Genomic DNA, 72,089 nt, shown 5'->3' on the forward strand with positions numbered 1-72,089 from the left:
CATTCCTGGAAATTTCAAAAACGAAATAACTTCTACAATATAAGTTTTTATACATTATCCTTGACACTGAACTATTATAAACATAATAAATAATCTACTCGTCTGTAGATACATAAAAGACATAAAACTTTCCCATTATTTGATTGTCATATTTTATATATTCTATCTATCTTTATATTTATTTTTCCCTTCATTTATCTATCTAATCATGTTCTTTAAATTTAGAAATGAAAGACATATCTATAAAAGAAAATGAAAACAAGTATCAAATTCTTATAACAATAAATATGTTTTCCTAAGTAATTTTCATTATTTAATATAAACCATTCTAGACTGATAATCCTTTCTGTATTTACCCATTTTATTCTTATTTTTACCAATTATTTTTATTTATTTTATTACCAATTCTTTAGAAACAAAAAATTATAATTCTAATGTACCTTAAAAATAACAAAATAATCTTTCCAATTGATATCTCAGTTTACATCTCTGTTGGCATCCCTGGTACCTTCAGATCTTTAATTCTTAACCATAACTTTAGCTACTGGAATAAACTACTAAACATACTCATTGGAAGTAGAAATCTCATTCAAGACATCATTTCTATTTAAATTTAGCCATGTTTTGTGAACACACTCCTGAAATACCTGTACCTGTTCGCAATGTTTGCAACCACACTTCTTTCTATACAACAGATTATATAAAAATAATGGAGTATGCTAATCTCAAAAGACATCCTGTCATTAACTCAAAAAGTTACCTAAACCCTATGTTTAGAAAATAATAAAGTTTTTAAACTAAAACTATAGCAGGTAAATAAGTCACCCAATCTTTACCTTATTCTTGAATCATCCTACCCTATTTAGACTTTATAATACTATTCATACGTTTTACAATACCTAAGTACTTAAGATGATAAGAAACAAAAACTTTACTAAATATCTAAAATTGCATACATGTCCTGCAAAATTTTAAATCATAATCTGATTCCATGGTTTGAAATCCATCCCCAAATGGAATATGACATAAGTTCACAACAACTTAGCTTTTGTTAAAAATATTATTTTTTCTAGAATTATCTCAATTAATTTATCAAAAAGAAACATTAACTAAAAAAAACAACATCCTAATATCCTCCTTTAGCAGGTGGAAAAAAAACTAATATAATCAATCTATATAGATTTGCCAAATCCCTCAATACTTTGTAGTATCAGGTTACTCTTTCCTATTGGATTGTTCTATAAACAAATAAAACAATATTCAGAAGTTTGATGACAAAGTGTTCTAAAATGAGTAGTTCAGAATTTCTTTCATTAACTTAAACAAAAAAATCAGTAAGTCAGTCAGTCAGGTACCTGGATATGCAAAAAGAAATATATTCATTTAAAAATAACTCTATCCATTTTTGATGGAATCATTTTTTTTTTACAATAAATTTTATCTCCATAATCAATCTGTAATCAAAATGTCATAGTCCTCCTCTTTATCCTGTGACTAATATTAAATCTTGTAAAAGAATAATCTTACCAGATTATTGTATTGTTTCCTTTACACTGACAATTTAGGTTGGGCTTTCCAAAATATTCTATTTCTGAAAGAAATTTGATCATGTTGAAATTTCTTTTCAGAACCAAAAACATTCCTCTCATACAGTATGATTGAATGAGACACACATGCCTGTCACTCTGACTGCTAAACACATGGCAGTCTTAAGTTCAGCTTTCAATGCGTCCACTAAAAGTTGAATAGGTGACTTTTTCCTTAATTTACACAACTGTGGTTCTATCCCTCACACTGCATCTATTTAATCCCCATGTATTTTTATATACCACTACAACTGATCTTGTTAACATCCAGTTGCCGCTAGACAAAGCTTTGTGCATTGACACCTCCTGTTTTCCTTGTAATAACACCTTTAGCGTAACATAAGATGTTTTTTAAAACAAATGGTGCAAAACCCACAATGTCTCTCATCTGTAGCATTGGACAATGCACTCCTAACACATTTTTTTTTATAAATACCAATGAAATTGTCTCATCACCCACATACACTTGAATGTAAAATGGCTGAGAGAGATCTCTATATTTATCAAAAATACTAAATTAATAAGGGCTTTCTTTAGATCTTCAAATTGTTATATATAAGTTCTCTCTTGTTATTAAAAAATATTTGTCTTACAGTAAGCCTATATAATTAATTAAAATTTACTCAGACAGATACTTTGTCTGCAAAAATCTCAATGAACTCTCGAGAAAAGTTATTAAGGCCCAAAAAACGTATTTTTAAAAAACAATTACTTTAGTAAGTAATAATACCTTTTAAAAATACATTTTTCTCATCAATGAATGCTCTTCCAGATATTTGGAAGACTTTGATCCACAGAAGTGAAAACTGTCATGGCATGGCTGACCAGTCTGTGTAACTTGATCTGCATTTCTCTGTTGGTAATACACTCCTCGCATGTCACAAACTCTTCAGAGAATGATCTGTTACTGTCAGTCTTAGCTATCATGCTTTGTATACAATACACTGTACAATTCGGTAACAATCTAGTTTTTCGTTTTTAAAATGTTCAACCTTTTTACCACTTTTTAAACATATTTTGTTTGTACATCTGCCAAAAATCATGTACACTACGTTATATGACTTTCCTGATTATAGTAATGACAAAAAAATTGTTTAGAGGACAATCTCGTGAAACTCACAGATTGGGTCCTGCCCATGACCTGCGATTGGCCATATCCCTGAGAAAACTCCTCCCTCAATCAAAGTCCGTACCTTTACCAGAAACACTCATTTACAAAGACTTTTAACAATTGTTATTTTTACAATTTTTTTTTTAGATTGAACACAACTTTCATATTTTAATATTTTCTCTGGGTAGCCTTAGAGTAAAGTAAATTAGAACAATCTACTACTTTTATTTTAATCCAAATCCAAATCCAAATCCAAATCCAAGTTTGGAATTTTTTTGTAAAAATTGCTCAATCCTTAACTTATTATTTCCTACAACCAAATCTGTAGGATTATTATAAAACACTAAACACCATGTTGTTTTCCATAATCTCAATTTCATACAGTTCTTTCCACAATCTTAATCAATACTTTTTCTCTAAAAACGTTCTGCCCCACTTTTATGTGTTTTGGAATAACCATATGTAATAAACACTCATTTGCTGTTGTTCAGGGCTAAAATATTCATAAACATTTACATGCAGAATTAAACTTAATTTCCTTATTAAAGAACCTCTTTACACTCTGGCATTAATTAATTACCTTACTACTGCATGTATTCCTTATGGTACAGGAAAATACTTCTGAGCCTTGAGATGTTAACCATCCCATGTTACCCTTTTATATAAACAAACACACTCACCCCTTGTTTAGTATGATAGTCCTGTGCGCACTTAAAAAAAACAAGAGGTGAATAATGTCCTTTAACTTTGTCTGTTGTTTGTTGCCTTTTCTTTCGTTCGTTGCTTTTTCTTCCATTTGCTGCTTTTTCTTTCGATTGTTGCTTTTTCTTTCGTTCGTTACTTCTTCTTTCTTTGAAGAATAATTTTCTTGTAGCTTTTTGCCTTGTTCCTTGTATTGTGTGCTGTAGTGTGCTGTAGTGTGCTTGCCTGTTGATTTTTCTTTGCCTTTTTCTTGGACTTTCCATCTTCTAACTTTAAAATCCGACTTTCATCTTAGCTCATCCAAAGAGTGCTTACATCTGCCTGTTGTACCTCAATGGTAGCTTTTTCAAATAACGTGAAGTCTCAGTTCCTGATTCAACATTTTTTTCTTCTTGGGCAACTACCCAATATTTTCTTATGTGAGACTTTCTCACCTTCTTAGGAACTAACCTTGGCAGAAATCTTCACGTACGTAACGTTACGTTTTCACAAACAAAGTCTTGGATTTCCAAAAATAACTTGAAGCATAGCGTCCATCGGGCCTTGTCAATCAACTTCGTAGGCTGAGTCTTCCTTTTTTTTTTTTCAAAGTTACAAACTTTGGCTAGAGGTGAGAAAACAGACAAAGAAAAACTCACCCTCAACTTTACTGCCATAAGCAATACAAGAAGTTGCCAATGATTATTGATGGACATGAAAGAAGTCTTCAGTATTTATGTGGCTCTTGTTTATCTTTATCTAATATTGGTAACAGAATACAATTTAGCCTTAAGGAAATATCTGAACAATTATAATGGGAATTTATGGCTGCCGCTGTCCGAGGCCGAGAGACATTATCTGTCACCAGGGATATTTCTGTACTGATGAGTAGGGATGAGCCGAACACCCCCCAGTTCGGTTCGCACCAGAACCTGCGAACGGACCGAAAGTTCGCACGAACGTTAGAACCCCATTGACGTCTATGGGACTCGAACGTTCGAAATCAAAAGTGCTCATTTTAAAGGCTAATTTGCATGGTATTGTCCTAAAAAGGGTTTGGGGACCCGGGTCCTACCCCAGGGGACATGTATCAATGCAAAAAAAACTTTTAAAAACGGCCGTTTTTTCGGGAGCAGTGATTTTAATGATGCTTAAAGTAAAAAAAAAAAAGTGAAATATTCCTTTAAATATCGTACCTGGGGGGTGTCTATAGTATGCCTGTAAAGTGACGCGTGTTTCCCGTGTTTAGAACAGTCCCTGCACCAAATGTCATTTTTAAAGGAAAAAATCTCATTTAAAACTGCTTGCGGGTTTAATGTAATGTCGGGTTATGGCAATATGGATGAAAATCAGTGAGACAAACGGCATGGGTACCCCCCAGTCCATTACCAGGCCCTTTGGGTCTTGTATGGATATTAAGGGGAACCCCGCACCCAAATTAAAATAAGGAAAGGTGTGGGGCCACCAGGCCCTATATACTCTGAACAGCAGTATACAGGCGGTGCAAACAAGACAGGGACTGTAGGTTTGTTGTTAAGTAGAATCTCTTTGTAATTTTGAACGGGTACATTTTTAACGTGTTTAGCTCCAGACAAAAAATCTTTTTTAAGCTTTTTGGAAAACATAGGGAAGGGTTATCACCCCTGTGACATTTGTTTTGCTGTCTTTCCTCCTCTTCAGAAGATTTCACCTCACTTTTTGTCCCAATGAAAAATGTTTTTTAAAAATTTGGGTTTTTTTGTGGAACAAGGATTGGAAAGCATCAGTGGAAAGGAGAATTTTTTTTCCCATATTAACTCTTACAGGAGAGAATTTCCCTTCCTAGGGGTAGATTTCATCTCACTTCCTGTTGTCTCCTTCCGTTTGCAAGTAGGAGTCGTTTGTAATTTAGATGTTTGAAAGTAGGGTCCTGCCCTATATACTCAGCAGAAATTTGGGCCTTAGGTGTTGCTGTGGCCACAACACTGTAAGCCCTCACAGGGCCCTGCTGTGAAATATTAGATCAAAAATTGTAATTACACGCCCCTGTTAGACAGGAGCAGAAAAATTGGGCCTTGGGCACTGGTGCTGGTGCCACAACACTGCAACCCCTCACAGACACTCTAGTTGGAATGCAGGAACGAGCCCTGCTGCAAAGTATTGCATCAAAAATTGTAATTACACGCCCCTGTTAGACAGGAGAAGAAAAATTGGGCCTTGGACACTGGTGCTGGTGCCACAACACTGCAACCCCTCACAGACACTCTAGTTGGAATGCAGGAACGAGCCCTGCTGCAAAGTATTACATCAAAAATTGTAATTACACACCCCTGTTAAACAGGGGCTGAAAAATTGTGCCTTAGGCACTGGTGGTGGCGCCCAGAACCAAAAATGTTCTTACAAGCTATCAGCATGATGATTGAGGAGGAAGAGGATAATTACTCAGGGATAGTCACTCAGCATCAGCATAGGCAGTCTTTGAAGGGATCTGAGATTTCAAAAAAAATTATTCGGTTACATCAGCATCAGGTGCTTGGTAGCTGGTGGTGATCCAAGACTGATTCATTTTTATGAAGGTCAGTCGATCGACCGAGTCGGTGGACAGACGCACCCTGTGATCGGTTACCACGCCTCCAGCAGCACTGAATGTGCGTTCCGAAAGAACGCTAGATGCAGGACAGGACAGTAGCTCAATTGCATACTGTGCAAGCTCTGGCCAGTGATCCATCCTCAAGACCCAGTAACCCAGAGGATTTTCGGTGGGAAAGGTGTCCAAGTCTGATCTTGCCCCTAGGTATTCCTGCACCATGTAAAACAGACGCTGGCGATGGTTGCTGGAACCGATCATACCTTGGGGCTGCGGACCAAAAAATTGTCTGAACGCATCGGTCAGACGGCCACCTTCTCCACCGCTCCTTCTTTGACTGACCGAAGCCTCAGCAACACGTTGTCCAGAAACAGGAGTTTGTAACCTCCCAGTCTCTGGGAACGCGTTGCACAGACCTTTCTGCAAGGCCTCCCGAAGATGTTTCATCCTCTGCTCCCTCTGCGATGGCAAGATAAGGTCCGCAACCTTACCCTTGTAACATGGATCAAGGAGGGTTGCCAGCCAGTATTGGTCCTTCTCCTTGATACCACGAATACGAGGATCCTTACGCAGGCTTTGCAGGATCAGGGAGGCCATGCAGCGTAGGTTTGCTGAGGCATTCGGTCCGGAGTCCTCTGGGTCACTAAGGACGACATGGTCCGCAGCCACCTCCTCCCAGCCACGTACAAGTCCATGTGTTTCTTGGGACTGATCCCTTAAAGACTGCTGCTGATGCTGAGTGAGAGGCTCCACCTCCATACTGACACAATCTTCCTCCTCCTCCTCCTCCTCGTCCTCTTCCTGTGTGATCGGCGGGCACGCAGGAACACTGTCTGGATAAAGGGGGCCTTGAGAGCTAAGGAAGTCCTCCTCTTCCTGCCTCTGTTCTGCCTCAAGTGCCCTGTCTATTATTCCACGCAGCGTGTGCTCCAACAGGTGGACAAGGGGGACAGTGTCACTGATGCATGCACTGTCACTGCTCACCATCCTCGTGGCCTCCTCAAATGGTGACAGGACAGTGCATGCATCCCTGATCATGGCCCACTGGCGTGGGGAAAAAAACACAAGCTCCCCTGACCCTGTCCTGGTGCCATAGTCGCACAGGTACTCATTGATGGCCCTCTGCTGCGTGTGCAGCCGCTGCAGCATGGCCAACGTTGAGTTCCACCTGCTGGGCATGTCACAGATTAGGCGGTTCTTGGGCAGGTTAAACTCCTTTTGGAGGTCCGTCAGCCGAGCACTGGCATTATATGACCGGCGGAAATGCACACAGACTTTCCTGGCCTGCCTCAGGACATCCTGTAAGCCCGGGTACCTGCCCAAGAACCGCTGCACCACCAAGTTAAGGACGTGAGCCAAACAGGGCACATGGGTCATTTGTCCCTGTCGGAGGGCAGAGAGGAGGTTGGTGCCATTGTCGCAAACCACCATTCCTGCCTTAAGTTGGCGTGGCGTCAACCACCTCTGGACCTGCCCCTGCAGAGCTGACAGAACCTCTGCCCCAGTGTGGCTCCTGTCCCCCAAGCACACCAACTCAAGCACCGCATGGCATCTTTTGGCCTGCGTACTTGCGTAGCCCCTTGAACGACTACGGAGCACCGCTGGTTCCGAGGAAGAGGCCATGGAGGAAGAAGAAGAGGAGGGGGTGGAGGAGAGAGGTGTGTCACAATCATTAGCATTTTGGAGGCGTGGTGGCGGAACAACCTCCAACACTACTGCACCTTGTCCTGCATCCTTCCCAGCTGCCAGCAGAGTCACCCAATGCGCCGTGAAACTTAGGTAACGTCCCTGTCCATGCCTGCTGGACCATGAGTCAGCGGTAATATGTACCTTACCGCTGACCGCCCTGTCCAGCGAGGCATGGACATTGCCTTCCACATGCCGGTAGAGAGCCGGAATCGCCTTCCGTGAGAAAAAGTGGCGTTTGGGTACCTGCCACTGAGGAACCGCACATTCCACAAACTCACGGAAGGGGGCAGAGTCTACCAACTGAAAAGGCAGCAGTTGAAGTGCCAGCAATTTTGCCAAGCTAGCATTCAACCGCTGGGCATGTGGATGGCTGGGAGCAAACTTCTTTCGGCGGTGCAGCAGCTGGGGCAGGGAAATTTGCCTGGTACAATCTGACGTCGGTGTACCAAAAGCAGATTGCCCACAAGTACTTGGCTGTGACACACCTAATTCTACACCTTCATTCCTCTCAGTGCAGGTCTCAGAGAGGACTGAAGGTCTAGTGGGGTTGGAAATCTCAGCTGATGAGGAGCAAGGAGAGGTCCTCTTTGTTCTTTGGTGTGGGTCTTTTAGATGCGCTTGCCAACGAACTGCATGGCAGGTCAACATATGTCTGGTCAAGCATGTGGTACCCAAGCGGGAGATGTTTTGGCCACGTGAGATACGCTTGAGACATATGTTGCAAATAGCAGCGGTGCGATCTGATGCACTCGTCTCAAAAAAGGCCCACACCAAAGAACTTTTTGAATAACGCGCAGAGACTGCAGCGCCCTGCACATGTGATGCAGTCAATGTGCTGCCCTTAGGCTGGCCCCTGGAGGGCATCCTGCCTCGTTGGTGATGTGCCGCCTCCTCCTCCTCCTCCTCCTCCTCCTCCTCTCTCCTATCAGGCACCCACGTTGAGTCAGTGACCTCATCATCCCCTCCCTCCTCATCACTGGAGCAAACCTGGCAGTATGCTGCAGCAGGGGGAGCATGACTGCCAGATTGCTGTCCTTCTTGGGCACCCCCTCTGTCCGTGCTCATGTTACTGCCTTCATCGAGCTCAGTATCATCATCAGAGCCTTCCAAACGCTGGGCATCCTCCTGGAGCATGTACCCAACACTGTGGTCAAACAGTTCGAGGGAATCCTCAGGAGGACATGGTGGAGCTAGGGAAGGAGTCACTGATGCAGGTCAACACGGCCAGCTGCCGAAAAAAAGGCCAAGCGTGTCCCATGGCCACGTGCTGATGAGGATGCACCGTCTCCACGACCAGCACTAGACACAGAGCCTGCTTGCCCTCTCTTATTGGCTTGTGACTGTCTGCCTCTCCTTCTTGGCTTTCCAGACATACTAATGGCCTGTAGCTGCACTAAGCTGGGATATATATATATATATATATATATATATATATATATATATATATATATATATATATATACTGCAGCTAGCAAAATCAACTGCCTGCCTGTAGTATGAGAACACCACCAACCTTCTACAGGTAGCTTTAGCTGAACACTGTGAGGTGGATGCACCCCACTAATTTGTAGGTTTAGCTGAACACTGTGAGCAGGATGCACTGCACTAAATGTAAATAGTCTAGCTGCCTGACCGTGGTACTAATAGGATCAAAAGAACACCAGTAGGGATGAGCCGAACACCCCCCCGGTTCGGTTCGCACCAGAACCTGCGAACGGACCGAAAGTTCGCACGAACGTTAGAACCCCATTGACGTCTATGGGACTCGAACGTTTGAAATCAAAAGTGCTCATTTTAAAGGCTAATTTGCATGGTATTGTCCTAAAAAGGGTTTGGGGACCCGGGTCCTACCCCAGGGGACATGTATCAATGCAAAAAAAACTTTTAAAAACGGCCGTTTTTTCGGGAGCAGTGATTTTAATGATGCTTAAAGTAAAAAAGAAAGTGAAATATTCCTTTAAATATCGTACCTGGGGGGTGTCTATAGTATGCCTGTAAAGTGACGCGTGTTTCCCGTGTTTAGAACAGTCCCTGCACCAAATGTCATTTTCAAAGGAAAAAATCTCATTTAAAACTGCTTGCGGGTTTAATGTCATGTCGGGTCATGGCAATATGGATGAAAATCAGTGAGACAAACGGCATGGGTACCCCCCAGTCCATTACCAGGCCCTTTGGGTCTTGTATGGATATTAAGGGGAACCCCGCACCCAAATTAAAATAAGGAAAGGCCCTATATACTCTGAACAGCAGTATACAGGCGGTGCAAACAAGACAGGGACTGTAGGTTTGTTGTTAAGTAGAATCTCTTTGTAATTTTGAACGGGTACATTTTTAACGTGTTTAGCTCCAGCCAAAAAATCTTTTTTAAGCTTTTTGGAAAACATAGGGAAGGGTTATCACCCCTGTGACATTTGTTTTGCTGTCTTTCCTCCTCTTCAGAAGATTTCACCTCACTTTTTGTCCCAATGAAAAATGTTTTTTGAAAATTTGGGTTTTTTTGTGGAACAAGGATTGGAAAGCATCAGTGGAAAGGAGAAATTGTTTTCCCATATTAACTCTTACAGGAGAGAATTTCCCTTCCTAGGGGTAGATTTCATCTCACTTCCTGTTGTCTCCTTCCGTTTGCAAGTAGGAGTCGTTTGTAAGTTAGATGTTTGAAAGTAGGGTCCTGCCCTATATACTCAGCAGAAATTTGGGCCTTAGGTGTTGCTGTGGCCACAACACTGTAAGCCCTCACAGGGCCCTGCTGTGAAATATTAGATCAAGAATTGTAATTACATGCCCCTGTTGAACAGGAGCTGAAAAATTAGGCCTTACGCACTGGTGCTGGTGCCACAACACTGCAACCCCTCACAGACACTCTAGTTGGAACGCAGGAACGAGCCCTGCTGCAAAGTATTGCATCAAAAATTGTAATTACACGCCCCTGTTAGACAGGGGCAGAAAAATTGGGCCTTAGGCACTGGTGCTGGTGCCACAACACTGCAACCCCTCACAGACACTCTAGTTGGAACGCAGGAACGAGCCCTGCTGCAAAGTATTGCATCAAAAATTGTAATTACACGCCCCTGTTAGACAGGGGCAGAAAAATTGGGCCTTAGGCACTGGTGCTGGTGCCACAACACTGCAACCCCTCACAGACACTCTAGTTGGAACGCAGGAACGAGCCCTGCTGCAAAGTATTGCATCAAAAATTGTAATTACACGCCCCTGTTAGACAGGGGCAGAAAAATTGGGCCTTAGGCACTGGTGCTGGTGCCACAACACTGCAACCCCTCACAGACACTCTAGTTGGAATGCAGGAACGAGCCCTGCTGCAAAGTATTACATCAAAAATTGTAATTACACGCCCCTGTTAAACAGGGGCTGAAAAATTGTGCCTTAGGCACTGGTGGTGGAGCCCAGAACCAAAAATGTTCTTACAAGCTATCAGCGTGATGATTGAGGAGGAAGAGGATAATTACTCAGGGATAGTCACTCAGCATCAGCATAGGCAGTCTTTGAAGGGATCTGAGATTTCAAAAAAAATTATTCGGTTACATCAGCATCAGGTGCTTGGTAGCTGGTGGTGATCCAAGACTGATTCATTTTTATGAAGGTCAGCCGATCGACCGAGTCGGTGGACAGACGCACCCTGTGATCGGTTACCATGCCTCCAGCAGCACTGAATGTGCGTTCCGAAAGAACGCTGGATGCAGGACAGGCCAGTAGCTCAATTGCATACTGTGCAAGCTCTGGCCAGTGATCCATCCTCAAGACCCAGTAACCCAGAGGATTTTCGGTGGGAAAGGTGTCCAAGTCTGATCTTGCCCCTAGGTATTCCTGCACCATGTAAAACAGACGCTGGCGATGGTTGCTGGAACCGATCATACCTTGGGGCTGCGGACCAAAAAATTGTCTGAACGCATCGGTCAGACGGCCACCTTCTCCACCGCTCCTTCTTTGACTGACCGAAGCCTCAGCAACACGTTGTCCAGAAACAGGAGTTTGTAACCTCCCAGTCTCTGGGAACGCGTTGCACAGACCTTTCTGCAAGGCCTCCCGAAGATGTTTCATCCTCTGCTCCCTCTGCGATGGCAAGATAAGGTCCGCAACCTTACCCTTGTAACGTGGATCAAGGAGGGTTGCCAGCCAGTATTGGTCCTTCTCCTTGATACCACGAATACGATGATCCTTATGCAGGCTTTGCAGGATCAGGGAGGCCATGCAGCGTAGGTTTGCTGAGGCATTCGGTCCGGAGTCCTCTGGGTCACTAAGGACGACAACGTCCGCAGCCACCTCCTCCCAGCCACGTACAAGTCCATGTGTTTCTTGGGACTGATCCCTTAAAGACTGCTGCTGATGCTGAGTGCCAGGCTCCACCTCCATACTGACACAATCTTCCTCCTCCTCCTCCTCCTCCTCCTCCTCCTCGTCCTCTTCCTGTGTGATCGGCGGGCACGCAGGAACACTGTCTGGATAAAGGGGGCCTTGAGAGCTAAGGAAGTCCTCCTCTTCCTGCCTCTGTTCTGCCTCAAGTGCCCTGTCCATTATTCCACGCAGCGTGTGCTCCAACAGGTGGACAAGGGGGACAGTGTCACTGATGCATGCACTGTCACTGCTCACCATCCTCGTGGCCTCCTCAAATGGTGACAGGACAGTGCATGCATCCCTGATTATGGCCCACTGGCGTGGGGAAAAAAAAACAAGCTCCCCTGACCCTGTCCTGGTGCCATATTCACACAGGTACTCATTGATGGCCCTCTGCTGCGTGTGCAGCCGCTGCAGCATGGCCAACGTTGAGTTCCACCTGGTGGGCATGTCACAGATTAGGCAGTTCTTGGGCAGGTTAAACTCCTTTTGGAGGTCCGTCAGCCGAGCACTGGCATTATATGACCGGCGGAAATGCACACAGACTTTCCTGGCCTGCCTCAGGACATCCTGTAAGCCCGGGTACCTGCCCAAGAACCGCTGCACCACCAAGTTAAGGACGTGAGCCAAACAGGGCACATGGGTCATTTGTCCCTGTCGGAGGGCAGAGAGGAGGTTGGTGCCATTGTCGCAAACCACCATTCCTGCCTTAAGTTGGCGTGGCGTCAACCACCTCTGAACCTGCCCCTGCAGAGCTGACAGAACCTCTGCCCCAGTGTGGCTCTTGTCCCCCAAGCACACCAACTCAAGCACCGCATGGCATCTTTTGGCCTGCGTACTTGCGTAGCCCCTTGAACGACTACGGAGCACCGCTGGTTCCGAGGAAGAGGCCATGGAGGAAGAAGAAGAGGAGGGGGTGGAGGAGAGAGGTGTGTCACAATCAGCATTTTGGAGGCGTGGTGGCGGAACAACCTCCAACACTACTGCACCTTGTCCTGCATCCTTCCCAGCTGCCAGCAGAGTCACCCAATGCGCCGTGAAACTTAGGTAACGTCCCTGTCCATGCCTGCTGGACCAAGAGTCAGCGGTAATATGCACCTTACCACTGACCGCCCTGTCCAGCGAGGCATGGACATTGCCTTCCACATGCCGGTAGAGAGCCGAAATCGCCTTCCGTGAGAAAAAGTGGCGTTTGGGTACCTGCCACTGAGGAACCGCACATTCCACAAACTCACGGAAGGGGGCAGATTCTACCAACTGAAAAGGCAGCAGTTGAAGTGCTAGCAATTTTGCCAAGCTAGCATTCAACCGCTGGGCATGTGGATGGCTGGGAGCAAACTTCTTTCGGCGATGCAGCAGCTGGGGCAGGGAAATTTGCCTGGTACAATCTGACGTCGGTGTACCAAAAGCAGATTGCCCACAAGTACTTGGCTGTGACACACCTAATTCTACACCTTCATTCCTCTCACTGCAGGTCTCAGAGAGGACTGGAGGTCTAGTGGGGTTGGAAATCTCAGCTGATGAGGAGCAAGGAGAGATCCTCTTTGTTCTTTGGTGTGGGTCTTTTAGATACGCTTGCCAACGAACTGCATGGCAGGTCAACATATGTCTGGTCAAGCATGTGGTACCCAAGCGGGAGATGTTTTGGCCACGTGAGATACGCTTGAGACATATGTTGCAAATAGCAGCGGTGCGATCTGATGCACTCGTCTCAAAAAAGGCCCACACCAAAGAACTTTTTGAATAACACGCAGAGACTGCAGCGCCCTGCACATGTGGAGCTTTGGGGTGTGATGCAGTCAATGTGCTGCCCTTAGGCTGGCCCCTGGAGGGCATCCTGCCTCGTTGGTGATGTGCCGCCTCCTCCTCCTCCTCCTCTCTCCTATCAGGCACCTACGTTGAGTCAGTGACCTCATCATCCCCTCCCTCCTCATCACTGGAGCAAACCTGGCAGTATGCTGCAGCAGGGGGAGCATGACTGCCAGATTGCTGTCCTTCTTGGGCACCCCCTCTGTCCGTGCTCATGTTACTGCCTTCATCGAGCTCAGTATCATCATCAGAGCCTTCCAAACGCTGGGCATCCTCCTGGAGCATGTACCCAACACTGTGGTCAAACAGTTCGAGGGAATCCTCATGAGGACATGGTGGAGCTAGGGAAGGAGTCACTGATGACATTGAGCTGAGGGAAGAGGCCGCTGCTTTGCCAGACAAAGCACCCTGGGCATGGGTGAGAGAGGATGAGGAGGATGAGGACGGCTTGGTCATCCACTCGACCAAGTCTTCCGCATGTTGCGGCTCAACACGGCCAGCTGCCGAAAAAAAGGCCAAGCGTGTCCCATGGCCACGTGCTGATGAGGATGCACCGTCTCCACGACCAGCACTAGACACAGAGCCTGCTTGCCCTCTCTTATTGGCTTGTGACTGTCTGCCTCTCCTTCTTGGCCTTCCAGACATACTAATGGCCTGTAGCTGCACTAAGCTGGCATAGAACACCAGTAATTTTCTTCAGGTAGCTTTATATACTGTAACCAGACAAGCCTGCCTGTCAGTAGGAAGATAACAGGAACGGATCTAGCTGAACACTGTGAGCAGGACGCACTGCACTAAATGTAAATAGTCTAGAAGATAACAGGAACGGATCTAGCTGAACACTGTGAGCAGGACGCACTGCACTAAATGTAAATAGTCTAGAAGATAACAGGAACGGATCTAGCTGAACACTGTGAGCAGGACGCACTGCACTAAATGTAAATAGTCTAGAATTTAACAGGAACGGATCTAGCTGAACACTGTGAGCAGGACGCACTGCACTAAATGTAAATAATCTAGAAGATAACAGGAACGGATCTAGCTGAACACTGTGAGCAGGACGCACTGCACTAAATGTAAATAGTCTAGAAGATAACAGGAACGGATCTAGCTGAACACTGTGAGCAGGACGCACTGCACTAAATGTAAATAGTCTAGAAGATAACAGGAACGGATCTAGCTAAACTGAATACAGTGTATATATATATATATATATATGCAACACCTGGGATGCATATATATACACAATACACTGTAAGTGCAGCTAACTGACTGACTGTTCTGCCTAATCTATCTAACTCAAATCAAATGACACTGTCTCTCTGTCTATCTCTTTCAACGCCGGAACACACACTACACAGGGCTGCCGTGCAGGCGGCCTTATATAGTGTGGGGCGTGTACTAAATCCCCTGAGCCATAATTGGCCAAAGCCTCCTTGGCTTTGGCCAATTACGGCTCTCTGTTCAGGCGGCGCTGTGATTGGTCAAGCATGAGGGTCATAGTGCATGCTTGGCCAATCATCAGCAAGCAATGCACTGCGATGCCGCAGTGAATTATGGGCCGTGACGCGCCACACGAATTTGGCGCGAACGGCCCATATCGTTCGCAATTCGGCGAACGACTGAACAGCCGATGTTCGAGTCGAACATGGGTTCGACTCGAACACGAAGCTCATCCCTACTGATGAGGAGAAAACACGATCCTCCTCCGATCCCTGGAGATTTCCCTCCGAGTCGCCCCGACCCGACTGAGGATAAAGACAGGTGAGATCCTTCCCTTTCTCAGGAAAAATCTGCCCGTCTATTGCCAGCTTTACTCTCTTCCCACCCGTTATTTACCTCGAGATCTACAAGCCACCCAAAGCCAGGTGCACAGATGTCATACAACCTCCACAGCCAGGTGAGCAAACATCACAAGCCACCCATAGCCAGATACACAGACATTACACATTACTCACACCCAGGTGAACAGATGTCCCATGAGGCTGATGGCCAGGTGTACAGACATTGCACACTGTTCATACCCAGGTACATAGGTGTCCCAAGCTGCTCACAGCCATATGCACAGATATTTCATTCTACCCAACACAGGTACATAAATAGAACATACTGTCTACAGCCAGATGTACATGTTCCAAGACATCCAGAGAAAATTGAGCCAGTCACATCAGTCTCTGTACCAATGGAGCTTACACTCTAATGTCCCCTCCCCCCACAGTCACATCAGTCTCTGTACCAGAAGAGCTTACACTCTAATGTCCCCTCCCCCCACAGTCACATCAGTCTCTGTACAGAGGAGCTTACACTCTAATGTCCCCTCCCCCCACAGTCACATCAGTCTCTGTACCAGAGGAGCTTACACTCCAACGTCCCCTCCCCCCACAGTCACATCAGTCTCTGTACAGAGGAGCTTACACTCTAATGTCCCCTCCCCCCACAGTCACATCAGTCTCTGTACAGAGGAGCTTACACTCTAATGTCCCCTCCCCCCACAGTCACATCAGTCTCTGTACAGAGGAGCTTACACTCTAATGTCCCCTCCCCCCCACAGTCACATCAGTCTCTGTACAGAGGAGCTTACACTCTAATGTCCCCTCCCCCCACAGTCACATCAGTCTCTGTACAGAGGAGCTTACACTCTAATGTCCCCTCCCCCCACAGTCACATCAGTCTCTGTACAGAGGAGCTTACACTCTAATGTCCCCTTCCCCCACAGTCACATCAGTCTCTGTACAGAGGAGCTTACACTCTAATGTCCCCTTCCCCCACAGTCACATCAGTCTCTGTACCAGAGGAGCTTACACTCTAATGTCCCCTCCCCCACAGTCACATCAGTCTCTGTACCAGAGGAGCTTAAACTCTAATGTCCCCTCCCCCCACAGTCACATCAGTCTCTGTACCAGAGGAGCTTACACTCCAACGTCCCCTCCCCCCACAGTCACATCAGTCTCTGTACAGAGGAGCTTATACTGTCAATTATCCTCGATTTTATGTTTCTCTTGTGTCTCATATGATGTCATGAATCTCATGTGATGTCATGTGTATCAGATAATGTCAATTGTTACTTTGGGGGAGAGTAAAGCTACTTGCACATTGCTTCCTTTCAAAAACTCAGGTAAAACACACGTGTGTTTGCTGCATTTTTATATTGTTTTGGCTGCATTTCTGATGCATTTTGCACCTGTGAAAAAAAAAGACATGCGACTCAAAAGCTGCACCAAAAACACAACCGCAGGTGCATTTTTATGAGTTTTTCCAAGTTTTTGGTGTGTTTTGCATTCATTTCACAGAGGAAGTGCGTTTTTAGTGTGTTTTTTTTTTTGCCGCACCAGAAATGCAGTAAGCAGAATTTTACAAAACAAATCAGTTTGAAGAGTTCCAAAAGATTTCATAGTCATTTGTTTTTCTTCCGCTTCAATAATACTGGAGAGTAGAGAATCTGGTGCAGCTCTGCATAGAAACCAATCAGCTTCCAGGATTTTTTTTGACAAAGCTTAATTGAAGAAGCTGAAGTGAGAAGCTGATTGGCTCCCATGCACAGCTGCACCAGATTTTGCACTCTCCAGTTTTAGTAAATCTCCCCCTTTGTGTTGTAGAAATGACTTTGAGGATAGTCATCTTTTGCCCCCTTGCTGTTTGTGGTGAGTGGTGACATCCCAGCAGAGTGACGATGGACGCCCCATGCTCAGTCACACCGGATCCACATTTCATTCATTCTCTGTAATGAGCGCTTCTGGAACAATTCTCAGTCCAGGGAGCACTGGGCGGGGTTATACTTCTGGGCAGGGTGATCTCTCTGGGTGGGGTGATCCTTTGGTGCTGGGTGACCCCTCCCTCCTGACTGGCTCCGCCCTCAGCAGACCTCCTATATATGAAGAGGTAGAAGTGCAGCTGATCACAAGTTTGTCTGATAAGGAAGCAGGATGGCAGATAAAGTGAGTATGAGCACCGATGGAAGCTGCAAATGGGTTGTGTGGGCAGTGGTTGGTATAGTGATGTGGGAAGTGGTGTGTATGATGTGGTTGGTATAGGGCAGTGGTTGGTATGGGGCAGATGGATGTGGGTAGTGGTGCTGGTGAGGGTAGAGGGTTGTTGGGTGTAGGTCAAGGTTTTGGTTCTTGTCCTTCCAGTTATTTATATTTAGGGTGTGATGAATGTATTTTGATATCCTGGAACAGAGCTGAGTCTGCCTTCCTGGGTATTCTTAGTATACGGTATATACTGGGATGGCTCAGACACTCCTCTCCTCCATGGTTGCTCTTAGTGTCTCATTTTTATTTCCATGTCTCCCTGTGTATGTGCAATTATATTAACTATTTGCTGTGCAGTTTTATAAATATAATGGTCCTATTCTGAGATGTGACATGTCCAGTCCCTCTGGGTTACTCCATTGTGCCAGATCATTACCTCTCTCCATGCAGGATGGAAGCTGGGAGTTAGAGCAGGTCTTGTGCCCGTCAGTAATTGACACCGTCTGGCTTTCTGTAGGACTATAGCTTATATAAAAGGTCTGGGCAGCCGGCATACATGACATGAACATTATAAGAGAAAATGTATATATTGTCAAGTCATTGATCTGTCATTAGAAGACATTTGTGATCTGCTGGGGATGTCTGAGCTCCCTCCCCTCCCCCACACAAAGGATCCGACAAAGTGCTGCGACCCAAGAAAATCCCAAATTTATCCTGAGTAACAGTAACTGGTAGACATCTCTTCTGTCTATATACAGGGTGTAATAGTCATCTCCCCCCCCCTCTCTATTATACAAGGTGTAATAATTCTCTTTTCTCCCATACAGGTGGCTGTCTTCTATAACTTCAGCCTCAAACCCGGTCACTGTGTGGAGGTGGAGGGCTTCATTCCGAAGGACTGCAAAAGGTAGGTGAAGATGCTAACCTTGGCTACTTCTTATATAATGTCTGCTCTCTGTATAATACAATTTACCAAAAGTACAACTTACAAAAGTAGAAGTGTGCTCTGTGTACAATACATCCTACTGACCCCTCACTGGGAATTTGGGGTGTGTGGTCCCTTAAATAATACCTGACATCAGATAGTTTTGCTCAGAGCAAGTTTAGCTCAAACATTTGTGCTTCTACATTGTGACAAAATGTCATCCTGGATAAAACTTGTTTGATGACTTATCAGCCATCATCTGAAATGTGACAACTGACATACATTCTGTCTTCCTTTAACCCTGGACCCCATTAACTTGTATAGCTGCAGGCACTGTGGAGAAATTCATGCTCAAAATTCACTAACTCATACTTGGAGGTCCAAACACCCCTGAAATGGCAACAGGGAGTTAAATAGCACAAAGTGGTGGTGACTCCTCAGTTCAGCTCCTTCATCTCCCAGCAGTGACTGAGCAGCTCAGATCACCTTCCCAGCTTAACTTCCTTCAGGTCCCCCCTCCTAGTAGTGTCTCCTTAGCCCAGTTACACCTTCTCCTTCCTACAGCAGAGACTTTGGAAGTCTTGGCTCACTTTGCTCTTTTTCCAAGCAGCAGCCCATCTCTCCAAGCTCCCTTTCTCAGAAGTTGCTCGGGTCACTCTGCTCCCTTTCCCAGTTGCTCGGGTCACTCTGCTCCCTCATCAGTGACTCAGCAGCTCAGATCAGCTTCTCCCTCTCACTAGTAGGATGGGAGAGCTGAGACCAGATTTGAATGACTTCACTGTTTCTTATGAACTTTTAGGAAGAATTGTTCCACAGTGGCTGCAACTACAAATTGGAGCGGAGACTGCGAGCCAGGCCTTCTCATCCAACATCAGTGCCCAACCTCACAAATGCTTTTCTGGAAGAATGCTCAAACATTCCCATAGACACACTCCTAAACCTTGTGGACAGCCTTACCAGAAGAGTTGAAGTTGTTATAGCTTCAAAGGGTGGGCCAACTCAATATTGAACCCTACGGACTAAGACTGGGATGTCTTACACTCGTAAATAAACACAGGGAGCCGCCAACATAAAAAAGTATACTCACATAACTCGAGAAAATATTAAATATATATATGTGGCGCTACCCCACCTAAAATGCAATAGCTGGTGATCCAAAGTCAATAGTACATAGATGTAATAGAATGCAAAAAGAATAATTAATATTATGTGCAATGATCAAGTATGCAACAATGGCGTTGATACCGTGCAAACGAGCAGTAAAGTGAATTCACTAATGAAAGTGCAATGTGCATACAAATAAGAACAATAATATGTGAACTAATAATAAATTACCGTAAAATGTATCCAAATATAAATGGGCAATTCAAAAAAACAAAACCCCATACGGTGCGACTCCTGATAACAGCACAAATTCTAATTACAGTGATATAAAAGTGCAATTAAATATACATAAGGATGTGTGAAAAATGTGTAGACTTATATCACATAAACTATAAGATACATGTCCAAACAGACACAAAGTGCAGTTCAAAAATGCGACTCCTGATATCAGCACGGTAAAAATCTTCTATGGGTGATGCAAAAGTGCAAGTGCAGTGGGCAAATCACTGTAACAGCCAGTGTCTAATAATGAGTATGTCGATCCAGTCTTGTTCCGGAGTGCGGCAATCGTTTCCCCCAGCCTCTCACCTGTAGTTGCGGCCCCCAATGGGCCGAATTGAGCATATACCAACAAGTGGTGGAACTGTATAGCGGGGACGAGCTTCCGGTAGTTGTCACAGCCTCCAGGAACGCAGGTACACTGGCCACAGTAAAACACTCTCCCACACTCAATAGATGTCCTCGGATGTCCTCAGATGGGTGATGGAAAGAGAAAAGATGGCTCCATAGTGTAGTATATTTAAAGTTTTATTTAAAAAAAAATGTATAGTAGCAACTTGCATAAAAAAATATTGCGTTCCACAGTAAAAACAAAGGCTTCCGGGTTCGGCCGTATCCGGAAGCAGCGGCACCTGGCTCCTCCTCCTTGTTTATAAATGTACTAACCATTATAGTTTTTAAATCTCCAAAAATATTAGATCGTATTTTACCACTATTGACTGATTCAAGTACGATATCCAACAAGGTCAGCTGAGCAGAATGATTTCTGTTTCTGTCTTTCTAGGTTTTCCATAAACTTGGGAACAGATGAAAAGAATTTAGTGATACACTTTGACCCTCGATTTGACTACGGATCAGCAAAGCGCGTCATATCCGTGAACTCGGTGAAGGACGGCGTCTTAGGAAAGGAGCAGAGGGAATCGATCTTCCCATTCCAGGATGGGTCAGACACCAAGGTATGTCTATGCTGGGAGGGGCATGACTGATGTTGATGGGGCAAAGTGGCATCACTGTTCATATTGGACCCCTATTATATTCCTAAATGATGCAGTAGGCAGCGATGGCTTAGGTCAAGGGCATGTAGGCTGTTATGATGGTTGTCCCTTCAGCCCGTTTCATGAATGATCCATAGGAAGATCCAATGGATACCATCATGCTGCCATTGTGTGCTATGATAAAATTAGCTTGCAAATTTTTTTTGTGTAACATTTCTATTGTATGTATGTGTTATTGAAAATGTTATGTTTGTGAGATGATTATTATAGGAAAAGGAAGGAACGGGGATCAGGAAATTCCTGACATGGAATGTCACTATAGTCCCCTGTAAAGGCTCAATCTGGGGGGTAGTGGGGGGGGGGGGGGCTGGGAACTGAAGCTCATCAGTCTCATGCTACAACTGTTATGAAGGGACCAATGTGTGTGTGTGTGCGCTGGGGACGGGTGAATGCTCTGTTCATCTAAATTCATCTCTGGGGAAATAATTGATTAAACTATAAAAGGGACAAGGCTTAATTCTATTTGGGGTAGGATAAAAAGTAACTGACCCAGAATAATCGTGTTCTCATTAACCCCAGGTCAGTCATGATAGATGGGACCCTTGCCAAGGACACATATGAACTGGTAGCCAAGGGTGGGACATTGGTAGATGGACCCCTTATCAGGACAGATGTTTGTTGGGGCCCCCAGAAGGGGGAGATTATTGATCAGTACTGAAAGATGCAAGAATTACATACTTTGCAGACATGGTTAGTTCATGGTGATTTGCAGATGAAAAACCATATTGAAAATGACAACCAAAAGACATAACATTCCCATTGTTATACACACATCAAATGTTAAGCCCAGCCCCCTAGGATTCACTGTCAAATGTCAGAGCATCAGTGCACAGACGAGTCACAGGACTTCTGCATGGTTCTCACCTATTGGCATTAATGTAGACACTAAATAGTTGGCATGGCATACAGCAGCCTTTCAGACCCCGCCCCCCCCGAGGAACCTTTACATTTTTTTTTAGGTTGGGGGGGTGGGGGAATGGCCCTTGCATTGGGGACCGGTGTTAATGTCCCACTTACAGTCGTAGTCAACATGCCACTCTTACAGGCAGCAAAAAAGCATTGGTGTCATGAAGCTGGCCCTGACAAATGTTGGGCCCTGAAGTAAGTGGACACCATCAAATGGGAGGTTAATCAGCCACAGCTCAAGGAACCCCTAGAAACCTCTGAAGGAACCCTGGGTGAGACTGGCTGGCATACCAGGACTCAAAACTGGTCATCTGCTATTGATCTCCAGAGGGTTCCAGTCTTTGTTCTAGGTGACGGATGATCAGTTCTCAGAGACCCTGTCACTAATACATTGCAGCCAGAGTCGTAGCTTGAAGCTTGTGGGCCCTGATGCAAAAGTTGACCTGGGCCCCCCCACTACTTCCAACGTGCGTGCAGATACATCCACCGCACGCCAAGATACTCAAAGTGGCTTAAGAATTTTGAGTTCCCAGAGTTTCTCTTTACATCAGAGGACAGGGATCCCTGGCAGGTCACTTGGCAGAGCTCCTTTCCCATCCCAGCACTATATACAGCTCCCCCACACTACACAGGGCTGTGTTGTAAAGGAATGTGATTTCAGCCCTGTGGAGGAGGAACAGTATAGAGTGCTGTAATGGGAAAGGAGCAAAGCAGCTGGGCATAGCATGCAGGGTGGAGGGGGTGGTCAGGGGGATTTGGGGGGGGCAACTTAGATATGGGAGGGCAAAGCCATGTGACACAGAATCTGGAGCCTGCATCCCTTCAGGGGCCCCCCCCGAGGAGGTGTTGAGGGATCTGTTTTAGCAATTTCTGAAGGTTTCTCTGTCAGTGTTGGCAGGTGTTGGGGGAAGGTCACCTCCCAGAGGTGTGTGTCTTTTCCCCAGTTGTCAGGGAAGTGGGGTAAGAAGACATCCCCGGGGGGTACAGAGAATCCCAGCTGGTGACTAGGAGACACTGAGCAGTGCCATACCTCACCAGTAACATCGGTCCCATCGTGGCTACAGGATGGCACCATCCTCCTCTTGCCTCGCTGAGCTCGGTTCTATGTTGCCAGCACAGACACTTCCCCATCATGGGCTGTTCTCACCTCGTGCTCCTCTCTATTCAGGAAATGGCTCACAGCTTCTCCCCAGCCAATGGGGAGGGGGTGTGGACTGTGGAAGGCAAAGTAGAAGCCCAGTACTGGAGCGTGGCTCTGGGGCCCTAGGGCAGATCGGAGATGGATTTTGTGGAGGATATGATATGACAGCCAGGATGCAGGGGCCCCCTGGAGCTAGGGGCGGGGTTGCGATTGTGACCCCCCTACAACCCCTTATGCTACGCCCATGATTGCAGCACAGAAGCACCTCCCTTTTTTCCTTTCCATTAACAGTTTTCTGCCACACATAAAGAATACATAAGATGAGCTACGTGCAAATATTATCTTGTGGAAAGATTTGATGAAATGACCGGTTTGGTGGTAGTCTGTTTCTATGGCAAACACTCATTGACTTTTTATTGTCCAGCAAGCTGACACTGTGCCATCTCTTTTCTTACAGGTTTGCTTCCAATTTGAGGAAGACAAGATCATCGTACAATTACCTGCTGGCAACCATTTCTCATTTCCAGTCCGCTTTCCCATAGAGGAGATCTCCTACTTGAATATGAGAACCCTCCAGCCAAAGTCCATCACACTAAAATGAAGAATCCCACAATAGAGGAGCTGCCTGTCCCACGTGTCCATATCCAGGTTCTGTGAAATGACCATAGTGGAGGAAGGGGGAGGTTCTTTAATCATGTTTTGTAACCCCCTCCCCCCAATCTGCATCCTTTGCTGCTCATGTAGACATACATTGTGCTTTGCTCAGTACTAGAAATGAATTGCATCCACATTTCAAATAAAATCCATTGAGCTCTATTGTGTCTGATCAATCATTTTTTTTATTTATCACTAAACTGACTTTGGATCAATTGGTGTAGTTGATGGCAAATCACTGCCTGCTGCATAGCGCCCCCTGCTGGAGGTTTGTTGCATTACTTTAAAAAGTTAGTCACCAGCAGAGGGTGCTAATGCTACATTTTCTGCCTGCATAGTCTGATTTCTTGGATTTCTAGTAAAACAATAGAAATCCTTTTATGTTATATTTTTGTGGCTCCAGACAAAGCTGTATCCAGATAGTTATCCCAAGCTTTAACCATAAACTTTCAACAAGAACAATTGCAGGCTGAAAATTGCAATTTCACAAGGTTTAACTGTCTGTAAATGACAGAAAGGGAAGCTGCCATGGATCTGCCCAGTACAAGCCGTGGTTGGGTATGGGCAGTGAATGTAGTAGTACCCCAGTATGGGCAGTGCTGGGGGTAGTGGTTACTGGAGCAGCTTTAATCTCAGTGTAAGGGTAAAAGATTAGAGAGCAATAGATTAGGGGTATTAGTAAAAACGGGGCTTTTTTTTTTTTTTTTTCATTGAAAAGGTGCAGGAACTCACCCCTCTCTGTCCAACTGTCCCGGATTTCGAGGGACTGTCCCTGATTTGGAGCAATGCCCCTCTGCCCCTCTTTCCTCCTCATTTGTCCCTCATTTTGGTCTGATCTATATAGTTGTATATAAAATGCACTTTGTATCTTTCATATAGTGTTTCCCAATGCTAAACCTTTCATCCAATTTCTAAATTGCTGCATTTGTACATTTTAAAAGCCAATATAAAGGACTAGTAGTGATAAAAGTCCTTGTGAATTTAATTAACCTCCTTCTTTTTTTTTTTTTTTTTTTTTTTTTTTTTGTTGTTGTTGATTCTCCTTTAAAGGGGGTGTGTCAGGGGGCGTGTCCTATGCCTACATGTTTGTTAGTAGGTGTCCCTCATTCCCATCTCAAAATGTTGGGAGGTGTGGCTACACCTTTCTTAGAGAGAATTACAGCGGCGCCAAAAAATTGTAATGAGTTAAGGCTTAGAACTGTGTATCACATAAGGCACAATCCCCCCCCCAGCTCTCCTCATCATGAATCCAAATCCCCCCCCCCCCCCCCCCAGCTCCCCTCTGTTTACAAATCCCCCCCAAGCTCCTCTTTGTGTACAATGCTCCCCCCTCTGCTAAACACACAGAAAACTTTCCCTCTCTGCACATATTCCCCTTCCCCCACACACACCTGTATATATGTCAGACCCCCACACACACTTGTGTATATATATACCAGTCCCACCCCCCCCACCTGTATATATGCCAGTCCCCCCCACACATCTGTATGTATGTCAGCCCCACCTGTATATATGCCAGTCCCCCTCCACACACGTGTGTGTGTGTGTGTGTATATATATCAGCCCCTCACATACATAAACCTGTAAACACACAAGGCTCACAACCCCTCTTGTAAAGAAGGTTTTCCTACCTAGTCCCAGCCCGTTTTCACAAAGCTGTCATGTTACTGAGAAGCACAGTACAGATCACACGAGGGGTGAACATGCACATAGTAGCCAGAGGTGGCAGTAAAAAGCTTGATGTTTGAGCTCAATAACACAGAGAGCACATGCTGTGAGTTTCTGTAATGCACGGCTCCCCTTCACCTGTTCTGGCTTGGGGCCCCTTACAGTTGTGACAGCTGTACCCCCTGATGGCGGCCCTGACAGTGCTACTACCACACCTACTGTCAGGGATGGACTGGCCATCGGGACTACCTGGATATTCCCGGTGGGCCGATGGCTCAGTGGGCCAGTTTCAGAGACAGGGGAGGAGAGAGAGATGCACAGCGCCAAATGTAGCATTAAAACAACTTTTATTCCAGTTACTGACAAAGTTAGTAGGGTGAAAGGTATTGAGAAACTGTGCAAGAGTCCAGGCTTGTCATCAATTTGAATTAGGAGCCGCCACCGGGAACCGATCAGGCCAGTAGATGCAGAGCATCGGTGTGTACTACTACTTCCTGGTAGCGATGGAATGATGGCCTGAAGGATGTGTCACCTCGCACATCTTGCATAATTTCCGGATGATGACATCACGTCCGCCCCATCATGCGTTCCACCGCTACCAGGAAGTAGTAGTACACACTGATGCTCTGCATCTACTGGCCTGATTGGTTCCCGGAAGCGGCTCCTAATTCAGATCGATGACAAGCCTGGACTCTTGAACAGTTTCTCCATGCCTTTCACCCTACTAACTTTGTCAGTAACTGGAATAAAAGTTGTTTTAATGCTACATTTGGCGCTGTGTATCTCTCTCTCTCTCTCTCTCTCCTCCCCTGTCACGTGTGTTGGGGGCGTACAGAGCTGCGTTGTTATATTGTTATATTACAATGTAATAATAGAAATAATGCGCTTCAGTCATCCTGACACCATATCAACCCTGGTGCCGAGAAGATTGAAGCGCCAACACCAGGTGTTTGGAGTAAAGTGGGCCGGTCTGGATGAAGTCCAGGGCCAAATTTTTGTCCCAGTCCAGCCTAGGGTGACCACATTTCTAAACTGCCACTCAGGAACACCCCCCCCCAAAAAAAAGATGATTTTTGACATTTTTTTTGCTGGTTTTTGGGGCAGGGGCGTATGAAAAAAGATTGTGGTGAACAGTGGACATGTCTTAAATTGCGCTAAATATTGGCTTAAAGTGGGTGTAGCGAACAGAGGGTGTAGCCCATCCTACCTATAGCAACCCACACTATCAACACCACACCAAAGTGGCCCATTCTATCTCAACACTCCAAATCAATCCATCATATCTAAGGCACCCCAAAATGGACCACCCTAACCACAGCACCCCAAAGAACCCCACACCAGCGGGATGCACAGGGGGAGGCAGTGGGGTGGAGGGGGGGCTGCAGAGTGGTCAGGGGGGGTGCAGAGTAGTCAGAAGGACAGTGGGATGCACAGGAGAACAATGGGATGGACTGAGGGATGGACAGGCGGACAGAGGGATGGACGGAGGGATGGACAGGGGGACAGAGGGATGGACAAAGGGATTGTGGGATGGACAGGGGGACAGAGGGAGGGACAGAGGGATGGACAGGGGGACAGTGGGATGGATAGGGGGACAGAGGGATGGACAGGGGGACAGTGGGCTGGACAGGGGGACACTTACACATAAGGACTTGCCTCTGACTGTCTCCTCGACCTCTTGGTTCTCACTTGTTCCAAGTAGGCTGTTCCCTGAAGCCTGCGCTCTCCCTGTCAGACTCTTCTTCCTCCTCGCTGTCCTGGGACAAGGCGAGCGTCCCCTCCATGCCTCCTGTCTGCCATGTGAGTGAGAAGTGAATCCGCGCGGGGCTGTGCTGTGCTGGAAACTACACTTCCCAGCGTGCAGCGCGGCACACGGAGCCCTCCAAAGAGATGACTGGGGTGGGGGAGGTGGCTTGTGTAGCTTGTCTGAGCGGAGCGGACATGCTCCCCATCGGAGCAGAGTGGACCAGCCCAAGCTGAGCCGACCTAGCCCCGGCCGGAGCCAAGCAGATCCGCCCCCGTCCGTGTCATTTATTAGTGTAGCTGTGTGTCCTTATTTCATTCCGGGACACTGTATTGTCCCGGAATGAAGGTGCCCAGGACACGGGACACAAATATAAATTCAGGGACAATCCCGGGCAATCCGGGACACGTGGTCACCCTAGTCCAGCCCTGCCTACTGTATAATCACTACTTCTACCACAACCCTTGCTATGCTGCTTCTGTAACAATCACTTTTTGCTACAACTACATTTCCAACATTACCCCTTACTATGCTACGGCTACAAATAATTTGCCATTACTCTTTAAGACAGTGTGTTTCTCAACCTTTTTTCAGTCAAGGCACCCTTAAAAATCATGGACAATTTAGAGGCACCTCCCAAATTATGGACAGTCTTGAGGCAAGTTGGTACCTAATAGTATTCCAATTTTTCTCTTCTTCCTCCTCAGTTTTTCTCCATCACTCAGCTAACGTGACCCCAAAACTGATGGAGAGCGGCAGGGGAGCGTCAAATAAGCAGACTATGCAGACGACTGACATCCTCCTTATCAATTGATGTCATTGTTCATTAGCAGGTTGGCAGCCAGAAGGTTGTAATGGTGCACAATGAAAATGTGTGTCTTTGTGTAACTAACAGGCAATTTGTATACATTTTGCTGAGGCACCCCTGAAGAAATCTCAAGGCACTCTGGTTGAATAAGGCTGCTATAGGATGCTGCCGCAACTTCTATACCATTGCTTTTACTACCACCACCATCTGTAATTTATTGCCCTGTAATCTACTACACACATACACTGAGATGAAAGCTGCTCCAGTAACTCCAACCCCTAGAACTGCCCCTACTGGTGTATAAATCACTGTCACAACTACTGCCCCATACAGCTACCATTTTCCAGGATGTAATTTACAAGTTAGATGTTGTGAATTTGCATGTTTCAGAATGTAATCATCAGTGTTGAAAGTCTATAGTTAAAGCTTGGAATAACTGTATACCACTTTCTGTCTGGAGCCAGAAAAGTTAAGATATAAGATCAGAAAGGTTTACAGTTCAAATGGAAATCCAAGACTACGCAGGCAGAATATAACATTAGCACCCTCTGTTGGTTACGGTGTGCTTGTTCAAAGTAATGCAACAAACCTCCAGCAGGAGGGCGCTATGCAGCAGGCAGTGCTTTGTGAGCGACTACAGCAATCCACCCAAAGTAAGTTTAATGCCAAATAAAATAATTGGTTTGATCAGACACAATAGAGCTCATTTGATTTTATTTGAAATTAATTTCTAATACATGAACTGAGCAAAGCACAATATATCTACATGAGCAGCAAGGATGCAGATGAGAGGGAGGGGGGTTACAAAACAGGAATTTTCTCCTCTTCATCCACTATGGTCATTTCACAGATCCTGGATATGGACACGTGGGACAGGCAGCTCCTCTATTGTGGGATTCTTCATTTTAGTGTGATGGACTTGAGCTGGAGGTCCATCAAGGACAAGTACGAGATCACCAGGCATAAAGTATGAAAAACTTCCTCAGCAAACTAGGATCCTCCAAGCCAATCTGAACTTCAATCGACCATCTCCAATATCCATCAAACTTCATTTAGTCATAGATGGTGAATGGTAATCCTCTGGTAATTACACTCTCAGTGCAAATCCCAACGCTCCTTATCCTTATCTTTAATCTGTAAAGATTGGCTCTCTCAAGAACGAGCCACAAAGCGGCAATATAGTGTAATACTGTCTTTATTGTAAAGGCACTTACTGTACATGTCTTAAAACATACAGCAGATGGCAGCTCAGCTGTGGGACGAGGCAGGGGCCGGTCCGTCACTTGAATGTGAAACAGGGAAGCGCGGTATGCGTCTCAGCTGGGGGTGGAAGAGATAGCTCCTGTATCTGGCAACTACAGCCTCGTTTTCAACGCATTTCATGCCCAGGCGCACGTCATCAGGAAAATGGAAGCCGACGCCATGACACCGGAGCCTAAATGCTGTGCAATACAGCGCTATTGGTCAGTGGCAGTCACATAAAGTTTCCAATGTACAAACAACCAAGCCTCTGTGTCATCTGTACTGGCCTCGTGATTCCAAAATAACATAACAGATAGTACATTTAATGTGAAAAATATTTTTAAAATCACAAATAAGAGAACACAAAAAATATATATAAATGTCATTACAAAAAAATGGCATTAATTAAAACCCCATTACAGGACTGAGAATCTTATATCCAGTCAAACAGATATGACATAGGCAAACCTTAGCAATATCTCCCATATCAATCCATATAACATATATTTGAATAACCTATAATAAATAAAAAATAAAAAACAAGCTGCCTACCTTCTCACCTGCCCTTGTGGCCTGGTATATGTCGGGAGAACCACAAGATTTTTATATAAAAGAATTAACGAACATATCACTAATATCAGACCCAATAATGACCAACTGAGAAATGCATCCCAGCTTAGTCTCTCTATAAATTTATGGCAGCTTATGGGGTGGCGCAGACAGGGGCAAGGCGCAGACATCATGGCTCTGTCCTGAGTGGCTCTGTCACGAGTGATGCGCAGTTTCACCGACGCAGTTTAACGAAAGTAGGATAACTAAAGCTGCATGAACAACAAGAACTCTGCTCCACTCTGCAAGACGACAAGCAAACCAGCTTTGACATTTATTTTATATTGGGTTAGTTTCCCACTCTCTATCCACTAACATGCTCCTTATTCTCTTCCTTCTCACATTGTCTTCTATCCTCAAATTATCTTTACTCTACCCCTCCTCTCTTCCCTGCAGCATGCACATATCACCCTCACTCCTACCCTCTCCCTACTATGGCACCCATCATCTCCTGCAGTTGCTGCACCCACATGCTGACTTAAACACCAGGGCCACTAGACACGTGCGCTCATGCACATCCCACTCCCACCTTGCCTTCCTCACCCTCCTCCTTCTCCTAGTCTCAGGTGACATTTATCCTAATCCTGGTTCGCCATTTTCCAAATGCAAGCCACATATCCAATACCCCTCCCCCTCTGGCAACCACCGCAATCCCCTCAGTTTAATTTCTATCCCCCTGCTTCCTCAAAGCAGCCCACCAATCTCATGTGCCATCTGTAACAAGCTAACCTCTGTACATGACCCCTTCATCTCTCATGGCTTGAACATACTCGCCATAACAGAAACCTGGCTTCAAAATTTTGACTCAGCTTCTCCTGCTGCCCTCTCCCATGGTGGTCTCCATTGGACTCACTCCTCCAGACCCAACAGACAGAAAGGAGATGGAGTTGGCTTCCTTCTATCCCCACAAAGCACCTTCCAAGTCCTTCCTGTCCCTCCCTCTCTATCCCTCTCTTCTTTCGAGATGCACTGTATTCGTCTGTTTTCTCCCATTACCTGAGGATTGCAGCAATTTATAGGCCTCCAGGACCGGTATTGCGCTTTCTTGATGACTTTGCTGCCTGGCTACCCTACTTTCTCGAACTTCTCGACTTAACCTCATCTTTTGACCTAACCCAATGGACACATACTGCCACTCACTCCAATGGTAATACCCTTGACCTTGTATTCCCCCATCTCTGCAACCCTGGCAACCTCACCAACACCCCCTTTCCTCTATCTGATCACAACCTCATTACTTTCACTGTATCCTTGCCTCCAACCACCCATCCCTCCAAGCAGCAAACAATTACTTGTAGAAACCTTCGCCACTTTAACCCTTCTCTTCTCTATTCTGCTACTGACCACCTATATGACATAATATCTCCCCTGTCCTGTCCTTACCTGGCCACCTCTCTCCACAACAGTTTACTCTCATCATCGCTAGATGCACTTGCTCCTCTAACCACACGCAGAATCAGGCCCCGACCGTTACAACCCTGGCAAACTGACAACACTAGTAATCTCAATTGCCGTGCTCTTGAACGACTGTGGCGTAAAACCAAATGCCTGCAAGACTTCGCCCTATATAAATCTGCCCTTCTAAAATACAATTCATGCCTCCATGCTGCCAAACAAGCCTACTTTGCCTCTCTTATTAATTCATTGTCATCCAGTCCCCGTCGGCTCTTCTCAACCTTTAACTCTCTGCTTCGTCCACCACCCCCTCTACCCACTAACTCACTCACTGCCCAAGAGATTGCCAATCACTTCAAAGACAAGATCGATGCAATTCGTGAGGACATCTCCACTGTGCGTACGTCTTCCTCACCCAACATACCTTGCCTAACAGCACATTCAACACTCTCCTCTTTTGAATTGGCTACTACGGAAGAGGTTACAAAAATTTTCTCGGATGCCCACCTAACCAATTGTCCCTTGGATCCTGTTCCCTCACAACTACTACGGTCACCCTCTTCTTCTATCCTATGCTCCCTCACCCACATCTTCAATCTCTCCCTCTCTAGTGGCATTTTCCCCTCCCCTCTAAAACATGCACAGATCACTCCCATTCTTAAAAAGCCCTCACTGGACCCTACCGACCTGAACAACTTAAGACCCATCTCATTGCTCCCATTCACCTCTTCTAGAACGCTTAGTCTACAACCGTCTTAGCTCCTATCTCAATGAAAATAACCTTCTTGACCCCTTACAGTCTGGTTTTCGCTCGCAGCACTCCACAGAAACTGCCTTACTAAAACTCACTAACGATTTACTAACTGCTAAAACCAACAGCCAGTACTCCATACTCCTACTACTTGACCTCTCTGCGGCCTTTGATACTGTTGACCACCCGCTCCTTCTCAATAAACTACATTCCCTTGGCCTCCGAGATTCTGCTCTATCCTGGTTCTCTGACTATTTATCACAGCGCTCCTTCAGTGTCACCTACAACTCCGTCTCCTCCTCTCCATTGCCCCTTTCTGTGGGGGTCCCCCAAGGCTCGGTTCTTGGACCCCTTCTCTTCTCTATCTACACCTCCTCCCTTGGTCACTTAATAACTGCCCACAGCTTCCAATACCACTTATACGCTGATGACACCCAAATCTATCTGTCTACTCCTCACCTCACTCCTTCAGTCTCCTCTCGCATTACTAACGTACTAACTGACATATCAGCATGGATGTCGCACCACTTCCTTAAACTAAAACTGAGCTATTAATATTCCCCCCCGCCCGTGCCCCCCTCCATGACTTTTCCATCAAAATCAACAATGCAACCATCAGTCCCTCCCCTCACGCCAGGGTACTAGGTGTAATCCTAGACTCTGACTTGTCATTTCAGCCTCAAATCCAATCGTTGTCAAAAGTTTGTAGAATTCACCTCCGTAACATCTCTAAAATTCGCCCTTTTTTAACAAATGAAACCGCCAAGCTCCTCATTCACTCCCTTGTTATCTCTCGCCTTGACTATTGCAACTCCCTTCTCATTGGCTTACCTCTCCATAGGCTCCTCTCCTCTCCTCTTCAGTCTATCATGAATGCTGCTGCCAGACTTATCAACCTTACCAACCGCTCAGTGTCTGCCAACCCTCTACTTCAATCCCTACACTGGCTCCCAATCACCCAGCGAATTAAATTCAAAATTCTAACCACAACATACAAAGCCATTCACAACTCTGCCCCAAGCTACATCACCAATCTTGTCTCCAAATATCACCCAAATCGACCTCTCCGCTCTTCTCAAGACCTCCTGCTTTCAAGCTCTCTCATCTCCTCCTCCCATGCTCGTCTCCAGGATTTCTCCAGAGCCTCTCCCATCCTCTGGAACTCGCTACCTCCATCTATCCGGCTATCCCCTACTCTTGCTACCTTCAGGCGATCCCTGAAAACTCATCTCTTCAGGAAAGCCTATCACGTCTCCAACTAATCTCCTACCACTTCCACCAGCTCATTCCCCACAGTTATATAAATCCTGAATAATAATAATAATATTGTAAATGGGTTCAGGAAACATAGTGTATCTAATCGCCAAGAACCCACCAATCAACAAAACCCCTCCCTTTTAAAGTTTTATGGGATTGACAAGGTGGTACCCCATTGGAGAGGAGGTGACATGAGAACTTATGTTTCCCAGGCTGAAACTCGTTGGATCTTTGAATTAGGGTGTCTTATGCCTGCTGGCTTAAACATCGAGATTAATCTAAACTGTTTTTTAACTGATTTTTGACCTAGCTAATTTTAAATTTTTTAACCAAGCTGTAGATGATAGGTTGGGTCATGTTGGATGCTTTGGACATTTACTTCTTAGATGATCCCTATATGATTTTATATTTAAGGGTTTATACATAAATACATTTTTTTTAGTTAGAATGGTTCAGTGAAAACCTGTTCTATTGGGGTTGTGTGTGGATGTGTGCATAATGCTTGGGGTGTACATATTTGCAGATATGCATTATACTCAATAGGTGGGTTCATCTTTTATTATAGAGATGGGAGTTTGCTGCTGTACACTATGGCAACACTAGATGGCGCAGTGATGCAGCAAACTTGTGGTTTACAGTTTTTCTGGTTTAATATTATAGACAAGGTAGCTTGTTTTTTATTTATTTATTTTTTTTATTGATTATAGGTTATTCAAATATATGGTATGTAGCGCTGGAATTTTTGCCATGTAATGCTATATAGTGAGACAATGCTACCAAATTGGTATTTGACTCCCTCTAGTGGTATATAATGTGAATGAGACTTGTTTATTTCCACATAAAAGCCTATGCAGGAAGTGACTTAATTATTCTGTAAAAGGACTCACTTACCCACAATGCTCACCTGCCTACCCATGGGCCTTGGGTGACTTAACTGCATGCTGGGTAGGAAATAAAAGGCCCAGAGGCCATTTTCTTTCTCTTCTTGCTGGGACACGTGGCCTGCCTGCAGGGATCTATGGGTTGAGTTTGGAAGAGCGTGGCCTGCTTGGCGCGGAGCAAGGCTGCAACCACCAGAGAGACTTTCACTGCAGCGCTGAAGCAGCATTGTGTGGCCTAAACGGAGGATCCAGGAAGGCCTGACGGAGCCAAACGAGGGTCCCCGTCATCTCATGGAGCGGTGCAGTGTGACGGAGCTGACTGGCAGCAGGACTGAGACCACCAGAGTGGAGGCATCCAATTATCCAGGCCTGGTGTGGTGAGAGGGCTGTTGCCCAGAACTTATTTAAAGCACCTAGCACACTATAGACTAGTCATTACAGTTCTGCTGAGACCTGCAGTCCCACGGAACAGTTCTTTCCACTCAGACTGTACTCAGACAGGCCTCAAAGCCTAACTTCACTAGGAACCGACTGACGGTCGTAGAGCATTCTGGAGAAAGGAAGTTATAAGTGCATTGCATAAATGAAGTTGCTGTTGTTCACTATTTTACGTTACATTACCATCTGCAAACCCTATGGAATACAAATATTGCAGTATAATGGCTAGCTGAAGAAAGAAGACAAGAGACTATATCATTTACTGTAAAGCCTTGCGGTATTGCTGCTACATACAAAAGGACTGAATTTCACCACAGGGGGAGCTCTTGAGGACTGGGGCAGACTGACGCTGGTTGAGACCCGTTTTGGTAGTGGAAAGCTTCCTGAGGATGCAGAGAAGTGTTTGCAGAGTGGGGATATGTCCGCCAGCGAAGAGCCCCTGTGCAATGCACAGATGATCGTCTGTGGGGGATGTGTTCACTCTGCAAAGACATTATCGGTTATGGGGGGATGCGCGTTTTTGTCTTTCGGTGTGTCTGATCATCACATGGGGGGGCCATGTCGTGCTCCTGCAGATAATTTCCCATCCACAGGAATGGTAGTATAATCCGGGTATGCATTGTTCTCTGAACAATGCAGAATAAGAATTCACACCAACGGTAAAAACGTGACTCTTTGGGTGCGTTGACCGGAGTCCATGATTCCAAGGCCAGCCATGATGATGGCTTCCAAAGACAGGGGGCAGGAAATTGTACACACTGCCCCTGCCCAGACACGCCCATAAGACTCCCCTAGTCATTGTTCATTGGTTGAGATTTGTATAACTCGTCCTGTTTGAAGGAATGCCTGTGCTTGATTGACCGATTGTGAAGCAACCAAGCTCTATTGTTATATGAATAAAGATTGCTCCGATGATCAGACAGTCGAGCTGTGGAGCTAAGGATGTAGGAATGGTGGTCATGTCTGTTTTTTTGGGAAGATACGGGAAACAGTGATTTACTAAGATGCATTATACCAAAAGGCTGAAAGTGACATGGATTACGCGCAGCGTATAGCGAAATTTCCAAGTCAGTACCTTGGTATAGGCTGTGTGCAAAGTCTGTGCACCTGGCTATGGATGTATGAAATCTGTGCACCTGGCTGTCAGCATCATAGAACTTCTGTGCACTTGGCAATGAGTGGTATGAGACATCTCTGCACCTGAGTATGGGCAGTGTGCAAAGTCTGTGCATCTGGTTCTGGGTGGCTTGTGATGTTCGTTCATTTGGCTTTTGAGGTTGTATGGCATCTATGCACCTGGCTATAGACTCTGTATGACATCTGTTCACCTGGTTATAGACTTTGTATGACAACTGTGCACCTGACTATGGGTGGCATGGGACAGCTTTGCACCTGGGTATGAGCGTTGTGTGATGTCTGTACAACTGTGTCAGGGCTGGGCTCAGCCCTTCCTTCTCTGAGCTGGCCGCTCAGCTATTGGCTAATTGCCAGCTCCCATCTCTCTCCACAGTCATTCAGCTGTTGATGATCCTGCTTGTCAGTCCTGCCTACTTAAGCCGTCTAGTCCAGAGGAGCTCTGCCTTCACCTTGGTCACATCACAAGAAACTCCTACGTTCCTGTTTAAAGACTGGCTTTGCTGACATCCCTTCTGGCTCCAGATCCTGCTTGCTGTTCCACTACATTGATCCCTGACTTCTGGCTTGGCTGACTATCCGTTCCGGTTACTGAACTTTGGCTATGTTTTGACTATGTTTGTTCTTTTTACTTTTATTATTAAACAAGTGTGATTTAACTGTACTTCTGTCTCAGCTTGATTTCATGGTTTCTGACAAACTGGCTATGATAGGTGTGTGACATCGGTGCACCTGGTTATGGAATGTCTATGCACCTGGTTATGGGTAATGTGGGACATCTGTGCACCTGGCTATGGGTTTTATAAGGCATTGTTTCAACTGGCTATGGGTGGTATGTGACATCTGCTCAACTGGCTATGTGAGAGCTGTGTGACAGCTATGCACTTGGCTATGGGTGGCATGGAATGTCTGTGCACCTGGCTATTGGCAACATGGGACATCTGTGCACCAGGATATGAGCATTGTGTGATGTGTCTGCAAGTGTCTATGGGTGGCATGGAACATCTATGCACCTGGTTGTGGGTGGTGTGTGACATCTGTGCACCTGGCTCTGGGTGGCTTGTAGATCTCAGGGTAAATAATGGGTGGCAATAAACATGAGAAAGGGAAGGATGTCACCTGTCTTTATCCTCGGTCAGGTCGGGACGACTCGCAGGGAAATCTCCGGTGATCGGAGGATCGTGTTTTCTCCTCATCAGTACAGACATGGCCCTGGGGGACAGCGGCAGTCATACATTTCAATTATAGTTGTTCAGATATTTCCTTAAGGCTAAATTATTTTACCAATATTAGATAAACAAGTGTCACATAAATATTTTAAGAACACTTTCATGTCCATCAATCATCAGTAGATACTTCTTGTGTTGTTTATGGCCGAATTTCATTTTACTCTTTTGAAAAAAGCAACTTGTCACACACAAGAACATACTATACATTCCCCTCCCCCCCATGGGGGGGGGGGGGGGGTCTTTACTATTCCTTTTACCTCCTAATCAGGCAATCTCGTGAATTTGCAAAAAACCTCCTTTAAAATAGTTTTTTATATAATATCTTTTTTTATTGATTTTACAAAGTAAATACAAGTATACATGCTAATGAATGCTAAAGAATGCTAACCCTAATGCCGTGTACACACGAGCGGACTATACAGCAGACTTGGTCCAGCAAGGACAATCCGATCGTGTGTAGGCTCCCGCTGACTTTTTCTCCCAAAAGTCAGACGGACCTAGAAATGAAACACGTTTCAAATCTTTCCGTCGTAACTCCGCTGGACTCAGTTCCTGACGGAAAGCCCGTTCGTCTGTATACTGGTCCGACGGACCAGATACGACGCAATGGCAGGGTAATGCATCTCGCGCTCACTGCAATAGGAAAAATAAATTTTTCTATTGCAGTGAGCGTGGGGCATACCAGGCCCTTAGGTCTGGTATGGATTTTAAGGGGAACCCCCTACGCCGAAAAAATGGTGTGGGGTCCCCCCAAAGTCCATACCAGACCCCGATCCGAGCACGCAGCCCGGCCAGTCAGGAAAGGGGCGGGGACGAGCGAGCGCCCCCCCCTCCTGAACCGTACCAGGCTGCATGCCCTCAACAAGAGGGGGTGGGTGCTTTGGGGGAGGGGGGCACCCTGAGGCCTCCCCCCACCCCAAAGCACCTTGTCCCCATGTTGATGAGGACAAGGGTCTCTTCCCGACAACCCTGGCCGTTGGTTGTAGGGGTCTGCGGGCGGGGGGGGGCTTATCGGAATCCGGGAGACCCCTTTAATAAGAGGGCCCCCAGATCCCGGTCCCCCACCCTATGTGAATGAGTATGGGGTACATGTTACCCCTACCCATTCACCTAGGGAAAATGTGTCAATAAAAAAACACACTACACAGGTTTTTAAAGTAATTTATTAGACAGCTTCGGGGTCTTCTTCTGGGGAAAAAAAGTCCGCTGGAGCCCACACACGATCGAATTGTCCGACGGACTCCGGTCCGCAGGACCAAGTATGCCGTAAAGTCCGATCGTGTGTACGCGGCATAACAATTACCTCTAACCCTAATGATTACCTCTAACCCTAACTATAAAAATAAATAATAAACCTAACACTATCACTGAAACATAATCCTAACATTTAACCCTAACCCTAATATTAAACCCTAGCCCATAACCCTAACCTTAACCCTACCCTAGCTCCTAACCCTAAAATGTAACCTTAAAGTGATCGTAAAGGTTCATTTAAAAAAAAAGAAAAAAACAAACATGTCATACTTACCTGCTTTCTGCAAGGGTTTTGCACATAGCGGCCCCGATCCTCCTTTTCTGGGGTCCCTCAGCGGCACTCTTGGCCCCTCCTCTGCATCAAGTGCCCCCACGGAGAGCCGCTTTCCATGGGGGCACTCATGCGGGCTCGCTCTCAAGTCCTGCTGCTGCGTCCATTGACACAGACGGTAGGACACGGCCCCGCCCCCCGGCTCCCGCATCTTTGGATTTGATTGACAGCAGCGGGACCCAATTATTATACCAATGGCTCCTGCTGCTATCAATCTATCCAATGAGGACCCAAGACAGTGGCTGGAGTGGCTGTGCTCGTCCCCATTGCTGGAACGATCGGGCTCAGGTATGAAAAAGGGGGGCTCTGGGGGCTGCTATAGCACATAAGGTTTCTATGCATTAAGGTGAAAAAACAGAAGGGTTTAATCCTAACCCAACCCGTAACCCTAAAATTTAACCCTTGATCTTAACTATAACATGCAACTTTATCATCAATATATCAAGGAAAATATTTTATCAGTACCCCAAATCCTCATGATTTAAATGACATATTGTTAAAAGCAGATGACTTATGGAGGAAGTTCAATATAGAGGCTGTAAGAGTTGATGTAGCAACATTGTTTATCACTTCCCGACCCCCCATAGCAGATTTACTTCTACAGGGCGGCCGCATTGTACAGAATGCTTCACTTCCAGGGTTTTTTTTCCGGGCACCCTCCTCAGTCCCCTTATCAGCCACACCAGTGCAGCCTCCTCAGTGTCCTGAACTGTCACACCAGCGCAGCCTCCTCAGTGTCCTGATCTGTCACGCCAGTGAAGCAACACTAGTGCAACCTCGGTAGTGACCTGATCAGCCATGTGATTGTAGCCTCATCAGCATCCTAATCAGCCACACAAATACAGCCTCATAAGTGTCCTGATCAGCTACACCAGTTCAGCCTCCTTAGTGTCTTGTGCAATCAAGTCAGTGCAGCCTCCTCAGTGTCCTGATCTGTCACTCCAGTGCAGCAACGCAACTGCAACCCCATCCTGATCAGCCTCCTCAGATCCCTTATCAGCCACGCCAGTGAAGTCTCCTCAGTGACCTGATCAGCCATGGAAGTGTAGCGACGCCAGCATAGGCGTGCGCACAGGGTGTGCCGGGTGTGCCCAGGCACACCCTAATCCCCCCATGCGCATTATTGTTATCGTTCTGTGTAGCAACAGGAACATGGGAAAGATCTCCCTCTTACCGGCTCTGCCATAAGAGAAGTGTTTATCCTTTTCTCTTTTACTGTGCCAGCAGGGAGATCAATGTGTCGGGGTCATATATATGTAGATGCATACACATGCATGTATGTTTGAGCTTAAGGGTGCACACCCTAATGCATTAGGCTGTGCACACCTATGGACGCCAGTGCAACAGTGGCGGCTGGTGCTCAAAATTTTTTTGGGGGGCGCAATCAAACTGAAAATTCTGAAAAAAAAAACATCAATTGCAGCCTCACTGTGCCATCAAACGCAGCCACTGTGCCATCAAATTCAGCCACTGTGCCAGCAAAACTGCATTCCCATTTTGACAGAAATAAGGATCATGGAAGCGCTCTCCATTGAAACAGAGAAAATTCCTTCACAGTGTATGCAATTAAACGAGCTCCCCCTGCTGTTCCTCAGATGGAAACAACATATGAGACAGTCCGATATAATCCCAATGTTATAAGGGGTGCTCATGCAATGCACGTACGGTAATATGCAATACATTTAGGCACAAACTTTAAAGTGCAATTTCATGCCCAAAGTGAATTTTGGTTGTATATGTACTAGGGGTAGGCACTGGATGCCTCAGTATTACTGGTCTCAATATGCTAATCTTTGGGCATGAAATTGCACTTTAAAGTTTGTGCCTAAATGTATTGCATATTACCGTAGGTGCATTGCATGAGCACCCCTTATAACATTGGGATTATATCGGACTGTCTCATATGTTGTTTCCATCTGAGGAACAGCAGGGGGAGCTCGTTAAATTGCATACACTGTAAAGGAATTTTCTCTGTTTCAATGGAGAGCGCTTCCATGATCCTTATTTCTGTCAAAATGGGAATGCATATTATACATAGATTTTTTAATGTGGCCGATGGGAAACCATTCTAGATTACACTAATTGAGCAATAGCCCTCTAACAGATACACATACAAATCTCAGCCTCGTATTCCGAGGGGCGGGCTTAGCATGGACGCTCTCTCCTTATAAATTCCTTTAGATGCAGGAGTGTGGTACCGTTGCTGAGGACGTCATGTGACGAAGCGCGCACGACGGCACCGCGCTTTGTACGTCACCTCCAGGGCACACGAGAGAGTGGAGAGTGGAGTTCAGCGTCTGGTGGTTTTATCCCCCCACCTCGTTCTATGCTCTCTAGGAGGAACTTTGAAATCTTGTCTATTGGTCAGGAACTATTGGCATCCTATCCCAGTTATCCACTGGGTAGGAATATATTAGTTTTTGGACTTTTTATTTTTTATAATTTTTATCCTTGTTCATATATGTTTTTTAAATAAAGTGACTTTACTTTATTACGCCATGGAAGCTCTTTTTATTATATCTTGATACATGAGGGATTGCAACACCTCCACCGATTGGGACACACAGGAGACATCCATCACAGAAAACAGCACGCACAGTGTCCCATCTACATACCAGTGTAGGCGCATTACCCCCGTATGGAGCCTGGGGAGCTGGTCACATCGAAGGCATCTACTGCAGTAAGCAGCAAGCAGAGAATCCCATTCTAATATACTACAGGCGTACTATCCCTGCAGGGGTTCCGGGAGCTGGTGAGTAGGCAACCACAAGGGGGAGCACCAAAGTCACCAGGCAACTGTCTCAGCACTAAAGTCACCCTTGGGAATTTCCTAAACTCAACATAGTTTTAATATATGGGACTGTCATACTCTATTGAGATTTATCTGCTGCAATTTTTGACAATATAAACTGTTATGCGTGTATGTGATTCCATTCCATGAACTATTATACATATAATTTATGATTAAGGCGGTTTGGCCTAAGTGCACTGTATGTGTATTGATCTGTGAATAACATCTACCCTGTGATGCATCCAACTGTTGATGTATGCATTAAGTATATATAGAGGTGGTTTGTAGTATATGGAAAAGGTTTTGACTAGTGCACATATTGTGGTACAGCCTCTGGCTCCACCATTAGATGCTGTATTACAACCTCTCACTGTGTGACATCTGGTTAGATTTATTATATTGTTCCTAAACTGTACACCATTGTGAATACACCTATATGATTTACTTCATCTTTACCACTCTCAGTGTATGGGGGATGTACTCCTTGATGTCAAATACCATATAGGTATATAACAGTGGTATGGCTTTAATACCTTATAAGGCTATCCCGGCTAGATTATTTAGGTTTTCAGGTAGCGCCAAATATACCCATATTTTTATTTTTTTGAACACGATTGACAGAGCACCTCATTGGGTACTCTGTGTAAGGGAGGCAGCAATCTGTGGCTTCTGGCCCTATAGACTTGTCCTAAGCGCAGTTTTTTACCACGAGTTAGCAATGTCTTCAGTGTCCCAATCAGCCACAGCAGTGCAGCCCCCTCAGTGTCCTGATAGACCGTGCCAGTGCAGCTTCAACAGCGTCCTGATCAGCCACCCAAGTGCAGCCTCCTTATGCCGCGTACACACGAGCGGACTTTACAGCAGACTTTGCTCCACGGACTTTTCAACTGACTTTATGACGAACTTTCCAAATGAACGGACCCGCCTACATACAATCCACCAAAGTCCGTTGAATTCATACGTGATGACGTACGACCGGACTAAAACAAGGAAGTTCATAGCCAGTAGCCAATAGCTGCCCTAGCGTGGCTTTTTGTCCGTTGAACTAGCATACAGACGAGCTAAATTGCGTACTAAGCCCTCCTCCTTCCAAGACTCCTGCCACTCCCCGGCGCTCCACCTACCTTAAAAAAGGCCCCAAAACCGCCTGAACAAGCCGCGTCTGTGAACAACTCCATATCATAGTCTGAAACGACCCTTTGCAACCACAGCGATCGGCCATTATAGGTTGCCAAGAAGGAGTCCCAAACCCTCAAATCCTCCTTGTGATCAAGCCCCAGTCTGATAAAATGATGCGGAGCCCGGACAGCGGCCGTGGCCGCCGCCAAACGCCTGCAAAAAACATGCCCCATAGGCATGATGCGGCAGGCAAAATTCAGCTTGCCCAGCAGCGATTGCAATGCGCGAAGCTGAATCTTTCTTACCCGTAAAGCCTCAGCCACATCCTGCCTTAACACCTCCAATTTTTCCAGGGGGAAACGGCACTCCATAGCCACTGTATCAATAACAATCCCCAAAATCACAACTCAGTAGCCGGACCCTCCATTTTATCAGCGGCCAGGGGCACTCCAAAATTAGCAAACAGTTGCTGAATCGTAGCCAACAGAGACGCACAAACCATGCTCTCCGCAGGCCCTATACACAAAAAATCATCCAAATATTGGATGACAGATGACAGGCCTGATATGTCACGCACCACCCATTCTAAAAAAGAACTAAACTGTTCGAACAAGGAACAGGAGAAAGCACACCCCATGGGTAAACATCTATCCACAAAGTATTCTCCCTGCCACCGACATCCCAACAAACGGCAGCACGTAGGATGAACTGGCAAGAGGCGAAAAGCAGACTCTATATCTGTTTTTGCCATTAAGGCCCCTTTTCCCCAAATGCTGCACCCATGCGACCGCCGTATCAAAAGACGTATAAGACACAGTGCAGAGACCCGGGTCAATAGAATCATTAACCGAACCACCCCGCGGGTGGGACAAATGGTGAATGAGCCGAAACTTGTTTGGCTCCTTTTTAGGAACCACACTCAGAGGGGATATTACCAAATCAGGTACCGGCGGCAACTCAAACGGGCCAGCCATACGACCCAACGCAATTTCTTTCAACAATTTTTTCGTAACAACGTTGGCGTGCTCTTTCGCCGACTTTAAATTATCCGCCACAGGCGGAACCACCAGGAGTCGACTATTCAACTTGAACCCCTCCGTAAACCCCAATTCCAATAGCTGAGCTGCATTCCGATCAGGATATCGCCTTAGAAAGGGGACCATCTTTTTTACCATCACCTGTGTCTTCCCTTTTTCCAACCTCCCCACCTTTTACCTGTCCCTGTTTAAAGCACCGGGACTGCGAATGCGAACCCTCGCATGTGGAACACTCATGCCTGAATCGACACTTGGCTCCGAATTTACATGTGCCTGCATTAAATTGCCAGCAGAAACCCATGCGACCACCGGCCGGTTGTCCGGCCAAGCCCAAACCCCCAGCCCCACCCTGAAAGGGAGGCAACAAACTTCTCGGAGAGGACATTAGCTTCATCCAAAGACTAATGTCCTTATGATCCCATCGTAATAAAAGGCGGACCGCATTCCTCTGCCGGAACTTCTCATCATAGCGCAGCCAAGCAGTACCTCCGTACACTCTTTGTGCTTTCCCAATAGAATCCAGGTAACAAAAAAGCGGTGAGCAATTTTCCGGCACCTTTTCCCCAATCACACTCGCCAAAATCGCAAACACCTGCAACCAGTCAGCAAACGTGCGGGGAATCAATCGGTAACGCCGCTTTTCTTCCTCTTCTTTCTTGCTCTAGTCAGGTTTAACTTTGTCCAAGTTAAACTTCTCCAAGGGCAACAAAGAGAAAATTTCAACATACTCACCTTTCCAAATGCGCTCTTTCACCTCTGTCTTCAAATGAGCACCCAAAGGTCCCTCGAAACAAACGTAGACTTTGCATTTTGCAGCATCCGCCAAACGCACCCCATCCACACCTACTGTCCCTTTTACAACCGATGCGGCATCCCCAGCCGCCGCAGTTGTACCCGCCACCACCGCCGGCGACGCGGGCGGGGCACCCATATTGGCCACTCCTATCCCACCAGTACTCGGGCCCCCCACCAGCGCCGTACCTCCAGCCCCCACTACAGTGCCCGACACAGCCAGCGCAGATCCCTGAGCAGTGGAAGCGTTGGGTACTGCCCACGCCGCCACCGAAGAAGCGTCAACTACAGACCGTGTACAAGCCTCACAGCATGCCAGCACCTCCCGGAGGCCCGCCAACAACATCTGCACCATCCCCACATCTTGCACCCCTGTTGCTCCAAGTGACTGGGAACCAGTATTGGGACCTCCCCCGACTGAGCTACCCCTCTGCCCCAATGGCACCCCTGTACCCACAACCCCGCTCCCAGAAACCCTATCGTTACATACAGAAGAGGAAACAGGTATAGTAAAGTTCTCACCTGGCTGCAGCTGTCGCACCGGACATCCAGCCATACTTCCTATTCCGCGCGCCGCCCCCTGGGTCATGGCTGTGTCCCTCTCATCCAATTCTCCCTCAGACAGGCTGTCCTGGGAACTCCCGGCCTCTCCTTGAGCAGCATCAGCCGGCCGCTTGGTCAGATTCCTCACCGCTGCCAAGCGCCCAGCGGTGACGTCCTTCACCGTGCGCCTATCCATGCTGTACCTCCCTCTCTCTGCATCTGCCCTGCCGAGCCTCTGGCCGGGCTGGAGAAGCCCGCCTGGCCGCCGATCTGGACTGCGCACCGACATGGTCCCCCCGATCCAGCGTAGTACCTGCTGCCGTCCTCCTTCTTCCTCTCCCATCAGGATTACAGGCCCCGGCTGCCCTTGGCAACAAGCCTTCACCCGCCGTGGCCTCTCTCCCTCGCCAAGCCACCCTCTGATCAGGCGGAGAGCCCGTAGAGGCAGCCACCACGCATCTGGCATCCACTGCAGGTCCCGCCGACGAACTCCCTCCCCGTGACCGCCGTGACCGGGGACTTACCCCGGCCGCCGCACGCTCCACCACAGGTTTCCTCTTAGCAGGCGGCGCCGAATCTTGTGCAGGGCCACCAGTCCGCTCCCTGACTCCATCAGCCGTCGGACTAAAACACTCAGAAGGCCTCGACCTCCTAGCACATGACCCGTTACGTAACCCCGCCCCTTCTGACATCACGGGGAATGCCACAGGAAGGTCCCCGTCAAGTCCCTGTGCGTCAGAGGGGGCGGGGTCACCGGGTGGCTTCGCCCCCCCGTTATTTAAGAACCGCCAGAAGAGGAGAAGCGTCACACAGCGGGAGCCTCCCTCCATGCCATCATGGATGCGGAGCGGCCCGAAAAGAAGATGAAGACAAGAAGAGAAGATGAAGAGAGAAGCATCACACAGCGGGAGCCTCCCTCCATGCCATCATGGATGCGGAGCGGCCCGAGGAGAAGAAGATAAGAAGACGCCACGGAGGAAGATGCCGGACGAGAACACCGGAGGAAGAACCAGAAGAAGAAGAAGATGGAGGAAGAAACCGAAGGAAGATAGAGGATAGAAGATAGAAGAAAGAAGAAGCATTTAAATAAAGGAATTGTCAAAAACTGTCTCTTGTCATTTTTAACATTTTTGACACTTTTTTAGTGAAATGGTAGGGGTATTTTTGTACCCCCTTACCATTTCATGCAGGGGGGAGGGCCTGGGATCTTGTTAAAGGGGGCTTCCAGATTCCGATAAGCCCCCCGCCCGCAAACCCCCACAACCACCGGCCAAGGGTTGTGGGGATGAGGCCCTTGTCCCCATCAACATGGGGACAAGGTGTTTTGGGGGGCTACCCCAAAGCACCCTCCCAATGTTGAGGACATGTGGCCTGGTACGGTTCAGGAGGGGGGGTGCTCTCTCGTCCCCCCCTCTTTTCCTGTGGCCTGCCAGGTTGCATGCTCGGATAAGGGTCTGGTATGGATTTTTGGGGGGACCCCACGCTGTTTTTTTTTAAATTTAGGCACGGGGTTCCCCTTAAAATCCATACCAGACCTGAAGGGTCTGGTATAGATTTTGAGGGGGACCCCACACCATTTTTATTTTATTTTGGCCGGGGTTCCCCTTAATATCCATACCAGACCTGAAGGGCCTGCTATGGAATTTAGGGGGACCCCCACATCATTTTTTTTTAAAATTTTGGCCGGGATTTCCCTTAATATCCATACCAGACCTGAAGGGCCTGGTATGGAATTTAGAGGGACCTCCATGTCATTTTTTTTTTAAATTGTGGTTCTGGGTTCCCCTGTGGGGAATTCCCATGCCGTTTTTATCAATGAACTTTTATGTGTATTGTCGGACCGGCAATTCATTAATAGCCGCAAGTAGTTGAAATGACTTTTTTCCTTTGAAATGTCATTTTGCTGTCAGACTGTTCTAAACATGGGAAACATGCGCCCCTTTACAGGCATACTATAGACACCCCCCAGGTACGAAATTTAAAGGGATATTACACTTTTATTGTTTCACTTTAAGCATTATTAAAATCACTGCTCCCGAAAAAACGGCCGTTTTTAAAACTTTTTTTTGCATTGATCCATGTCCCCTGGGGCAGGACCCAGGTCCCCAAACACTTTTTATGACAATACCATGCATATAAGCCTTTAAAATTAGCACTTTTGATTTCTCCCATAGACTTTTAAAGGGTGCTCCGCGGAATTTGAATTTGCAGTGCACACCCCAAATTGTTCGCTTTTCGGCGAACTGGCGAATAGCTGATGTTCGAGTCGAACATTAGTACGACTCGAACTCGAAGCTCATCCCTACTCATAATGCACACCTCCCAACTTTTTGAGATGGGAATGAGGGACACATATTAGCAAAAGTATGTCGGCATAGGACACACCCCCTGCCACGCCCCCTTAAAGGAGAAATATACCAAAAAAAATGAGTTAAACCCAGAAGTACTTTTTTTGAACCAATAATTCCTATATATTGGCTTTTAAAATTTACAAATGTAGCAATTTTGAAATTGGATGAAAGGTTTAGCACTGGGAAACACTTTTAGAAAGATAAAAAGTGTATTTTATATACAACTATACAGATCAGACCAAAATGAGGGACAAATGAGTAGGAAAGAGGGACAGAGGGACATTGCTCCAAATCAGGGACAGTACCTCAAAATCAGGGACAGTTGGTAGCTATGATAATGGAAAGTAGTAACATGGCCATTTGCCAAGTGAACTTGTGGCTGGTTGGTCTGGGGGAGGTAGAACTGTGATTTATGTGCCTATTTTTACCACCGCCCATGTAAACAAGGTCGTAGTTTTGTCAGCCTGCAACATGAACTGTTGTTTCCAACAGGATCTCCAAGTGGGAAAATTTGCAAAAGATTAACAAAAAAACAAACTACGTAATGTAGCCATACCCCCGTAGGGGCTGCTGGGTTGTTCATATAAATTTGCCATTCACTCCGCTTCCGATCTCCCATCTTTCGTACACGATACCAAACAGTCAATGTTTAAGTTTTATTGCTCTTTATTCGTGGGGGTAAGCTGGGGTTAGTCATAGGTAGATATGAGATGCTCCACCAGATCCCACTTTTTGAAGGTATCATCCATAGCTGTAGCTTTTGTTACTGGACTTCCCTTGAAAGATCCTTTGCTGAATCTATTACTTTCTCTTGTGCAGAACTTCCAAGTTGAACAAAAGGCATTACTCTGAATAATTTCCTCTGCTTGACAGATATAATTCCTCTGGGTATTAATCTTAGAGTCACAGGCCGTCACCGCCTATTTCCATGACCCACACACTAACGCCCATCAGTCTTTGGAAGTTACTGTTTTTATAGCTTGTACTGTTGTCCGTAGGCTCACAGCATGTCGCTTCACTCGCTTCCGCACTTGCTTCTCTAAGTTTCACTGACCTGTTCTCCACGATCAACAGTCTGTTTTCCTAGTCACAGAAAGTCGATCCACCGGTCCACCGCATCCGCTTTACTCCTACTTCCTCCTCACTCGCCCGGCACATCCCCGCATGGGAATGCCCGGCTCTTTCCCCAGTGCTACATGCTGGCTCCTCCGCACTCCAGGTGTCCAGCATGGACCTCCCTTGAGAGCATTACGCCAGCCTCCTCTCTTTCCAGGGCCCCAGGCCCTCTTCTCTCCTTCCCAGGGCCCTGGCCCTTCTCTCTCCTTCCCGGGCTCCGGCCCTCCTCTCTCCTTACCGGGCCTTGGCCCTCCTCTCTACCAGAGCATGTGACCCCCCTTATATGAGAGACCTCCTCTCAACCAAAACAAATTAATGATTGGTCAGGACTCTCACATGAGCTTCCTGCCACTCAGACCTCAGCCCATCCTCTCCTTTTCAGAACAATTCACCGTCAGGCAGAGGAGGTATCTCTGAGCCCAAGTGTAGGTGGCCACACCCCCCACTATCCTGACACTCCAACTCCTGAATCAAAACAACCAGGCCTAGTAAAAGACCACAGGCCTGGCCAAATTTACCTGTAACTAGATCCTACACGGCCAAAAATTACACGAAAGCACCTACCCTAAAGTAGAGGGCGCTACATCAAAACTGTATACAGTGAGGGATGATGGCAAACATAATAGAACATTGTTTTGTGGAGTTACATACACGTCTACTGATGGTTGTCCTCTTGTTCCTCATGTTCCTCATGTGGGGTTTGGATTTTGAAGATGACTCTTCACCTCGTTTTTACATTTGTTTGTGGTTTCCTCTGACCTCTCCAGGCTATCAAACCTGCTGACTTGCAGGTTTGTCAACCTTTTAGTCCAGTTCAGGTTTGGGCACAACATACTCCTCCGGCTTAGTTTTTGTTTTATGGTGTCCTCTGTGACCTGAATCATAATGTCTTCATATATCTCTGTATACCTCTCTGATCTTGACATGTCTGTACACAAAAAAAAGCCATTACCAATAGAATCAATGAAAGACCAAACACCTGTTAAAAAGAACAAAATGTACGGAATGTTCCATAGCATATAGAAGAGCCACGAGGCAGAAACACAATTTACATTTCTCAGCAGATCAATGTTCTTACCCCCAGCTGTGTCCAGTCTTCATCAACACCATGTTAGCCCATGCAAAATATGTCAAATCTGATTCATGTCCTTATCATGTACAGAGCAGAAAGGTGACTAAAGAGACAATCATATGAGATGCATATAAAACACAACAAGGCGGTATTTTTTATAGATTCTGTGCAGGCCAGTCAAGTTCCTCCACCCCAAACTCGCTCATCCATGTCTTTATGGACCTTTCTTTGTGCACTGGTGTGCAGTCATGTTGGAACAGGAAGAGACCATACCCAAAATGTTCCCACAAAGTTGGGAGCATAAAATTGTCCAAAATGTCTTGGTATGCTGACGCCTTATGGAGAGGACGAATGGGGAGATGATAATGTAAACAAGCATCTCCCCGTTCTGCCTAGTAACAGTGTCACTGATCTCTGCTCCCTGTGATTGGGAGCAGAGATCAGTGATGTGTCATATGTAGCCACGCCCCCCCACAGTTAGTAACACATCCCTAGGACACACTTAACCCCTCCCTAGCCCCCTAGTGGTTAACCCCTTCACTGCCAGTGTCATTTACACAGGAATCAATGCATTTGTATAGCACTGATTGCTGTATAAATGACAATGGTCCCAAAAATGTGTCAAAAATGTCCGATGTGTCCGCCATAATGTCGCAGTCACGATAAAAATCACTGATCGCTGGCATTACTAGTAAAAAAAATTAATAATAAAAATGCCATAAAACTATCCCCTATTTTGTAAACGCTATAACTTTTGCGCAAACCAATCAATAAACGCTTATTGCGATTTTTTTTACCAAAAATATGTAGAAGAATACGTATCAGCCTAAAACTGAGGGAAAAAATGTTTTTTAAAATATTTTTTGGGGATATTTATTATAGCAAAAAGTAAAAATAATGCTTTTTTTCAAAATTGTCGCTTTTTTTTGTTTATAGCGCAAAAAAATAAAAACCGCAGAGGTGATCAAATACCACCAAAAGAAAGCTCTATTTGTGGGAAAAAAAGGACGCTAATTTTGTTTGAAAGCCACGTCGCACAACCGCACAATTGACAGTTAAAGCGACGCAGTGCTGAATAGCAAAAAACGCACTGGTCAGGAAGAGAGTAAATTCTTCCGAGGCTGAAGTGGTTAAAGTTCATGTGTGTGTAAAGGCAGGCAGCCCAATACTTTTGGTAATATGGTGTATATCTGTGCAATATTGTACACCTTACACTATAGAGGTGGGGTGATCTTTTTTTACTTTCATCATTGTTTTTGATTTTATTTTTTTACATGTTGGATATTAAAGGAGAAGTACAAGGAAAACTTGTTTGGCTGTACTTCTCCTGCACTCCTATGACCCATTTTCAGCAGACAGTGGGCTGAAGCCTGCTATAGGCTAACATCACAGAACCGGTCCAGGCTGCAGAAAGATCATGACAATTTGGTCGGGATCCACCCACAACCATGGACTTGTCAGGAACCATCAATCACAGGCAGAAATACAGTAAAAATCACACCTTTTAATGTAAGGGTAAAAAATGGTACAGATCAGTACACATAGTCAAGACATAAGCCAGGGATCGGAAGCCAACGCAGGTAGTCAAACAAGCCAGTGATTAGGAAACCAGAGATCAGCATAGCCAGAGGCAGAAGAACAGGATCAGGAACCAGAAGAAATATCAGCATTGGCTTGTCCCCCTCTTTCCTGACCTGCCGGGCCGCATGCTCGGATAAGGGTCAGGCATGGATTTTGGAGGGATCCCATGCCGTTCTTGTTTATTCATTTTGGATTTTTTTTTCACTTTTATATTTCTGGCAATGTTTTTTTTTTATTCAGCTGTCAGCAGGGAAGCCAATTGACAGCTGAAGACTCATCGGTTGTTAAGGACACCGCGACCGACTTCCCAGCTGCGTTCCTTAACAACCAGCTTTCACTGTGCCCTGATTGGGCAAAGTTTTGCCCAATCAGGGCTTAGAATGCACTGTGCAGTGCATTGTGGGGCGCTCAGCGGGCGAACATCCTGCCGAACGCCCCACAAATTTGGGTGTTTGCTCGGCCCAAACCGTTTGCCCAACATAGTTACATAATTAGTTAGGTTGAAAAAAGACACAAGTCCATCTAGTTCAACCAAAATACAAATTTAAAAAATCATACAATCCCATATACACAATCCTTCACCCACAGTGGAAGGTGAAAAACACCAGCAAAGCATGATCCAATTTTCTACAGCAGGGGAAAAAATTCCTTCCTGATCCCCCGAGAGGCAATCGGATTTTCCCTGGATCAACTTTACCTATAAATGTCAATACCCAGTTATATTCTGTACATTTAGGAAAGTATCCAGGCCTTTCTTATAGCAATCTACTGAGCTGGCCAGAACTCCCTCTGGAGGGAGCCTATTCTACATTTTTACAGCTCTTCCTGTGAAGAAACCGTTCCGTATATGGAGATGAAATCTTTTTTCCTCTAGCCGTAAAGAGTGCCCCCGTGTCCTCTGTGATGACCTTAAAGTGAATAACTCAACACCAAAGTCACTATATGGACCCCTTATGTAGTTATACATGGTGATCATATCCCCCTTAATCTCGTTTTGCACAGAGTGGCCCCGATCATCGTCTTCTGAGGTCCCCCAGCAGCTCTTGCGGCTACTCCCCACATGTGATAACCCCCTAGGAGAAGCATGCTCCCGGGGGGGTTACCTTGTGGGCGCACTCCCAGGTCCATCATTCGGCGTCCATAGCGGCCGAATGTATGACTCGGCCCCTGCCCACCCAGCGCCCGCGTCATTGGATTTGATTGACAGCAGTGGGAGCCAATGGCTGCGCTTATATCAATCTATCCAATCAGGACACAAGACACCGTCCGGAGCTGGTGTGCTCGTTTCCGATGCGCAAATTTCAGGGCTCAGGTAAGTATAAGGGGGGCTCGGGGGCGCTGCTGCATTAAAAAATGTTTTTTACCTTAATGCATAGAATGCATTAGGGGGGAAAATGGCGAGGGGTTTACAACCCCTTTAAGGTGCGGGAAAAAATGATATCCCGCTGCTTGTGCCAGACAGTAACAAAGGTGCCAAGAGCTCCTCAGAGATGGACACGCATCTGCGCTCTCCTGTGTATTTACCACCTGAATCACCTACATAGGACTGGGATTTAGGGGAAAATATTAAAGTGTTACCAACTAAAGCATAGTGGAGCTTATCTCGGCAGTGGAGAATAGGTTAAAACTAAAGGTGAGCGCCATTAGAGAAGATACAATACTGGGACACGGAGTGGAGGCAGTTGAGCCCAATCTGGAGGGCTTCAAAAAACAGCAGCATACAGTTCGACAACCCAAAAAGTCAAATATAAAATACAGAAACTGCGCTAAAAAAAGAGAAGTAAATGTCCAAAAAGACTTTATCTATGGGCATCTAGCAGAAGCACAAAAGGGTCTTCAAAACACCATGGTGAGTACATAAATAGTAAGGATAAGATGCCCGACCACCGTGGCTGTAAAATGCGCTTACCAGACAGCAAGCAGTATAAGCGGATGGCTTACAACCCAGCCAGGGCCTTTATGCTGTAGTAAATAATCCGCTCTCTCCTGGCTCAGATCACCGTTCCCTCAGTACATATACCAAAAAGGAAAGAAAGCACAAGAGAACTGGCCATAGTGTAGTATGACTAAGTTACAAATGTAGGCACTTGAGTTGCAGCAAACACCCTGATGTGCACATAAAACCAAAGTGATAGCCCAACCACCGTAGCTGTAGAGTGTGCTTACCAACTCACAAGCTTTATAGTCAACCTGGGATCTTTGCAGATGATATTGGGAAGTAAGGATATTCTTTCACTACAGCCAGGAGATCCGTTTCCTCAATGTGCCGCCCAAAAAGGAGATAAACTGACCATAGTGTAATACATCCAAAACCGCTTTAATAAATAAAGTAATGCACTTACAGTTTAAAAGATAATATCGCGTAGTTGTGTATAAAAAACGCCGGCCGGCATAACAAACCTAAGACGGAGCCTGTCCTCCTCCTCTGGTCACATGGTAGCGCCACTACGTGCGTACCCAGACGCGTTTCATCATCAATCGGACGTTCTCAATGGGGACGGGCAGCGTAGTGAACCACCACCTTTTATACGGGACCAAGCCTCGTTCTGAGTTACAAGTACAAGGACGCCATATTGAATATGGGCAAATAGCCGAAAATAAAATGGAAAAAATGTGATACTAACAATGTTAATGCTAGAAAACCTATTTGGCAAACTCAATAATCAAAAAAAGAAATAATAAATAAAGTTATAGCTCAAATATTGGGTAGAGGGAAGGAAATAAAAACGGGAAAAAACATCCCTTTTTCAAAAAAGAAATATATGAAAATAATGTGGATATTAAAAAAGTGGATGGAATTATTGTAGCCCCACACCAAAAATGTGTACTAAGTGTTTATGGAATGTAAAAAATTATTAATTATATAAAATATAATATTAGCTTATTATGGAAATTTTCTCAAGGTACAGAAACCTCTAATAAAAATAAACGAAAATAATAAAAAATTATATTCGTGTAAATAGGTGAATGTTGTACAAATAAATGTTAAAGGTGGACCATTTAATTGTTCTTATGTAAATATTCTAAAAAATGAAGCTGTCACATCCCCCACCTCGGCACACGTACTGGGCTTAGTGACTTTTTACTTGTATCTCTGCCGGGATCTGTTGTTATCCCATCCCAGCGTACTACTGGGTGGGAGTACACACTTCTTTGGGACTTTTTTGTTTTGTTTTAATAGATGGTTTTTAAATAAAAGCGTTTTTTTTACTTTATCACTCTATGGAAGCCCCTTTTTTATATATTTTCTGATGCATGAGGGAATTGCCGCATCCCCACCATACCAACCTGGATACATCCAAGGCACCCATCACAAGCAACAGGGAGCAGTGAAGTCCATTTAAAGTATTACAGGCCCAATACCCCTGTAGGGGTTCCAGGAGTCGGTGAGTAGGAAATCTGAAGGGGGAGCACAAAAGTCACCTGACAACATTGTATGCACGAAAGTCACCCCTGGGAGTTCCTGACCTGTTGCAGTGAAAAACGCATGGGACTATTGCATTCTACTGTGATTCAACTGCTGCAATACATGCTGGGTCCGGATCTCAATATATGAACTGTGAAGCCCATGCATATATATGGTTGATGCAGTTTTATACCTATAAACTAGCATACATCACCGTGATATGTTTATTGTAATATAGGTTATGTTTTTTAGCTGGATTGTACTGTTTTCAGTTGCATTTAATTGGTGGGTATAGCTCTAGGTTTGAGTACTGGTTGTTGGCCTACCAGTGCTATACAGAGATATTATAACACATAGTAGCATATATACAGCGGTACCTTCTCAATTTTATTATACCCACTCAGCTAATTACCTATATACTATTTTGTTTACAGGTTACACAAAAACTCATCGCTATATGCACAATTACAAACACCTACAGTGTAGTGAATTTAGAACGTCTCCTACCCATTTACACTAGTTATTAGTGTCTGTAATTAGAATCCCCCCTTAACATCATTGAGGGGATAAATATTTTTGGTGTGTGAGAAGGTAATAACAAAAAAACATTTGTTAGGTTTTTCCTGTATATGCTTATCAAACCGGTTTCCAGGTAGCGCCGATTAACCCACTGTTTTTATAGTATATATGATTGGCAGAGTATTCCTTGTGAGTGCTTTGCGTAAGGGAGGCAGCAACCTGTTCTCTTGCCATATAGGCTTGTCCTAAAGCGCGGTTTTCTCTTGTAATACTGTTTAACAATTTTTTATTTTTTGTAAAATTAAAAAAATTCTTATATATTATAGTTGTTACTATTTTCAAATTAATTTGCACCTTAAAAATCCCAATCCCTCCATCTACATTTATTTAACATTGGCGTCAATAGAAAATCTTGATCAGCTTGGCATGGCAAGCTGACCAAGATTGCACCGCACTGCACATGCACGAGATAAGCAAGTGCATGCTGGGTAGCCAGCATGCACGGAATCCAGGAAGAAGGACACTGTGGCTTCAGATGCCCACACTGGAGATGGCTGCGCTGTGCAGGAACTTCAAAAAGTAAGAAAACGATGCTGCACAAATAGAAAACTGGGCATAGTTTACAGCATACCTTTGTACATTGCACGAGGCATGAGTATTCTTGTGGTATTTCTAACTTAAAAGTCATATTTTGGCCAGAACTCTGCTTTAAGTGTCCTCATTGCAAGCTGCTTGCTCTGGGGGCATTCAGCAGGAGGGAGGAGCCAGGAGTTCCAGCAGGGGTCCCAAGAAGAGGAGGATTGGGGTTCTCTGTGCAAAACCATTACAGAGCAGGAAAGTATAACATGTTTGTTATTAATAAAAAAAATCCTTTAAAACAGAGCTCCAGGCTCCTTCATGAAAAATTAAAAGTCAGTAGCTACAAATACTGTAGCTGCTTACTTTTAATATTAGGACACCTACCTGTCCAGACATCCAGCGGTGTCTTCACCCGAGTCGATTTTTGAATTGGCTCTCGGGTGCTGCCGCTGCCATCTCGGCTAAAGGAAGCCCTACTGCGCCGAGGAGGGGGGGCCGAATTTCCAGCTGAGGTCGCGGCAGCAAAGTCAGCCAGAAGTGGGAAAGGGAACCTGTCAAAATCAGGCACCTGCTCCCCCCTGAAAGGTGCCAAATGTGGCAGCGGAGAGGGGGAGGAGCCCACACTGCCAAAAGTACCAACAATTGGTCACATGATCATGATATCACTGTGCTGGATAGGCCAGCAAACTCACCTGACCTAAACCCCATAGAGAATCTGTGGGGTATTGTCAAGAGGAAGATGAGAGACACCAGACCCAACAATGCAGACGAGCTGAAGGCCGCTATCAAAGCAACCTGGGCTTCCATAACACCTCAGCAGTGCCACAGGCTGATCTCCTCCATGACACGCCACATTGATGCCGTAATTCATGCAAAAGGAGCCCCGACCAAGTATTGAGTGCATACTATACTGTACATGGACAGACTTATCACTAAGCCAACATTTCTGTATTAAAAATCCTTTTTTTATTGGTCTTATGTAATATTCAAATTTTTTGAGATACTGAATTTTGGGGTGTCACTAGCTGTAAGCCATAATAATCAAAATAAAAAAGAGAAATGCTTGAAATATATTACTCTGTGAGTAACGCATCTATATAAAATATATGAGTTTCACCTTTAAATTGAATTACTGAAACAAATTAACTTTTTGATGATATTCTAATTTTATGGGATGCACCTGTATAGGGAAAATGTCTTAAACGGTATACAGTATTTGGAATGGATAGTGGTATTTACTATTGTAACTATATTACCCTGCCTTTTTTCTTTCCTTTTTTCAATTTTTTATCTTCATTTTCTCCAGTCTCATTTCTATTTTTTTATTGTAAATGTAGCACCCTCTACCTAAAGGTAGGTGCTAGAGTAGTATTTCTTTAGCTTAGGACCTAAATTGCCGGCAAATTTAGCCAGGCCTGTGCTTTAGGCTGGGCCTGGTTGTTGTGATTTGGGACTGGGAGTGTTCAGTGTAGTGGTGGGTGTGGCCACCTGTGCTCTGACTCAGAGATGCCTCCCCTGCTTTCAGACGGATGGTTCTGGAAGAGGGGTTGGACTTGAGATCTGAGTGGCAGGCAGCTCTTGTGAGGAGCCCTGACCAATTATCTTTCGGTATTGGCAGGGGCCAGGCCTCCCATATAAGCTGGGGTCACATGCTGCCAGGGAGGAGTTTTGGAAAGTAGGAACAGACAATGGAGTACTAAGTTGCTGTTCCGGGCGTCCCCACGGGGGGGGGGGGGGATGCGCCATACGCGGAGGAGGGATGGAGGAACCGCCAGGAAGGAGCTTAAGATATTCATCCTTAAAGAGGTATCAAGTTGCTGTGACCGGGGAACACAGGACTTGCATGCTGGAGGAGATATGGAAGGAAGAAGTAGCACTCAAGCAGAGAAGAGTAGAGTTCTGTGACCGGGAACACAGAACTATTATCCTCCTAGAGAAAGGTCAGTGCAGAATGCTGTGGCCGGGGAACGCAGCGTTGATAGTCCTGAACTGGCTGAAAGCAGTGGTTCGCTCACTGCCATGTGTCAGGCCATCGTGTGGAGATATCAAGTCATCTCCAGCCTGGTTAGCACAATGGTATGCCCTTCCAAAGACTGTGTGGCTGTCTGATTCTCTGAGCCATCAGGGAGAAGCAGCGTGCGCTTCTGGCTCTTTGATTCGCATGGACAATCTCATCACGGTCTACAATGAGGAATTATTCAGAGTGATTCTTCTTTGGTCAAATGGAAGTGAAGATATATAATATTTGTACAAGAAAAGTAGAAGTAATAGTCTGCAGAAGAGTTATTCAAATGAAAGTGACTGAGGTGCAAGGAGTGTATCCAGTTTTTGCAAGGTCACGGACACTGAATAACTACATAAAACGTGCAATGTGTTAAATGCTATGGGCATCTCATATCACCCCTTCTCCAACTTCAAGTAATATCCCTCAATAAATATGACAAAACCATGAAACTGACTGTTCTTTGCCTTAATTGCTCATGAGGAGGATGGCAGCAGGGTGATTGGCGGATTGCAAAGTAACCAAATCAGCAGCCCTTACGGGGGTACCGCTACCTATGTTTATGATTGTGTGTATTTGTATTTACTTTGGAAAATCAAACTGGAAAATCCAAAAAAAAAAAGATATTATACAACAGTGCCTTGAAAAAGTATTCATACCCCTTAAAATTTTCCACATTTTGTCATGTTACAGCCAAAAACGTAAATGTATTTTTTATGTTTAAATAATCTTTATTGAGTTTTTTTTTTTTTTAAAGTTGAACAATTAACAGAGGGAAAAAAGGGCAACTGAAAAGAGGAAGGCCCACCCCATACTGAAACATGCATAATAATAAAACATATATGTAAAAAAAAAAAAAGGAAAAAGCATATGTGGTTAGCATGTAGATATCGACTATATGAGGGAATGGTCAGCAATTTAGGATAATGTGGACACAGGGGGTATCCTAAGAAGGGATAAGAAGAGGGAAAGGAAGGGGGGGCAGAGTAGTGTTAAAGTGTATAACCTGGTGCAATACGATTTAGGAAGCATTTTCCTAAATGGCTCTATTTGTTCCAGGGGGAAATTATAAGTGGTGTGCTCCCAAAAGTGGGACCTTTGTTAAATTATGTAATGGTGATATAGTTTAAGGAAAAGTGTTGGCTCTGGAGTCCAGAAGCCAGTACTGCCATTGGTTCTGAAATTTGTCAATTTTCAAATGAGTTTTAGCAAAGAAATTTTCCATGCCTAGGTGTTGAGGATGCCAATGACCACACATAAGGTGGGTGGATGCAGCTGTTTCCATAGTCGGGCAATGGAAAGTCGGGCAGCTATCAGTATGTGTGTGATTATGGGATGAAATTTTGGGGGCCAACTTGAAAGGTCTAGTCTGAAGAGAGCCATTTACAGAGTAAGCATATTAGATACATTGGTAACACCCTGTATAAAGGATGGAAATGCTCCCCCAGAGTGGAACAATGGATGGACATTCCCACCAGATGTAAAAAAAGGTGACCGTCCATAAAACAGTTCCTCCAACATTTCCGAGATTGAGTTGGGAAAATGTGAGCTAGCTTTACAGGCGTGTAATACCAAAAGTAAAAAAAATGTGTTTCCCGATGGGAGATGTTCTTGAAGAATATAGAAGGCGTACAAATCGCTTGATGCCAGATGAGGGGGGGATCTGCATTTGTAGGGTGTTTTCCCATTGAGCCATAACTGGGGCTTTGAGAGTAAGCCGTAGACATTGGATATATCACATATCTAGTTGGAGGTTACGTTGAAAAAAGGCAGTATATCTTTAGTTAGGGTATTGGAAGCAATCGGTACAATCGAAAGGATGTTGCGGATACTTATACAAATAAAAAAGTCATTTTTAGGAATGCCATAGCAGTCTGAAAGTTTTTGGAAAGTTTGGAGCTGATGCTGGTCATATAGGTCACTCAGTTTTTGGAGCCCAGCCAAGAGCCAATGTTGTAAGGGAAGGTCTGGAGATAAGAGCTTTAATGCCTGGAGTGGGAGTTTGATTATAGACGAGTTGGGGACCCAGGAGAAGGGGGATCTTTCAGTGATGGCAGTTTTAAGATGTGAAGGGAGGGAAACTCCCAACATAGTGGTTTTGGAGTGATTCAGTTTGTACATAGACAAATGTCCAAAGTGCTCTAGGAGGTCGTAAAGTGGAGGAAGGAATTGTAAGGGGTCAGTGAGCCATATAATTATATCATTGGCGTATAAGCCCATTTTGTGGGATTCTTGGCTGACTTTCAATCCTGTGATGAGGGGGTGTGATCGGATAGCTTGGGCCAGGAGTTCAATCACAAGCGGAAAACTTAGGGGTGATAGGGAGGCATCCCTGACGAGTACCATTGGTTATGGAAAAAGAAGCAGATAATAAATCTGATGTTGAAACTTTTGCACTGAGGATGGAGTATAGACCTACCATAGCGTGAAGGAAGGGGCCGTTGATGCCAAATTTCTGAAGTACAGATTACAGAAATCGCCAGTGAACCTTGTCAAATGCCTTCTCTGCATCCAGGGAGATCAGCAGAGAAGGCGCTTGGTGGTGCTCTGCCCAGTGGATTAGATCTATGAACTGGCGTGTCCCATCAGAAGCTTGTCTATGAGGTATAAAGCCTACCTGATCAGGGTGAATGAGTGTGGGCACATACGCTGTGAAATGGGTGGCTGTTAGTTTGGTCTAGAGTTTAAGATCCGTATTTAAAGCGGAGCTCCACCCAATTTTATGACAATAGCTGTAGAGGATTACCGCAATGTCCTAATAAAAAAACTGCACTTTTTTTTTTCACTGTACCTTTGTTGTTTAGATCATCTTTTTGTGTTCCAGGATGTACAGCCTGCGGATATGGGCGGGTTTAGTGCGGCTAACTCGTCATTTTCTATTAGCCGCACTGGCTCCTGGGAGCTTATGTCATTGTTCCCAGGAGTCAGTGCGGCGGCCTGGCGCGAGTTATCGCTAGATCTCAATCCTGGAAGTGAACCTGAGCTGTTTACGGCACTCCGATTTATGGTTACTGCGCATGCACGAGATCGGGAATACAACGGGCAGTGCATGCTGGTCGATCAGCGGCACAATATCCCAGAATAAGATGTCTGTGGGCTTCATATGCCCACAGGCAAGATGAGAACCGTCAATAGAAATGTTTAAAAGTTCATTTTTTGGGCGAAAACTGACATCCGAAAGTAACAGAAATGGAAAAAGTGAGTAACATATTTCAGTGATATAATCTTTGTAATTTTCCAAAAATAAAAGAAAGTTGTAGACAGTGGAACCCCGCTTTAAAAAAGATATAGGGCAATAGCTGGCAGGGCCGTGAGAGGGTTTGCCTGGTTTGGGGATGGTAGTTATAACCGCTTCAAGACATGGAATCTCACCAGTTGCTAGAAAAATATTAAAGGTATTACAGAGATGAGGTAGGATTTGGTCTTTGTATGTTTTGTAAAATTCGTTGATGAAGCCATCTGGTCCTGGTGCTTTGTGAGATGGGAGACTTTTGATGGCTGTGATGATCTTGTGATGTGTGAATGGTTGAGAGAGGGAATGTAATTGTGCCGGATTGATAGAGTGAAGCTGAAGTGAGGACGGGAAATGTATTTGCTGACGAGTAATATTTGGGATTCAGAGGGGCAAAGTGTTAAATTATAGAGTTCGGAGTAAAAGGAACTGAAGTAGTCAGCAATGTCCTTTGGGTTTGTTAGTTTGTGGCCCTGTTTGTCTTTGAGAAAAGGAATTTCGGCTTGGGCAGCTCTACGTTTATATTGTTGGGCTAAGAACTTTCCCACCTTGTTCCCCTGAGAGTACCAAGTAAGGAGGAGATGCCTGAGGTAGAAATCATGGCTTCTTTGCAGATAGGAGCAAAGGTCATTCCTTAGATTACGGAGTTTTACAATGTTAGTTTGGGATGGGTTGTGTTTGTTAAGGATTTCAAGTGCTTTAATGCTTTCAAGGAAGGTGTCAATGGTAAGGGTTCCTTTCTTCTTTTCCTGGGCTCCCAGCTTTAAGAATACCCCTTGTATGATGGACGTATGTGCATTCCAAAGTGTTGTTGGATTGGAGACAGAGCCTATGTTGGAGGTAAAAAAAGGCCTTGATTTCTGATCACACCTTTTTCCAAGGTGCTGAGTAGGGATGGGCTATCTGTTCGAGTCGAACTTGAGTTCGACTTGAACATTGGCTGTTAGCCCGTTCGCCGAACAGCGAACAATTTGGGGTGTTCGCGGCAAATTCGAAAAGCTGCAAAACATCCTTTAAAAGTCTATGGGAGAAATCTAAAGTGCTAATTTTAAAGGTTAATATGCAAGTTATTGTCATAAAAAGGGTTTGGGGACCCGGGTCCTGCCCCAGGGGACATGGATCAATGTAAGAAAAAGTTTTAATAACGGCCGTTTTTTCGGGAGCAGTGATTTTAATAATGCTTAAAGTGAAACCCCGGTATTTCCCCTTGTCAGAGGGGGACAGGGTCACGTGACGGGTGGCCCCGCCGTCAGCTACATAAGAGCTGGATGCCTCTGGTGGAGGCAGGATCCTGTGCACATTCCTCGCTGGAGTAGCTGGAGATCATCCTTTGCTGGAGATCGAGAATTTGATTACATCGCTGGAGTAGGAGCATGGATTTATTGGATCACATCGCTGGAATCTCTTTTTTATTTTTTTATTTTCAATAAAGGACTTGTCCCAAGCCGTCTCCTGTGGTTTTTTAACATTTTGACACTTTCTTTTTGTGAAATGGTAGGGGTACAATGTACCCCTTACCAATTCACATAGGGGGGCGGGATCTGGGTGTCCCCTGCCCGCAGACCCCCACAACCACGGGGCAAGGGTTCTGGGGATGAGGCCATTGTTCCCATCAACATGGGGATATCCTCCCCAAGTTGAAGGCATGTGGCCTGGTACAGTTCAGGAGGGGGGGGGGCGCTCTCTCTTCCCCCTCTCTTTTCCTGCGGCCTGCCAGGTTGCGTGCTCGGTTAAGGGCCTGGTGTGGATTTTTGGGGGAAGTCCACCACATAAATTTTGGTGCAGAGATCCCCTTAAAATCCATACCAGGCCTGAAGGGTCTGGTATGCATTTTTTGGGGGGAACCCCACGCCATTTTTTAAAAAAATGTTGGCACGGAGTTCCCCTTAATATCCACACCAGACCTGAAGGGCCTGGTAATTGAATTTTGGGCGACCCCCATGCATTCTTTTTATTTTTCAATGACTTTCAATGACTTATATGTGTATTGTCGGGACCGACAATTCATTGATAGCTGGCACTAGCGATAGTACTTTTAAATTACATTTTTTTCCTTTAGAAATGTCATTTTGCTCTCAGACTGTTATAAACACGGGAAACATGCGCTACTTTACAGGCATACTATAGACACCTCCCCAGGTACAAAATTTAAAGGAATATTTCACTTTTATTGTTTCACTTTAAGCATTATTAAATCACTGCTACATGGTCCGATCACGTACCAGTTTCTATCATTATTGTTGTCTCCCCTACCGCTCCCCGACATACTATGTGGCGATTAAATGCCTCACATCTCAGCACTAGGGATGGGCCGAACACCCCCCTGTTCGGTTTGCATCCTCAACATGCGAACAGCCAAAAAATGTATTCGAAAACACGAACACCGTTAAAGTCTATGGGACACGAACATGAAAAATCTAAAGTGCTAATTTTAAAGGTTAATATGCAAGGTATTGTCATAAAAAGTGTTTGGGGACCCGGGTCCTGCCCCAGGGAACATACACAGTCAGGTCCATAAATATTGGGACATCGACACAATTCTAATCTTTTTGGCTCTATATACCACCACAATGGATTTGAAATGAAACAAACAAGATGTGCTTTAACTGCAGACCTTCAGCTTTAATTTGAGGGTATTTACATCCAAATCAGGTGAACGGTGTAGGAATTACAACAGTTTGTATATGTGCCTCCCACTTTTTAAGGGACCAAAAGTAATGGGACAGATTAACAATCATCCATCAAACTTTCACTTTTTAATACTTGGTTGCAAATCCTTTGCAGTCAATTACAGCCTGAAGTCTGGAACACACAGACATCACCAGACGCTGGGTTTCATCCCTGGTGATGCTCTGCCAGGCCTCTACTGCAACTGTCTGCTTGTTCTTGGGGCATTTTCCCTTCAGTTTAGTCTTCAGCAAGTGAAATGCATGCTCAACCGGATTCAGGTCAGGTGATTGACTTGGCCATTGCATAACATTCCACTTCTTTCCCTTAAAAAACTCTTTGGTTGCTTTCGCAGTATGCTTCGAGTCATTGTCCATCTGCACTGTGAAGCGCCATCCAATGAGTTCTGAAGCATTTGGCTGAATATGAGCAGATAATATTGCCCGAAACACTTCAGAATTCATCCTGCTGCTTTTGTCAGCAGTCACATCATCAATAAATACAAGAGAACCAGTTCCATTGGCAGCCATACATGCCCACGCCATGACACTACCACCACCATGCTTCACTGATGAGGTGGTATGCTTTGGATCATGAGCAGTTCCTTTCCTTCTCCATACTCTTCTCTTCCCATCACTCGGGTACAAGTTGATCTTGGTCTCATCTGTCTGTGGATCCCACGGTTTGATTGGGTCCCCCGAGCCCCCCTCATTACATCAGGTGCCCCCAGGTATCCCCTCATCCTAGTCCTCAGGTATCCTTGCTGGGTGCTGTATTATGCCCACATCCTAGTCCTCTGGTCTCCTTGATGGGCAGAGCACAGCACTCTGCAGGGAGACCAGCAGACTATGATGTGGGCAAACCACAGCACTCTGCAGGGAGACCAAAGGATTTGGATGTGGGCAAACCACAGCACTCTGCAGGGAGACCAAAGGATTAGGATGTCGGCAGAACACAGCACCCAGCAAGGAGACCAGAGGATTAGGATGTGGGCAGAACACAGCACTCTACAGGGAGACCAGAGGATTAGGATGTGGGCAGAACACAGCACTCTGCAGGGAGACCAGAGGATTAGGATGTGGGCAGAACACAGCACTCTGCAGGGAGACCAGAGGATTAGGATGTGGAAGAACACAGCACTCTGCAGGGAGACCAGAGGATTAGGATGTGGAAGAACACAGCACTCTGCAGGGAGACCAGAGGATTAGGATGTGGAAGAACACAGCACTCTGCAGGGAGACCAGAGGATTAGGATGTGGGCAGAACACAGCACTAGGGTTGCCACCTTTTCTTCAAGCCAAACCCGAACACTTTAGCAGCGTGATAGGGTTGAAATAATGACTTAGAGTTCCACTTTAATTGTTTCTGCTTTTTCTTACCTGTGTACGTATCAATTGTTCTATTTAAATTGTTTGTGCTCCTTTCTTACCTGTGTACGTATCAATTGTTCTATTTAAATTGTTTGTGCTCTTTTCTCTTTTTTTGTACGTATCAATCTGTATCTAGATGGAATTTGGAACTACTGAATAATCATTACATGTTCGCTGATAAGAAACTCTTTGTACCTTAACCTCATTTGGTAATGCCGATAAGATTACTGCTTGTAGAGCTGCTTATAAAAGAAGTAAAGGGTGCAGTTCTCTCAGGCTCAGAACTGTGATACAGACATACTTGACTCCGTGTCATGTTTCTTATAGAAGCAATAATTTGACAAAGCAATATAAACTTAAAGCAACTTATTTAAGAGTTGCCCCTAACATTTTGGCGCCCGGAGCAGGGACCCACCAAGTTGCTACAAGAGGTGACTGAGCTACGCTGACGGAACGAAAGGAAAGGCATTCCGGGAACCACAGATCAAAAAACCTGGCCAGGTAAGAAAAAGCTTTATTTTTCTTATATTCTGTGCTCCCCTGATTCGTGCCTATCCGTTCTGTCAGTTACGGTTCTCCTGGTTTTAAAACACCAGCCTCTGTAGTGGTGAGTCTAGAATTACTGCATATTTTAGTTTATATTGCTGGAATTATTTGTTTGTTTTGTTGTCTGTGTCTGTCTTGTCTGTCTTGTTGAGAAAGTGAATGAGCCTTGTCAAGGATGGTATGAGTTAGAAGGGGATTGCCGAACTAAGCAACGGAATGCGCCTTACCTCACATGATTGGGAACTTGAGGGCTTGTGAGCTTGGGGGTCTGACGCTTATGCTTAACCTCACATCTAACTCATAAACCATAGGCGGGTTGAGAGTATAAGCCCTGTCTGCTCCATAAAGCAGGGATAAGAGTGCATGAGAGGGATTCCCAGATACGAGGGAGGGAATAAGATCTCCATAAAGTCCGGAGATCTAGTCGGATACCTGGCCACTTAAAGGAATGCTTGTATATGTTGTAGCCGCATTTTTGTATATGTTGTAGCCGCATTCTGGTTTGTTATTGGGCTAGCATATAAAGTAATTATTTATTATTGGGCTAGCATATAAAGTAATTCGATTTCAGAAATCTCATTCCCGAGAGGTTTTTAGAATTCTAGCACCCTAGGAGGAAGGCAACGAGGAACTAGTGTAACTTAGCTGGTTTGTTATTGGGCTAGCATATAAAGTAATTATTCATTCTTGTATATGTTGTAGCCGCATTATATTGTACACTAAGTGTCCCACACGCTACCTAGGCAGGACTGTTAGAATGGGCCAGAGGAACACAAAACCCCGTCAGGGAATTGTGGCGCACTATACGGTGCCACAGATAATTAAGAACATTTATGGGAAAACCGAAGCACAGGACTTAAAGGATGTCCTTCGTAAATTTAAGGTGAAAGGAGCAGCGGGTTTAGACCCGGATGTATGGAGTGAAATAAAAAGGGACAGACAAGGAGAGGTGTTAGAGAAGCAATGGATGCGTCAGGTTCAATGCTTAATTAAGGTCTCAAATAGAGCGAAAGAAGAGGGGTGGAAATATAATCCAGACTGTGATGGTTGGGATATGAAAGATAGAAGAACAAAAAAATGTTGAAATTTTAAATAATCTTAGTTCAACCATCCCACCCCCATACACTGACATAGAACGTAAACCACACAAGATATATCCTGTACTTAAGGGTAGAGAATGTTTTTTTTTCAGGTTTGTGGAGTATAAGAATTTCATTCAGAAACTGTAGCCCCCCGTACGCACTGATACATGCATTATAGTAAAGCCAGCTGTTTTCTGTAGATTTGTGACACAGTTAATGAATACACATGAAGCAACCTGGCAGGATGAGGAGGATTTATGCAGACATAAAATGACTCTGACCCTGTTTAACCAGTTTATGACCGACCTGCAGACTGAGCTGAGGGGGATGGCAATTTAGAGACAGGACACGTCAGACACATAGACTCAAGGGCCCCTTTTATTGCTAGATTAGAAGCTTTTTGTCAGGCAAAACAACAGGAGAGGGGGTCCATATCACCCATGAAGCAAATGCCAGGACAGACTGTATCGGAATTTTACTTATCTATGGAAAGTATGATGGCAGATGAGGGATTGGATTTGGCTCTGCCAGTCACGATCCGAGCCTTCAATAGACAGTTTATGGAAGGATTAATTCCACAGATAAGTGAAAGACTGAAAGCTTGCACACCACCCTTAATTTGTTGCGATTTTTGGCAGAAAAAGGTTGCAAGGTTAATAAGAAAAAGTTGCAAGTGTGTCAGGAAAAAGTTATCTTTTTGGGACATTGTATATCACAGGGTACGAGACATCTCACTGAGGAGAGGGTTCAAGTGATAAAGGGAATGTTACCCCCACGGAATTTCAAACAATTGCGTATGTTTTTAGGTATCGTGTCATATTGTAGACAGTGGATACCACATGCTAGCGCTTTGATGCAGCCATTATACGATTGTTTGAAAATTGTACCGTATATGCTTACAGAAGTAGCTTATGAGTCGTTTATCACTTTGAAAAAGTTGTTGATTTCTGCCCCGGCTATTGGTATACCAGATTACACCAAGATATTTAATCTGTACATTGCTGAGATCACTGGACATGCCACAGGTGTTCTGACACAGGCACATGTAAAACAAAGACCAGTCGCTTACTTTTCAGCAGCATTAGATCCAGTATCTAGAGGTTCACCGTCTTGTGTACGGGCGGTAGCTGCAGTGTCAATTATCATAGATAAGTCATCAGAGATTGTTCTAGACAATCCAGTTGTAGTGCATACCACACATGACATACATGCAATCTTGTCTCAGGTACAGCCCAAACACATTTCAATGGCTAGGCAATTAAGGTTACAGTGTACTTTACTCTTACCTCCAAATGTCACTTTTCAGCGCTGTACAACCTTAAATTTGGCTACCTTTTTGCCTCTTCAGTCACCAGATTTGGCAAGGGGGAATGATAGTGCTAATAGTACTAGTGAGAAAGGAAATGAGGAAACTGACACTCTCTTGTTTAAGGAAGTAAATGAGCACGATTGTTTTCAGCTCATGGAACAGGAGACAATGGGATTCCCACATGTTACAGATACACCAATTTTAAACGCTGAGCACACTTTGTACATAGATGGCAGTAGGTTTGCTGATGACAAGGGTAAATATCACACAGGGTATGCTGTAGTGACTGATACAGGTGATTGAAACACAGCCCTTACCAGCCCACATGTCAGCACAGGAAGCAGAATTAAAAGCTTTAGAACAAGCCCTAGAATACTTAAAAGAACGAGAAGGGAATATTTACACTGACTCTGCCTACGCTTATGGTGTAGCGCACGATTATGGCCACATATGGAGGGCTAGAGGTTATCTGACAGCAGCAGGTACACCTGTAAAACATGGAGAAGGGATTAAGAGAGTCCTGAACAATCTTCAAAAGGTTAAACGAGTAGCCATTATGAAGATAGCGGCACACACGAGCGCAAAAACAATTGAGGCAAAAGGAAATGCATTTGCAGATTTGACTGCAAAACAGGCAGCTCTAGGGGAAGGAAGCCCTGAGACCTTAGCAGCGGTAGAGGTGAGTATCCCAGAACCAACATGGCAGCAGCTGAGTAAATTACAGGAGCAAGCAGGGGAGAGCAAGAAAGATAAGTGGGTCAGAATGGGAGCAGCACCAGACCTTGACAATGTATGGAGGGAGGGGGCAAAATATGCCTACCTGCCTCTCTGTACCCAGCAATGGCAGCGGCAGTTCACCTACCCACACACATCAGTTCCAATTCCATGTATAGGATTGTGAACCAAGGATGGCTCGCCCCTGGATTCAGTAGCACTGCAAGAAACTACTGTGCAGCCTGCCAAATCTGTCTCCTGAATAACCCAGGACAGAGAGTAAAAACCCCACGAAAACACCAGGTCCGGGCCCAATACCCCTTCCAGAGACTGCAAATTGATTACATACAAATGCCCAAGAGCGGCCCCTTTGAGTTTGTCCTCGTGTGTATCGATTTATTCTCAGGTTGGCCCGAAAGTTATCCAGTAAAATCAGCAACAGCTAAAGCCACAGCTAAGAAACTGATCACTGAGTTAATACCTAGGTTTGGTCTTCCTGAAACCATAGAATCAGATAGGGGAACACACTTTACAGGAGAAATCATGCAGAACGTGATGACCATGTTAGGGGTTCAACAAAGTTTTCACACCCCTTACCACCCACAGAGTTCAGGATCAGTGGAGAGAGTAAATGGGACAATAAAGTTAAAAATACAAAAAGCCGTGCAAGAGTTAAACAAGCCTTGGCCAGAATGCCTACCTCTGGCTTTATTCTCTATAAGGTACACTCCAACAGGAAAAACAGGATTATCCCCATACGAAATACTTTTTGGGAATGCACCTAGATTAGGTTTATACTTTCCACAGAGTATGCAATTGCAATGTGATAGTTTGACTGCATATGTGATACAATTACAACAACGTCTAACTAAGATCCACAAAAGTGTGTATTCTTCTCTTCCAGACCCTAATTCAATAACAGGTACACATACGCTGCTACCAGGGGATTATGTATATGTAAAGAAACACACCAGAAAGACATTGGAACCCAGGTTTGAAGGTCCTTACCAAGTACTCTTGACCACAGCCACCTCAGTAAAGCTGGAAGGAAAACCTACCTGGATACACGCATCACATTGCAAGAAACAACCCGAGAAAACAACATGATGAAATATCTACTTACATATTTTTTGTTGAAGATTGTTGTTTTACAAATATATGCATGGACTCCTGGTATTAATGTACTTGAAGTAGAGGAAACAACAACTTTCGAATGGGCTATAGATGATCCTAAAGTAGCAAATGATTCAGGATATGAGATGAATAAGGATTATAATGTAGGTAATTATACTGTTAAAGGACACAGGCGACCATTTCATATAGATGTAGGTATTGCATGGATACAGGCGGACCCATTCTCAGAAGTAACTATAACCTTCCAGTGGAATGACAATATGAGCTTTCCTTTCAATAACAATAAAAATCATAGGTGCCATAAAATATCCCTTTCACAGACGTGGAAACAAGCCCGGGAACGGGTGGTAGGACAAATGTACCAAATATTAACCACAATAGCAGGGGGAGAAAATATATCAGAAGGGATGTTCAATCTGACAGATATTACCGTTAATCAATCCAGTACTTTCCTCTGTGCTTCTTGGTGGAGGGAAGAAAGAGATGATGGGTGGTACTGGATGGCACAGACCTATGGGTTTCACATACAAATGGAGGAAGAAGTAACTCCAATAATTGAATCTTCCATATTAACACCCGTACCAAACACTTGCATAAATGTATCAACATCACAACAGAAAACAAAAATAAAATTCAATATCACCTTTCCCCCGATACCGGAGTGCAGGTATAAACGAGAATGGTACGACACACTATTGGGACTGACAGGTACAGGGATGGGAATTTTAAACTTGGTCGAGATAGAAGAAATGAACAACAGATGGAAGCATGCAGGGGGACACATAGCTGACAGCTTGACTATCACAAGCAAATGGTTACCCACCACTTTTGAAACCCAACTGCAAGAAATACCCCTATTACAATTTTTGGGAAGGTTAATAAATCACACGATAGGAGCAGAGCTCCAGCTGTGGAATCAAAGTCAACAGTTTGTAAATTTCACACAGTGCTCTTTTAACCTCTTATCCTATCATATACAAATAATTAGGGCCAGGACTGAACTACAGTTGGGAAATTATCATACCTGGATGAAATATTTTAAGGGTTTAACTGACGATGGTGTATGGTTCCAAGTAAAAGGGGATAAGATAGAATGTGAGGAGAAATGGTGTGTAGGAAGGTTTGAAGCATACCGGGTAGAAGATGTAATGGAAATGTGTAAAATAGTGGTCATGCCACTAGTAATTAAAGACGAGTTTTGGTATCCAGAAATATATGGGAAATATGTAGATAAAGGAAACAGAACCCATGATTTAACTCTATGTGAAGGAACTAATAAGGGAATGGTATGTGGCAGAAGTTCCCCAGTATATGAACCTTGCTTGTTAAAATACCAAACTAGCATATGCAAAATGCAAAGAACACCGATAAATGTGAACAATAGATTCATAGAAATAGGACCCCAGCATATTTGTATCATTACTAATGATAACCGCACCATGTCAGCATTAAATAAATCGGCGCCGTTTGCGGGATGTATAAAAAAGATTAAAATATTACAATGGGGTAACGACACCTATCTTTTTGAACCAGACGCCGATAAGATATTCTCTTCAGTCTATGAGGTACATAATCTCACTGACACTACACCCTTTATAATTTCTTTAGACCCACTAAAACAGGTTTTGGAACAATCAGAGTTGTTAAGACAACACATAGAAACACTAGAACATACCCTACAGAAAAACCTCGTATCCGCAATAATTGACAAAGGTAGACTAGTGCATCTTTCCTCACAGATACAACAGGATACTGCACCACATTGGTGGGATATATTCAGTGGAATGTCTTCTACAGCAACCAATACCTTTCACTGGTTGTTAAGTCCAATGGTAATTATTATTCTAATATTAATATCACTTACAATCACAAATATATGTGTATACAGGAAAATAAATAGGAAAATTAGGAGAATAGACAGGGCATATCGATAAATGTGTATTGACATCACCCTACTCCTATAAAAGTCCTCTTCTTGAATTTTAAGATGTTGGTAATACCTAGGGGGATGGGTTCTACCCCTCTGACAACTCGCGGTCAGGGAAAGGACTCTGGGGAAAAACTGACTAGAACTTATTCATGAGGACCCAGGGGGAGGGAGAGGATGATGTCAAAGGGGGAAATTGATAAGGTCAGGGATTTAATTTAGAGTTCTCACTTAATATAATGCCTACGTGTAAATCTGTTATGAATGTAACCTTTGGCTGCTGAACTCGATTGAAGCTGCTTTTGTTGCCTTGTATCTGTATTGCCATGGTGTTGGAGCTTGTGCTTGTAGCCCAGGTGACTCCTGTTGTTGTTTACCCTTGCCCTGTGTGGGGGTGGTGCTGATGCTATTGTTTGTATAATTGCCTATAAAAGGCCTTTGAAAGAAGTAAAGGGAGCAGTCCTTTATGCTCAGAAACTGATGCACGGATTTCTGACTCTGTGTCTTAATTCCTATAGAAGCAATAATTTGACAAAGCAATATAAACTTAAAGCAACTTGTTTAAAAGTTGCCCCTAACAATACAAACAGGAAACACACAGGGAGCTGAAAGACAAACCAGCAATCTGGTCA

General features: G+C 45.1%; 1 protein-coding gene across 1 annotated transcript; it reads left to right on the forward strand.

The window, feature by feature from the left end:
• Positions 1 to 17,715: 17,715 nt before the first annotated feature.
• Positions 17,716 to 23,973, forward strand: LOC141102486 (galectin-1-like). Its single transcript, XM_073591423.1, has 4 exons — positions 17,716 to 17,727; positions 18,591 to 18,670; positions 20,856 to 21,027; positions 23,631 to 23,973. Exons 1-4 carry the CDS (start codon positions 17,716 to 17,718, stop codon positions 23,772 to 23,774), a joined length of 408 nt encoding a protein of 135 aa, XP_073447524.1. The 3' UTR covers positions 23,775 to 23,973.
• Positions 23,974 to 72,089: the final 48,116 nt, after the last annotated feature.

Source organism: Aquarana catesbeiana, linkage group LG07, assembly GCF_042186555.1.
Source record: "Aquarana catesbeiana isolate 2022-GZ linkage group LG07, ASM4218655v1, whole genome shotgun sequence".
In the NCBI taxonomy this organism is placed as follows: domain Eukaryota; kingdom Metazoa; phylum Chordata; class Amphibia; order Anura; family Ranidae; genus Aquarana; species Aquarana catesbeiana.

What these genes read in the sequence shown, in the direction of transcription:
- LOC141102486 (XM_073591423.1), top strand. An exon ending in ATTCCGAAGGACTGCAAAAG is followed by an intron (nt 18,671 to 20,855) that starts GTAGGTGAAGAT and finishes CTGTCTTTCTAG; the next exon opens with GTTTTCCATAAACTTGGGAA. An exon ending in AGGATGGGTCAGACACCAAG is followed by an intron (nt 21,028 to 23,630) that starts GTATGTCTATGC and finishes CTTTTCTTACAG; the next exon opens with GTTTGCTTCCAATTTGAGGA.